At 48.9% G+C, this 72,089-nt stretch overlaps 1 protein-coding gene across 1 annotated transcript; it reads left to right on the top strand.

Moving 5' to 3' along the window:
* The first annotated feature begins 19,958 nt into the window (after nucleotides 1–19,958).
* On the top strand, nucleotides 19,959–49,179 carry pfdn4 (prefoldin subunit 4). Its single transcript, XM_038803104.1, has 4 exons — nucleotides 19,959–20,144; nucleotides 33,995–34,102; nucleotides 36,374–36,514; nucleotides 48,646–49,179. The coding sequence occupies exons 1-4, from the start codon at nucleotides 20,121–20,123 to the stop codon at nucleotides 48,775–48,777; spliced, it is 405 nt and encodes a 134-aa protein (XP_038659032.1). The 5' UTR covers nucleotides 19,959–20,120; the 3' UTR covers nucleotides 48,778–49,179.
* The last annotated feature ends 22,910 nt before the right edge of the window (nucleotides 49,180–72,089 follow it).

The raw sequence follows: 72,089 nt of genomic DNA, 5'->3' as shown, positions 1-72,089 counted from the left end.
AGATCTTAGTATGAAAAAGCTCTCCATAATACATTTCAAGGAATCTGCCCCTCTAAAGCGTTTATTCTCTGACTATCCCAATTAATGTTGGGGAAGTTGAATTCCAAATATAATTACCCCACTATTATTTTTACACATCTCAGTGAAGTGTCTACATATTTGCTCCTCTATTGCCTGCTGACTGTTTGGTGGTCTATAATACACTCTTAACAATGTGACTACCCCCTTTTTATTCCTAAACTCTACTCACAAAGCCTAATTCGAAGACCCTTCCAAGATATTGTCCCTCCTTACTTGACCCCTGGCCCTCTCCTGGGTGGCACTGCCAAGGCTCAGGGGCTGAGAAGGCACCAGGCCCATGAAAGGAGTTGGAGGGGGGTTTGAAGCATGGGAGTGTGCAGGGCAGATAAGTAGGGGCCTCTGGGAGGTTGGTGGGGATGACGGGTGGGGGTCCTGGAAGGGAAAGGACCTGTAAGTGGGAATGAGGGGCCTGAAGAGGGGTGACTCCCAAGGACCCCATAGTGAGGTGGGGTGTCCTCACTTGGGGGGTGGGGGGGGGGGGGGGGCTGCAGTAATGCACATGTGTGTGGAGGGTGACATTGCCCAAGGGTGGGGGACCCACAAGCTCACCTAGCGATCGGGACACCCTTTCACACTGGCAGCCTGATCTATGAGTTCAGCTCCCCAGTGCGGTAAAAAATTCTAAGTGTGGGCTAAGCTAGTGAGAAAATCCCCAGGGCCCAAGAAAGTGATGAAGTGTTATTGGATAGCGGTGGGGAACTTGCCGGCAGAGCCGACGGGAAACTCCTTGAAAAATGCGCCACGAATGAAATTAGAAATGTTTCCGTCGAATTGTACCCATCATCTTTCATTCCACCTATATTGTTTATGAGAGATCACTACAGGGGAGTGTGTTTAAGTGTGTGGGAGAGAAAGGAAAGTTTGTGTAAGGGAAATTTGTGTAAGATTCTCCTCCCGCCGCACCATATTTCTGGGGCTGGATTCTCCGCTGGCGGGATGCTCCTTTTTGCCACCAGCCCAGGGGTTTCACGGCGGTGTGGGGCTGCCCCCAATGGGAAATCCCATTGAACAGCCGGCGTAACGGAGCATCTTGCCGGCGGGACAGAGAATCCAGCCTCTGATGCGGCACACTGGCGGGATTCTACGTTTCGCTGGCTGGTCAATGAGGTTTTCCATTGTGGAGCAGCCCCACGACGTCGGGAAACCCCCCGGGATGCCAGCAAAAAGGAGAATCCCGACGGCGGAGAATTTAGCCCACCGTTTCTGAGGCTAAGTGCAGAGGATCTGTGGCATTTTACATCAAAAAAATCAGCGCCGGCCCCTGTGCGCGGACCCGGCCTGCCAAATAGTGCCCGCAGGCCACCCTCTGTCACCGCCCACCAGTTCCCCCAATTGTCGTGGAAGCCCCAAGCCCCCCCCCCTCCCCCCCCAAACCCCCCCTCCCCTGGCCAGCAGCACATCTCCCGCCCAACTGTGGCGGTGCTGGACACAGTCCGCAGCTGCCACGCCGGGCTTCCGGCCACTGAGACCACACATCAACCGCGCAGTCAGAAACTCGCCCAATCAGGGACGGAGCATCGGGAAAGTGCCTTCAGGTGATGTGCAAGCGCCGTTCCAACGGCATGCAGCACCCAATGTGATGACGCCATTTCGGAATGGAGCAGAGGATGCAAAACCTGCGTCACACAGGCGCCGCACCTGATTTCAGCGTCATAAAGGATTCTCCGCTCAATTGACGATTAAGAAATAGGCGCCGGGGAACGGTGAATCCCGACCAGACGTGTGTGCATAAGTGAGTGTGAGAGAGAGGAGATTGTGTGTATATAAGTACGTGCGTGAGAGGAAAACATGCGTGTGTAATAGATTAATGATTTATTGGTTAATTGATTAATTCAGTGCATTTAAGGATTGATTGAGTGCATTGCTGGAGAATGGAATTATTCAAAATACCCTGGGCGGCCTTCTCCCCTACACAGCGTAGGGGAGTAGCACCAACCACTCAGGGGTCGGGCCTCCCCAAAGGTGGGGAATTCTCCCCACCTTTGGGGGCCAGCCAGCCCCGCGCCGGAGCGGTTTGCACCAGAAGACTGCCACAAGAAATCGGCGCCCCCGGCAGCGGGGCTGGCCGAAAGGCTTTCGCCGGTCGGCGCATGCACCGACAGTGATGTCAGCGGCAGCTGGCCGCTGACGTCACTGCCGGCGCATGCGCGATGTGGGGTTCTCTTCCGCTTCCGCCATGGCGGAGGCCGTGGCGGACGCGGCGGAAAATAGTGCACCCAGGGCACTGGCCCAGAGTCTGAGCGGGGGGCCCCGATCGCGGGACAGGCCACCGTGGGGGCACCCCCTGGGGTTCGATCACTCCCCGCCCCCCCCCCCCAGGACCCCGGGGCCCGCTCGCGCCACTGATCCCGCCGTTCCAGAGGTGGTTTAAAACTCGGCGACGGGAGAGGCCTCCCAGCGGCGGGACTTCGGCCCATTCGGGCCGGAGAATTACCGCAGGGGCCTCTCTGATCGGAGTGGCGAGATTCCCGCCACCACCACTTCCTGGGTGGCGGAGAATCTCTGCCACGGCGGGGGCGGGATTTCTGGCGGCCCCTGGCGATTCTCCGACCCTGCTGGGGGTCAGAGAATTTCGCCCCCTGAATGCAAAAGGATAGTCAGTTTCATATAATGAATAAACTATTGAACTTTGGTGTTGTGTCTGCAGAAATTCAGGCATTGTTTCATAAAATGTTTCATAAAAGTTTCATATAATGAAGAGGCCATTGTATTCAAGCACATTTAGGAATAAGAATGTATCAAATAATTAGCTACAGCTTGGTCAATGGCTAGCCATGACATGATAATCTTATTCTCGTAAGGTGGCGCACATAGACACTGAATTAATTTTGACGGGCATTAGTAAATCTTAAGTAACGACCAATGTTTGAATAATAAATCATCTCATAAGTGACAGGCAAATCAGGAGGTCTCAGCTGAGAATTAGAAACCAATGAGAGTGAATGAGGGATTAGATCATCGATAAGAATTTCCTTAGCAGTAAGACGTCATGGTTAAGGGGTTATTCCGAATTTATGCCTTCATGAATTTTTGAACCATCTATCGAATTACTTTGTTTTAAAGTAATTTTCTTTATACTTTTCGCTATGTTCTGACCAGTTTATGCATTATTTTGATCTAGGTTTTTGATTCACTTCTTATGCAAGTTTATTAAGGTGAATAGTTAGCAATAAAGTTGTATTTTGGACACCTCCAATCAACCGAACTACTGACACTTATTAGAAGTTAGAATAAGAGATCCTAGAATGTGTAAGTGTGTGTGTGAGAAAGAGAGGAGTGTGTGTGTAAGTGCGTGTGAGAGAGGGCATGTGTGTGTGAGAGAGAAGGGAGAGTGTGTGTATACGTTTGGCTCACTCCTCATCTCATTCTGTCCCCATCACTCCCACACACCAACGTCCACTCTCACAGCAGGTGAGTGTATGTGAATGAGTACCCTAACACTGGGAGTGAACCAGGCACGCACACGCACCCCCTAATTCATACTTAATGCTGTGCCAATCATTATATTTCAGAAATTTGATGATCAGCCCCTCGAGTGAGAATGGAAATGTGGCCCTCCCCCACGTGAAAAACTTGGACAAGGCTGTTGCAGAACTTCACTCTTTCAACATTGGAACTGCATCTACAGAATTCTTTGCCGCTCAGCTAGCATGATTAACTCACCTTGGATATGCACTTCTCACATCAGGACAACATACATGAATAGGCCGCCTGTTCATTTGTCTGCCTGGTGTATTTGCTATCGGTGAAAATGTAATGCGCAACAAATTATTTTTGAAATTCCATTTGCTGTCTTATTTAACTCTAAATTAGGTAGAGTATCAATGTTACAGGCTCTGTCAGATGTCTCTTTTACTAAATTGTGTTAAAAATGGTTACGCAAAGTTAACGTGACTCTTATTTCTGAGCAGAATCTTCCATTTTGGATGGTGCGGCTTGCTACAAATGTCAAGCTTATTCATTTGCAGCAGGAGACACAATGGCCTCACTAAATGCTGTGCGCAGACTTTCTTTTCAGAGGTCAGAACATAGTGGGCTGCAAGTAATGGCTTGCATGGTGCATGCCCAGACCACACACTCACAAAATGTCCAGTGCTTAGCGATGCATGTGTGGGGTAATTGAGTCATCACTTGGTAATGCAAGTCACTTGGTCCCTTCACACACCCTGCCCACTGGGACACCTCCCCCATCCTCTGTCCCTTCACACACCCTGCCCACTTGGACACCTCCCCCATCCTCTGTCCCTTCACACACCCTGCCCACTTGGACACCTCCCCCATCCTCTGTCCCTTCACACACCCTGCCCACTTGGACACCTCCCCCATCCTCTGTCCCTTCACACACCCTGCCCACTGGGACACCTCCCCCATCCTCTGTCCCTTCACACACCCTGCCCACTTGGACACCTCCCCCATCCTCTGTCCCTTCACACACCCTGCCCACTTGGACACCTCCCCCATCCTCTGTCCCTTCACACACCCTGCCCACTTGGACACCTCCCCCATCCTCTGTCCCTTCACACGCTGCCCACTGGGACCGTCCAGCGGCCTGCCGAGCAAATCTAAATAACCCGTCTCATTCACTTCCCTAGGACGTGATGCCGAACGACCAGGGCCGTCTGGCTCCAGACGGAGACAGGCATCTGCCGCCACCTCAGCCGGGGCCGCACAACATTCGGTGCCCGATCAGCGGGCAGCCCCATCCTCCCCAACCCAATCTGCGGACCAGGACGCCCAGAGGGTTGCGAGTCCACTACCACCAGAGATGGCCAGGGACAACCCTACGGACGCTGAGCAGCCCCACACCCTGGAGGAGGCCCTAAACACGGACAACATCGGGCTTGCGGCACTGCTATCTCCCACAACATCCATCATCCCAGAGACACACACCCCGGCGGGCCTATTTAGTGATGAGTCTCCTGGGTCACAGTCTGGTTGGCACATCACAGCTGAGCAGGTACAGCAGGTGGAGGTCGGAGCAACCGAGGGCCTGGACGCGCGGAGGCCAGACCAGGCCCAGGATGCAGCTGGCTCCCAGACGTTTTCGGAGTTCCTGGAGTTTCTCAACCCACCCGCACAGCCGATGCCTCAAGAAACACAGGGAAACAATGACGGGAGGAGGGCTGCCTTCCTGGCTCTGCAGACGCTGTTAGAGGAATCGAACCGCGTCCACGAGCAGGGAGTGGTGCCGCTCATGGCAGAGACCCAGTCCGACACCGCACAGATGGCATCCGCGGTGGAGGCAATGGGTGAAACGGTTTCGGCCATGGGTCAGGTTATGCAAGGCGTTGGGCTTAATGTGCACGCGTCATCCTCGGCCCTGGACAGGGTTGCCCTCTCACAGGCAGCAATGTGCCAGAGCCAACACAACATTGCCGGCGCCCTGCGGGCCATGGCCGAGTCTCAGCAGGTCATTGCCCAGTCGCAGCACGCCATGGCACAGTCCCAGCAGTCGATGGCACAGTCCCAGCAGTCGATGGCACAGTCCCAGCAGTCAGTCGCGGAGAGCATCAACCGCCTGACACATGTGCTGGATGGCGTCGTGCACACACAGGTTGAGATCGCACAGTCCCTGGCGGGAATGTCTAACTCCCTGGACTCCGTCTCTGCAAACCTTCGGATCCTGGTGGATACTGTTGCAGGCCTCCAGGACTGGCAGCGCCAGGTGTCGGTGGTGCGACGGGGCACCTCCCCGCTCGCACATCTGTCCCAAAGTGAGGCCCGGGGGCCACCGGGCTCCCCGAGGGAGGAGGAGGTTTCGGGGTCCGTCCCATTAAGGCCATCACGGGACGTCCCGGAATTCTCGGCCTCCCCCCGTCCCATCCCTAGTGCATCGGGTGGGCAGCAGGCAGAGCAGGGTGGCACAATGTCACCCGAGACGCCCGCAGAGCAGCCTGGCCCATCAAGGCCGGGTCGCCCGAGGAAACGCTTAGCCAAGGAGAAACGAGTCGAGGGGGGCGATTCGCAGCAATCCTCCTCCACTCCTGCTGTATCATCTGGGGAATCACTTAGACGTAGTGGTAGGGCCCGTAAGGCAAGTAAGATAGACACTGAGTAAGTTGGCACGGGTGAAGGGCACAGTTTAGTTGTAGGGGCTAGGGCACCTGTAAATAATTTTAAACATTAAACGCACTGTTCCACCTTACTTGTAATACCGTGTGATTGTTCCACAGCCACAGGAATCGTGATGGTGACCGAGTGTCGCTGGGGTTGACGGGTGGTGAAACCTCGGTGCCGGGTGTGCAGTCCCTGCCCCTACCCCCTCCCACAGCTAGCCCACGCGGCCACGTGATGGAGTGTCCATGACGAACTCAGCGGCCACCAAGGTGGATGGTTCAGCTATTGCCATGGGTCAGACTCTCTCTAACGATTCTGAGCTCACAGCTCTTCGCAGAGCGGGCTGTCATCATTCCACATGGCACTGATCACACCCGCTGACACAGCCATCAATGTTGTGCCATATCGTCTGGACCCAGTGATAAGGGTGATGTCGAAGTGGAGCAGTGTACACTGAGAGGGGGTGGGTGGGGGGTTGTGGTGGTGGCAGTTGTGTGTTGACCCTCTGCACGACTAGCGATGCAGGTGGTGGTTTGGTGTTCAGCGGGGACGTCACATGCGATGCGTGAACCGTGCTGCCACCAAGGCGTCGCGTGCCCGCCGTCCTTGCCGGGTCCGTCGTGCCGCCTCCTGGACATCACCAGCACCTGGGTCGTGTCTGCGTTCTGCGCCCGCCACTCCGCCAGCCTCCTCCTCCTCCTCCTCCCTCGCCTCCTCCTCCTTCCTCTCCTCCTCCTCTGTGCTGGCACCACTGCCACTAGCTTCTCCCTCCGCCTCCTGCAGCAGGTCATCTCCCCTCTGCATCGCGATGTTGTGCAGCGCACAGCAGACCACTACAATGCGAGCGACCCTTTCGGCCTGGTACTGCAGGGCCCCTCCGGAGCGGTCCAGGCACCTGAATCTCATCTTCAGGAGGCCAAGGCAGCGCTCCACCACACCCCTGGTTGCTGTATGGGCCTCGTTGTATCGTGTTTCTGCATTGGTCTGAGGCCTCCGTATAGGCGTCATCAGCCAAGACCTCAGCGGATAACCCCTGTCGCCTAGCAACCAGCCCCTCAGCCGGGGGGGAAGTCCCTCAAACATCGCAGGGATGAACGACTGCGCCAGTATGTAGGAGTCATGCACACTCCCTGGGAACCTTGAAGAGACGTTTATGATCCTCATGTGGGGGTCGCATACCACCTGGACATTAATGGAGTATGTCCCCCTTCTGTTTGTGAACACCTCATTGTCCCCTGCAGGCGGGCGCATGGGGACGTGAACACAATCGATTGCCCCCTGAACCCTCGGTATCCCGGCCACACTGGCAAATCCACGAGCTCGTGAGTCTTGACTTGCTTAGTCCTCGGGAAAGGTGATGTAGCGGTCCGCGATGGCATAGAGGGCATCGGTCACATCCCGGATGCACCTGTGGACCGATGACTGGGAGATCCCAGAGACGTCCCCGCTCGGAGACTGGAAGGAGCCGGTCGCATAGAAGTTAAGAGCGACCGTCACCTTGATGGCAACCGGGATCGCGTGTCCTCCCCCCGTTCCACGTGGGGCGAGGTGCGACAGGAGTTGGCAGATATGTATCACCGTCTGCCTACTCAGCCGGAGTCTCCTCCTGCAGGTGATGTCCGTCATTGTTAGGAAAGAAACCCGGACACGGTACACCCTCGGCTTTGGTCGTCGCCTCTGGCGCCGTGGCTGCACCCTCACTCTCTCCTCTTCCTCTTCCTCCTCCTCCTCCCCATGCTGCTCGACGACTGGCAACTCCTCGGTCCTTCCCTCTGCTGCTGCAGCTGGCCCTGCATCCACTGCGGGTTGTGGCTGTGGATGCTGCTGCATCTCTAAATCCAGTAGAGTGGCCCCAACTATTGCGCAGAACATAGCCGTTCTGTTCCCATACATTGTGCTAACCTACAGAAAGGTGGTGGGGGGCAGAGAAACGGGACATGTTAGACGGAGGTTAGTCGACACCTCGGCAGCCGCCTGCCACGGGATACCTGTGTGTCCCGGTGGCCTGGTCGCGCTGCTGACACGAGGGCAGCCTAACCCCTGGTCACTTTCTGCATCCAACGGCCAGTAAACTATGTCCTCCTCACGGCTGCGTCAGTGGCCTGTGTCCGGAAGCCACAGGGCAACCAGCGGCCGTGTCCTCGTCACCTGCACACCATGGCATGGTGGCAGACATTTTGTTACGGGGTTGGACGGCTCACTCTCCACCTAACCCCCCCCCTCCGTCTCCCCCACTGCCTCCCCCGTCTCCCCCACTGCCCCCTCCGTCTCCCCCACTGCTCCCTCCATCTCACCCACTGCCTTCTCTGTCTCACCCACTGCCTCCTCCGTCTCACCCACTGCCTCCTCCGTCTCACCCACTGCCCCCTCCGTCTCACCCACTGCTCCCTCCATCTCACCCACTGCCTTCTCTGTCTCACCCACTGCCTCCTCCGTCTCACCCACTGCCTCCTCCGTCTCACCCACTGCCCCCTCCGTCTCACCCACTGCCCCCTCCGTCTCACCCACTGCCTCCTCCGTCTCCCCCACTGCCCCCTCCGTCTCCCCCACTGCCCCCTCCATCTCCCCCACTGCCCCCTCCGTCTCCCCCACTGCCCCCCGGTCTCCCCCACTGCCCCCTCCGTCTCCCCCACTGCCCCCTCCGTCTCCCCCACTGCCCCCTCCGTCTCCCCCACTGCCCCCTCCATCTCCCCCACTGCCCCCCCCGTCTCCCCCACTGCCTCCCCCGTCTCCCCCACTGCCCCCCCATCTCACCCACTGCCCCGCTCTGGACTCCCCCTCCCGTTCTCAGGGATGCCTTCCCGTTGTGCCCAGACTCGAGCGGTGCGCTGAGCGGTGCGCTGAGCGGTGCCCTGACCTCCTCCAAGCTGTCGTCAGCCAGCCCGACTGGTTGACAAACTTAAAAAGCAGGTGTGTTTCACGACGTGCAAACAGGGCGCCATGACGTCGGGACTTCGGCCCATCCGGGCCGGTGAATAGCGGGGGGGGCTATCAGTGGCGATTCTGGTCGTGTCGGGGGCGGGAAGGAGGCGTTTGTCGGGAATGGCGACTCCGAGATTTTGCGGGGTTCAGAGAATAGCGGGAGGGCGTCGGAACAGCGTCGCCGTAAAAATTTCCGACGCCCGCTATTCTCCGAACCGTCGTGAGTCCGGAGAATCGCGCCCTATGTGTTACATTGAGTGATAAATATTTTCTAATTTCAAATTGAAATTAACCACATTTATAAGTACCCAGCATGGAGCATATAATAAAAGAGAAAATTAGTGCACATGCTGGAAATCTGGGCCAGAATTCACTGGCCGTTGCAATTCACTTTCCCCACTGGCAGCGCGCCTCCGCCCATGGGGTTCCTAGTGGCATGATGTGGCTTCAATGGGAAATCCTATTGACAAGTGGCAGGAAGAGAGAATCCTGCCGTCTGCAAACGGTACCCCATTGAGAAACATGTGGTTGGAGGACCTGAGAATCCCGTCCCAATAAGACCATAAGACAGGAGAATTAGGCCATTCGGCCCATCGAGTGTGCTCCGCGATTCAATCATGGCTGATATTTTTCTCATCCCCATTCCCTTGCCTTCTCCCTGTAACCCCTGATTCCCTTATTAATCAAGAACCTAACTACCTCTGTCTTAAAGATACTCAGTGAGTTGGTCTCCACAGCCTTCTGTGGCAAAGAGTTCCACAGATACACCACCCTCTTGCTGAAGAAATTTCTCCTCATCTTAGTTTTAAAGAATTGTCCCTTCAGTCTGAGGCTGTTCCTTGGGTATAGTTTTTCCTACTATTGGAAAATCCTCTCCACTCTATCTAGGCCTCTCAGAATCTCCAAATGGGGTCTGACCAGAGCCATATAAAGGTCAATGATTTCTGATTTTCTCTGCACAGATACCAACAGACATGCTGGGCATTCCCAGGACTTCCCATTTCTATTGGAGAAAGATAACCTCTTTTGCTAGCCCTCCAGAAATCAATCAGACTCCCTGTGAATCATTCATTCCTCCTCAGCAAGAAACCCAGCAGCAGCGGCCTGAGATCTGGTTTCATGCAACATTATACATCAATTTCAAAGAAACGTTCAGGCATGAAGGATATATAAACATCTTGAAAAACCCAAAATAAATCAATGTCAAAGCAATAAATTGATCATTTTAAAAATTAGTATTTCATTAAAAAGCAGCAGAGCTAACAAATTAAAGCTTTTTTGTCTTTTCACTTAAGAAACATAGCTAGAGAGAGACAGACTAGGCCCCAAGACCTGGTCACAAGGGAAACGGGAGAGAATCAGGGCCAAGTTAAAGAGTTGGATTTAACTAACGCTGATCTCTGGTGGTGCAGACTCCATCCTAGCCTCGGTGGAATTCATATCAAATTGGGGGTCATAAAATTTCAGCCTTGGTTTTCCTCCACTCCCCAGCTGGTGGGGAAAGTTTTTTGGGGAGGGAGGAGGAGAAGTGCATGGGGTAGGGTATGTCCCCACACTGAGCAGCCTTGTGTGTGAATGTATATCCAGTTCACTCCCAGTCTCAGGCTTCTCACTCTCTGTCAATTTTGAGGGAAGACCGAGGTCAGGAGGGATTGTCCCCACCTCTTGAATTGCACTTCGTGTTGTCAAAGCCATAGCATCTACTGGTTTTCTCCTTGACTGGAGAAAAAACCTGAAATGCAGGTTCCACCTCCAAGGCCTCATAATTAGTGAATTTGAAAATGGATACAGAAACATCGCACACAACCGATACCCAGCCAGTCATTAATCCTTTTAAGAAACATGGTTAAAGGATGGTCACGACTGGGAGTTAAATATCCGAGGGTATCAAACTATTCGGAAGGACAGAGTGGATGGTAAGGGAGGTGGTGTAGCTCTGTCATTTAAGGATGACATCCGGGCAATAGTAAGGGATGACATCGGTGCTATGGAGGATAAGGTTGAATCCATTTGGGTGGAAATCAGGAATAGTAAGGCGAAAAAGTCACTGATAGGAGTAGTCTATAGGCCACCAAATAGTAACATTATGGTGGGGCAGGCAATAAACAAAGAAATAACTGATGCATGTAGAAATGGTACAGCAGTTATCATGGGGGATTTTAACCTACATGTCGATTGGTTTAACCAGGTCGGTCAAGGCAGCCTTGATGAGGAGGTTATAGAATGTATCCGCGATAGTTTCCTAGAACAGTATGTAATGGAACCTACGAGGGAACAAGCGGTCCTAGATCTTGTCCTGTGTAATGAGACAGGATTGATTCATGATCTCATAGTTAGGGATCATCTCGGAAGGAGCGATCACAATATGGTGGAATTTAAAATACAGATGGAGGGTGAGAAGGTAAAATCAAATACTACTGTTTTGTGCTTAAACAAAGGAGATTACAATGGGATGAGAGAAGAACTAGCTAATGTAGACTGGGAACAAAGACTTTATGGTGGAAGAGTTGAGGAACAGTGGAGAACCTTCCAAGCGAATTTTCACAGTGCTCAACAAAGGTTTATTCCAACAAAAAGGAAGGACGGTAGAAAGAGGGAAAAAGCATACAAAGTGGCAAAGATTGGTGGGAGACTAGAGGACTGGGAAATCTTTAAGGGGCACCAGAAAGCTACTAAAAAAGCTATAAAGAAGAGTAAGATAGATTATGAGAGTAAACTTGCTCAGAATGTAAAAACAGATAGTAAAAGTTTCTACAAATATATAAAACAAAAAAGAGTGCCTAAGGTAAATACTGGTCCTTTAGAGGATGAGAAGGGAGTTTTAATGATGGGAGATGAGGAAATGGCTGAGGAACTGAACAGGTTTTTTCACAGTGGAAGACACAAATAACATGCCAGTGACTGATAGAAATGAGGCTATGACAGGTGAGGACCTTGAGAGGATTGTTATCACTAAGGAGGTAGTGATGGGCAAGCTAATGGGGCTAAAGGTAGACAAGTCTCCTGGCCCTGATGAAATGCATCCCAGAGTGCTAAAAGAGATGGCTAGGGAAATTGCAAGTGCACTAGTGATAATTTACCAAAATTCACTAGACTTTGGGGTGGTCCCGGTGGATTGGAAATTAGCAAACGTGACACCACTGTTTAAAAAAGGAGGTAAGCAGAGAGCGGGTAATTATAGGCCAGTGAGCTTAACTTCAGTAGTAGGGAAGATGCTGGAATCTATCATCAAGGAAGAAATAGAGAGGCATCTGGATAGAAATTGTCCCATTGGACAGACGCAGCATGGGTTTATAAAGGGCAGGTCGTGCCTAACTAATTTGGTGGAGATCAGCCATGATCTCATTGAATGGTGGAGCCGGCTCGAGGGGCCAGATGGCCTACTCCTGCTCCTAGTTCTTATGGAAGCTGCCTCATTATATAGAAGGGATGGATTTTAAATATTTTTTTACGGAATATGTTAATGTGGTGGAATTCCATATTAACACTAAGAGTAGTTGTTGGAAGGAGTTGGGAAGGGCCTGTCACAGAGGCCAAGGTCCACACACCATTGAGGGAGGAGAGTTGGGAAGGGCAAGAGAGGAGGGGTACTAGGCACTTTCTTACAGAATCACAGGCTCCTTATTCAGCTCCTTGACGTGTACTTTCTCATTTCAATCTCAATGGGCAACCATCCAAGAAATTTGAAGTGTTTTCACAGCTTCTTTGATTGCAATCTTCTCATGGATTTCAACAACTGCCCTTGTTTTCAGACCTGCACAGTTGCATATGGACTCTTTTATCCCAAGTCCTGCTGGATTGATCTGTACAGTATTGAAATTCTACTCTACGTCTGAGTAGCTCTGTCTATAGTCTTGGGCTCCCAGTCTATTCTCTTGCAGAATGCTTGCAGTAGATGCTGTGCCAAATTTAATTGTCATTAGACACCTGGTAGAAGAGGGGGTGGGGTGTGGTGACAGTGGTACTGGGGTGAGCGAGTTGCTGTCAGTGGTACCTGCTTTGAAAATCTATCACCAACTTGCTTGCGCTCCTGCCAGGTCTGAAGATTAATGAAGCAACAATCCACGGTGACCAGGCCCAAACAGGAATCCAGTGGTTAGCACTGTTGCCTCACAGCACTAAGAACCCGGGCTTAATGCCTCCCCTGGGTGACTATGTGGAGTTTACAAGTTCTCCCCATGTCTTCGTGGGTTTCCTCCGGGTGCTTTGGTTTCCTCCACAGTCTAAAGATGTGCAGGTTAGGTGGGGTTGCGGGGAATGAGCTTTTCATGACCACTGGACATAATTCTGCAATAAAACGATCCTTGGCACACTCAAGAAATTCACTACTTTGACATGTGCCAGTTTATTTATCCCAATCTACATAAAAATTAAAATACCCCATTAAAACTACTCTACCTTACCACATGCTTATCCAATTTCTGCATTTACATAATCTACTACTTCAAAGCTGTTTCCGGGAGCCTATACACAACTTCCACTTAAACCCTAATTATTAATTAACCCATAACATCTCTACTGCTTACTTACTTCTCATTATATCATCTCCGATTAAAGTGATTTCATTCTTAATTAATACGGCTTTTCTTCCCCCTTTCCCCTTGCTGTTACATTAAACAAACACTCGCTGGCTCCTCCAAATTCAATTTCTGCAGTGTACCTTTGGGTTGAGATTGTATCATGTGAGTGCACATCATGCCCATTGTGCAGCGCAGGGATTAAACATTTTGAAGTCAAAATTGATTCAAAATGCAGCTTCAAAATCAGAGAATCTAACACGTTGACGAAACTGAAAAGGTTTCACGTAACCCCCAAAATGCAACTCAATAATATGTGGGCCAACATCTCTTCAAAAGTAGGAGTCAAAAATTGAGAACTTAACTGATGGGTAATCGTCTATTACTGCTTAACAGAGTTATCTGAAATTCTTTTTATGTGTTGGTTCAGAAAAATCTCAAATAAATGTATTAACTCCTCTTACAGTGATTCACTGTGTAATGTTTTTCTTGGTCTTCAATTGTGTACACATATAAATGCACAAGAGCAACAGCAAAGGGGCAAATATAACATACAGGGAAACATCAAATAATGTATTATTTTACCCACATAATTCATGTCAATATATATGGACTGTTTATTGTTTCTGTATATTTTCACCCAGAAACAATGGGCGGGATTCTCTGCGATCGGCGCGATGGCCTGACGCCGGCATCAAAACGACGTGAACCACTCCGCCGTTGGGCCAACCAGAACGTCGGAAAACCTGTGACCCGGAAGGGGCTAGCAGCGGCATGACGCTATTTGCGAAGGCATCACCCACCACTGACGCCGTGTGGCTTCGCAGCACAAGAGACGCCCTCGCCGGAGACCCGGCAAAATGGCTGCCTGCCACTAAGCGCCGAGATTCCTGGAGCGCGACATCGAGGTGGACGCAGTGGAGCAGAGGAGGGAGGCCCTGTACCCCGGACACGGCTGCAGGGTCGCACTACAGCTCAGCTGGCGCCTGTGGAGGGAGGTGGCAGAGGCCATCAGCGCCGTGGCCGTAACAGCCAGGACAGGCATCCAGTGCCACAAGAAGGTCAATGACCTAGTCAGGGCAGCCAGGGTGAGTACCTCCCACCCTGCGATGAGCGGGACAGCCCTAGCTGAAACCGATATGGCTGGACCCACCCATGCAGGCTGCATTGGCAGGATGGGTGTTAACCTACGCCATCATACACACAACCTCTGGTGCGCATGTATATGTCTGCCTAACACTGTTGCCCATTATCCCTGCCACCGCCCCCCCCCCCACTGCAGGAAAAGCGTGCTCATAACAACCACGAGCGTGAGAGGACCGGAGGGGGTCCACCTGAAGTGCACCCCCTAACCGTTCATGAAGAGAGGGCCCTGGACCTTGCAGCCGGACCCGAGGACTGGGAGGTTGGGATGCAGAAGTTGAGGGTGCACCACCAAGTGAGACCCCCTACTGCCTGCCCCCCCTTTCCCCCTTCCCCAGCCCCACTTTCCCCATGCCCCCTTCCTCACTCCCCCATTCCCCCCTTCTCCCATCCCCCCTTTCTCCATCTCCCCTTTCCCCATCTCCCCTTTCCCCATCTCCCCTTTCCCCATCTCCTCTTTCCCCCATCCTCGCCTGCGTGTCTAACCATGCATGCTGTATTGTGTGTTGCAGGACCAAACGTCGACCCACCCGTCCCTGCAGATGCCGACCGCCCCCAGGACGTGCCAGGGTGCCCACGAGACAGGGATAGACTCGGAGCGTCACGCATACAATGCCCCCACCCAGTGCCAGGGCGCCCGCGGGCCAGGGAGTGACCCGGAGCGTCAGGCATACGCCGGCCCCATCGAGTGCCAATGCGGCAACGCCGGTGGGCCATAACCAGCGACGAGGAGGGCAGCCACAGCAACAGGCTCCTGTCCCAGTCGACCCGGGACACTGACACACACGATACAAGCATCCAGGAGATCTACATACAGGACACACCCACCCAGGACATACCCACCCGGGACACACCCACCCAGGACACTGATGCAGGACACTGACGCACAGGACACTGACGCACAGGACACTGACGCACAGGACAGCGACACACAGGACACTGACACACAGGACAGCGAAACACAGGACACTGACACACAGGACACCCACACTTAGGGGACGGATGGACAGGAAACACCACCAGGAGACCCCGGACTTCGGGTCCGATGAGGACCTCGACATTACGCCACTGCTATCTCCTACACCCTCCACCATCGCAGAGACACTCAGCTCAGTTGGGCACTTTAGTGATGAGGCCTCTGGTACACTAACTGGTGCGCACAACACAGTCGTCCCGCTACAGCAGGTGGAGGTAGGAGCAGCCGAGGGGCCGGACAGTCAGAGGACAGCCCGGCGCAAGCAACCATCTGCTGCCCAGATGGGTCCCGGGTTCCTGGAGTCACCACACCCACCCATAGACCCGATGCAGTCATGGACCCAGGGATGGTCGACGGAGGTTACAGCCAGCTTGCGGCAGCTGCAGATGCAGGTGGAGGAGTCCACCCGTGTCCAGGAGCAGGGAGTGGTGCCGGTCATGCGTGCCACCCAGGCCGACACCGCACGGGTGGCGTCCACGCTGGAAGCAATGGAGGCGACGGTGTCAGACATGGGCAGCAGTATGCATGGCCTGAGGCTTTCCATGCAGGCGGCGTCTGTGGCCCAGGTGTTGGCTGCCCTCTCACAGGAAGCCATGAGCTAGAGGCAGCAGCAGATCACAGAGGCGCTCAACGCCGTGGGCCAGTCTCAGCAGGCCATGGGCCAGTCCCAGCAGGCCGTGGCCCAGTCTCAGCAGGCCATCGCTGAGGGCATCGCCGCCATTGCCCGGCATCGCCCAGACAGACAGGGATGGCCAACTCCCTGAGCTCCATGGCTACAAACTTGCAGACCCTTGTTGATACCAGGGTGAGCCTCCAGAACTGGCAGCGCCAGGTGCCGGGGGTGCATAGGATGGTGGATCCGTTCACACACCCGACCCATGGAGAGGCCCGCGGGCCATCAGGCACCCAAGGGAGGAGGAGGTGCTCGGGCCCATTCCGGGTCCTCCTGTAGGGGAGGTCCCGGAACACTGCGACACCTCGGACATCCCCTTCCGTCCCGGGTGCATCTGGTGGGCAACGGGCTGGCAGGCTTGCAGCTCGCCATCCCAGTCACCCGAGCCGTGGCCTGGCCCATCCAGGCTGGGCCGTCCCAGGAAACCAAAGGGGATCCTAGTCACAAGGCAGGAATCACAGGAGTCCACCTCCAGCTCTGCTGTACTGTCTGGGGGACCACCATAGGCGTAGACGTAGTCATAGGGCCTGTAAGGCCAAAATATTAGACACTGAGCAAGTTGGCACGGGTGCAGGGCACAGATTAGTTACAGGGGCTAGGGCACGCGTATGAACTGTTTGTTATTAAAATCACTTTCACACCTTCGGAAGCTGCCTCTGAGCTCTGTCCGATGCATGTGGGGTTGTGGTGTGAGATGAGTGCCAGTGTGTGTCTGTGAGGTGTGATAGGACGTCGGCCTCAGGTGAGTGTGCCACTCTCCCCACCCCCCCCCCCCCCCCCCCCCCGGCCCCAAACTGGGTCGCTCTCGCCAACCCCCCGGGCAGACAACGGGACTGTGCGTTGCAGTGTCACAGCCGCATGCAGGGATGGGTCCGGGTGGAGGGTGGTAGTGTGGCCATGAGTCAGGCATTGTCTAACGATGTAGAGCCCGGAGCTCATCGCAGAGCGGGTTGTCATCCTCCATGGCATTAAATAGACACGCTTCCACTGGCAACTGTGTGAGCTCAGCCCAGTGTGCTGCAGATGGATGTGCAATGGAGGGGTGGTCTGCATGCGGGTGATGTGAGGGTGGTTGGTGGTGGGTGGGTGGGGTGGGGGTGGTTGGTGGTGGGTGGGGGGGTGAGAGTGGTAGGCTGGTGCCATACTGTGCTGACTGTGCCCTTACCCAGCGATTCCCACACCCCCCTAGTCTGTGAACCGGGTGGCTATCAATCCGTCTCGTGCCCGCTGGCCCAGCCGGTAACGGTGGGCAACCTCCTGTCCATGTCAAGCCCATCTGCCGTGTACATTGCCACCATCCTCCTCATCTGGGGAGGCCTGCCCTTCATTGTGTTGCTCCTCTACCTTCCCCTCCTCTGCCTCCAGCACATCGTCCCTCTGCTGGGCTATGTTGTGCAGGACGCAGCAGACCACAACGATGCGGCCGACCCTATCCGAAGGGTACTGGAGGGCCCCTCCAGAGCGGTCCAGGCACCTGAAGCACATCTTCAGCAGCAAAAAGCACCTCTTGACCACACCCCTGGTCGCTGCATGGGCATTGTTGTAGCAATTCTCCGCACCAGTCTGTGGCCTCCGTAGAGGCGTCATCAGCCACGACCACAAAGGTTAACCCTTGTCGCCCAGCAACCAGCCCCTCAGCCGGAGGTGGCGTCCCTCGAACATTGCGAGGATGAACGATTGCGCCAATACGAATGACTCATGTACACTGCCAGGGTACCTGGTGCAGATGTGCAGGATCCTCATGCGGTGGTCGCAGACCACCTGAATGTTCATGGAGTAGGTCTCCTTCCGATTCGTGAACACAGCCCTGTTATCAGCTGGTGGCCGCACGGCGACATGCATCCCATCGATCGCCCCCTGGACCATGGGAATCCTGACCACGGCAGCGAAGCCCGCTGCCCGGGCATCCTGGCTGGCCCGGTCCACAGGGAACTGTATGTAGCGGTCCGCGATGGCATACAGGGCGTCCGTTACTGCACAGATGTACCGGTGCCCGGATGCCTGCGAGATGCCGAACAGGTCCCCACTCGGCGACTGGAATGACCCCATTGCATAGAAGTTCAGGGCCACCGTAACCTAGACGGCCACCAGAGAGGGTGTCCTCCCCATGTGCCGCGCAGTGCCAAGTGTGCCATCAGGTGGCAGATATGGGCGATGGTTTCCCGGCTCATTCCGAGTCGCTTCCTGCATGCCCGGTCCGTGATGTCCTGGTATGACAAGTGGGGCCGGTACACACGGGACTCATCGGGTGTCTCCATCGCCGTGGCACCACCACCTCCTCCTCCTCCTCGTCCTGTTGGGTGGGCGGCCCTCCAGCCTGGGCAGCTGTCATCTGCCTCCCTGCAGCACGCTCCTCTGCGGCAGCCTCCGCTGCCTCCCTGGCACGCTCCTGCTCCAGGTCCACCAAGGCAACATGTAGAAGGGCGGCTCCCGCCACAGCGGCCAACATCGCTGGGTGATGCCCAAACATTACGATCTGCAGTGGGTGGGGGATAGACGACATATCACCATTGTACATACCCCCCTCCACACCAGGTGCCAAGGGCTACATGGTCGCAACTGTTAACACCCGGCACCTGGTCAGGCAACCCCCCCCCCCCCGGCACTCACCCTCCCCAGCCCCATCTCCTCAGCACCCCCTTCCCTGGCACTCACACTCCCCGGCACTCACCCTCCTCAGCACTCACCCTACCCAGCACGCACCCTACCTGGCACTCACCCTACCTGGCACTCACCCTACCTGGCACTCACCCTACCTGGCACTCACCCTCCCAAGCCCCCCCTTCCTGGCCCCCCCACCTCCCCGGCACTCACGCTCCCCGGCACTCACGCTCCACAGCCCCCACCCCCCGGCACTCACCCGCCCCGGGACTCACCCTCCCCAGCCCCCCCACCCCGGCACCCACCGTCCCTGGCACTCACCCTCCCTGGCACTCACCCTCCCCCCCCCCGCACTCACCTCCCCCCCCCCCAAACCTGGCACCCCCCCCTCCGCCGGCACACACCCTCCCCCCCCCCACCCACTCACCTTCCACCCCCACCCCCGGCACTCACCCTCCCCGTCACTCACCCCCCCCCCCCCACCGGCACTCATCCCCCATCCCCGGCACCGACCACGATCACCGGCATGCACCTCGACCGGCAGCCGCGACCCCCACCGACGGCCGTGCCGTCACTTCTCCGGCGGCTGCCCCATGCCGACCCCACCTCTGCGCTGGCCAGCACAACTGTTTGACGCCGTTAAAAAGGTTGTTTGATTTACGCCGGCGTGACCCATGGTCACGTTGGCGAGACTTCTGCCCATTCGACCCGGAGAATTGGAGCAGCCCGGGGCCCGGGGCCCGGAATCCACCCCCCCACCCCCGGAATCATTGAATGTGATGAAAATATCACAACTTTCTTCAAGATTTATGCACTTCAATCAGTCACGGAGACCAACTCTTACTGCAGCTGTAAGATGATTATTCCAGGGAAGGTGCCACTGACACAGCTCTGGACAGACACCCTTTCTGTCGGCAGAAAGCAGCTGCGTGCCCTTTAATAGCGCACACCCCTTTAAATGGAAGGTACCATTCTGTCGGTTCGGGTAACTGTTAAAATTAGCCCAGGATTCGGAAATTTTGAGCCGCCTACGATTATTACATATGGAAATCAGATGCGGGCAGCGAATCTGTGCCGCTGGGTCCGGACAGCGACCGGGAACCGGAATTAGAATAAGGATCAGGGAAACCGGAGTGGGAGAGTCCGCAAAATGGCCGCCACCATGAAGAAAGCGGTGAGTGTGAGAGAGTGAAAAAAGAGAGAAATAGAGGAGGGAAGAAGAGATTTCGGTGTGTGTGTGTGTGGAGAAGAGATATAGGGATTGGAGGGGGGGGTGGGGATAGAGGGATTGGGGGGGGGGTGGGGATAGAGGGATTGGAGGGGGGGGTGGGGATAGAGGGATTGGAGGGGGGGGTGGGGATAGAGGGATTGGAGGGGGGGGTGGGGTTAGAGGGATTGGAGGGGGGGGGTGGGGATAGAGGGATTGGAGGGGGGGATAGAGGGATTGGAGGGGGGGGGATAGAGGGATTGGAGGGGGGGGGATAGAGGGATTGGAGGGGGGGGGGATAGAGGGATTGGAGGGGGGGGATAGAGGGATTGGAGGGGGGGGGGGATAGAGGGATTGGAGGGGGGGGGGATAGAGGGATTGGAGGGGGGGGGGGGGATAGAGGGATTGGAGGGGGGGGGGATAGAGGGATTGGAGGGGGGGGGATAGAGGGATTGGAGGGGGGGGGGATAGAGGGATTGGAGGGGGGGGGAATGAGGGGGATAGAGGGATTGGAGGGGGGGGATAGAGGATGGGAGGGGGGGGGGGATAGAGGATGGGAGGGGGGGGATAGAGGATGGGAGGGGGGGGGATAGAGGGATTGGAGGGGGGGGGATAGAGGGATTGGAGGGGGGGGATAGAGGGATTGGAGGGGGGGATAGAGGGATTGGAGGGGGGGATAGAGGGATTGGAGGGGGGGGGATAGAGGGATTGGAGGGGGGGGGATAGAGGGATTGGAGGGGGGGGGGATAGAGGGATTGGAGGGGGGGGGGATAGAGGGATTGGAGGGGGGGGATAGAGGGATTGGAGGGGGGGGATAGAGGGATTGGAGGGGGGGGATAGGGATGAGGGGATAGAAGGGATTGGAGGGGGGGATAGAGGGATTGGAGGGTAGAGGAATTGGCAGGGGGGGATAGCGGGATTGGAGGGGGGGGGATAGAGGATTGGAGGGGGGGGATAGAGGTATTGGAGGGGGGGGGATAGAGGGATTGGAGGGGGGGGTAGAGGGATTGGAGGGGGGGGGGATAGAGGGATTGGAGGGGGGGGATAGAGGGATTGGAGGGGGGGGGATAGAGGGATGGGGGGGGGGATAGAGGGATTGGAGGGGGGGGATAGAGGGATGGAGGGGGGGGACAGAGGATTGGAGGGGGGGGGGGACAGAGGGATTGGAGGGGGGGGGATAGAGGGATTGGAGGGGGGGGGGGATAGAGGGATTGGAGGGGGGGGATAGAGGGATTGGAGGGGGGGGATAGAGGGATTGGAGGGGGGGGGCTAGAGGGATTGGAGGGGGGGGACAGAGGGATTGGAGGGGGGGGACAGAGGGATTGGAGGGGGGGGACAGAGGGATTGGAGGGGGGGGGATAGAGGGATTGGAGGGGGGGGGGATAGAGGGATTGGGGGGGGGGGGATAGAGGGATTGGAGGGGGGGGGCTAGAGGGATGGAGGGGGGGGGGATAGAGGGATTGGAGGGGGGGAGATAGAGGGATGGAGGAGGGGTGGATAGGGATTGGAGGAGGGGTGGATAGAGGGATTGGAGGGGGGTGGATAGAGGGATTGGAGGGGGTGGATAGAGGGATTGGGGGGAGAGATAGAGGGATTGGGGCGGAGAGATAGAGGGTTTGGGGGAGAGGGATTGGGGGGAGAGAGATAGAGGGATTGGGGGGGAGATAGAGGGATTGGGGGGAGATAGAGGGATTGGGGGGGGAAGAGATAGAGGGATTGTGGGGGAAGAGATAGAGGGATTGGGGGGGAAGAGATAGAGGGATTGGGGGGGAAGAGATAGAGGGATTGGAGGGGGGGGGATAGAGGGATTGGAGGGGGGGGGATAGAGGGATTGGGGGGGGGGGATAGAGGGATTGGAGGGGGGGGGGATAGAGGGATTGGAGGGGGGGAGATAGAGGGATTGGAGGAGGGGTGGATAGGGATTGGAGGAGGGGTGGATAGAGGGATTGGAGGGGGGTGGATAGAGGGATTGGAGGGGGTGGATAGAGGGATTGGGGGGAGAGATGGAGGGATTGGGGGCGGAGAGATAGAGGGTTTGGGGGAGAGGGATTGGGGGGGAGAGAGATAGAGGGATTGGGGGGGAGATAGAGGGATTGGGGGGGAAGAGATAGAGGGATTGGGGGGGAAGAGATAGAGGGATTGGGGGGGAAGAGATAGAGGGATTGGGGGGGAAGAGATAGAGGGATTGGGGGGGAAGAGATAGAGGGATTGGGGGGGAAGAGATAGAGGGATTGGGGGGGGGAAGAGATAGAGGGATGGGGGGGAAGAGATAGAGGGATGGGGCGGCCGAAGAGATAGAGGGATGGGGCGGGGGAAGAGATAGAGGGATGGGGGCAGGGGAAGAGACAGAGGGATGGGGTCGGGGGAGAGATAGAGGGATGGGGTCGGGGGAGAGATAGAGGGATGGGGTCGGGGGAGAGATAGAGGGATGGGTGGAGAGAGATAGAGGGATGGGTGGGGAGAGAGATAGAGGGATGGGGTCGGGGGAGAGATAGAGGGATGGGTGGAGAGAGATAGCGGGATGGGTGGAGAGAGATAGAGGGATGGGTGGGGAGAGATAGAGGGATGGGGAGCGGGATTGGGGGTGGAGAGATAGAGGGATTGGGGGGGAGATAGAGGGATTGGGGGGGAGATAGAGGGATTGGGGGGGAGATAGAGGGATTGGGGGGGGAGATAGAGGGATTGGGGGGGGGAGATAGAGGGATTGGGGGGGGATAGAGGGATGGGGGGGAGAGATAGAGGGATTGGGGGGAAGAGATAGAGGGATTGGGGGCGGGGGGAGAGCTAGAGGGATGGGGCGGGGGAAGAGATAGAGGGATGGGGGCGGGGGAAGAGATAGAGGGATGGGGGCGGGGGAAGAGATAGAGGGATGGGGGCGGGGGAAGAGATAGAGGGATGGGGGCGGGGGAAAGATAGAGGGATGGGTGGGGAGAGAGATAGAGGGATTGGGGGGGATGAGATAGAGGGATTGGGGGGGAGAAGTGATGGAGGATGGGGGTGGGAGAAGAGATAGAGGATGGGGGGACAAGAGGTAGAGGGATTGGGGGGGGAAGAAGAGGTAGAGGGATTGGGGGGGAAGAAGAGATAGAGGGATGGGGGGAGAAGAGGTAGAGGGATGGGGGGAGAAGAGGTAGAGGGATGGGGGGAGAAGAGGTAGAGGGATGGGAGAGAAGAGATAGAGGGATGGGGGGAGAAGAGGTAGAGGGATGGGGGGAGGGAGAAGAGTTAGAGGGATGGGGGAGGGAGAAGAGAGAGAGGGATGGGGAGGGAGAAGAGATAGAGGGATGGGGGTAGAAGAGATAGAGGGATGGGGGGGAGAAGAGATAGAGGGATGGGGGGAGAAGAGATAGAGGGATGGGGAGAAGAGATAGCGGGATGGGGGGGAGAAGAGATAGATAGAGGGATGGGGGGGAGAAGAGATAGCGGGATGGGGGGGAGAAGAGATAGATAGAGGGATGGGGGAGAAGAGGTAGAGGGATGGGGGGAGAAGAGGTAGAGGGATGGTGGGAGAAGAGGTAGAGGGATGGGGGAGAAGAGGTAGAGGGATGGGGGAGAAGAGGTAGAGGGATGGGGGAGGGAGAAGAGATAGAGGGATGGGGGGGAGAAGAGATAGAGGGATGGGGGAGAAGAGATAGAGGGATGGGGGAAGAAGAGATAGCGGGATGGGGGGGGGAGAAGAGATAGATAGAGGGATGGGGGGAGAAGAGATAGAGGGATGGGGGGGGGAAGAGATAGAGGGATTGGGGGGGAGAAGAGATAGAGGGATGGGGGGGAGAAGAGATAGAGGGATGGTGGAGAAGAGATAGCGGGATGGGGGGGAGAAGAGATAGATAGAGGGATGGGGGGAGAAGAGGTTGAGGGATGGGGGAGAAGAGGTAGAGGGATGGGGGAGAAGAGGTAGAGGGATGGGGGGAGAAGAGGTAGAGGGATTGGGGAGGGAGAAGAGTTAGAGGGATGGGGAGGGAGAAGAGATAGAGGGATGGGGGGGAGAAGAGATAGAGGGATGGTGGAGAAGTGATAGCGGGATGGGGGGAGAAGAGATAGAGGGATGGGGGGGAGAAGAGATAGAGGGATTGGGGGGGAGAAGAGACAGAAGGATTGGTGGGGGGAGAAGAGATGGGGAGAGAAGTGATGGGGAGAGAAGTGATGGGGAGGACGTGATGGGGGTGATAGAGGGATGGGTGGGAAGAGATAGAGGGGTGGGAGGGAAGAGATAAAGGGGTAGGAGGGAAGAGATGGGAGGAGGCGGTAAGGAGAGAGTGGGGGGAAGGAGAGAGAGGAGGGGGGAAGGATAGAGATAGAGAGAGAGAGAGTGAGGAGGGGATCGGGGAGAGAGAGGGTGATGGGGAGAGGGGGGGCAGGGGATAGAAAGAGAGTCGGTGGGGAGAGAGAGAGGGTGGGAGCAGGGGAGTGAGAGAGGGTGGGAAGGGGAAAGTGGGTGGGCAGAGGAGAGAGAGGCGGTTGGCGGGGGGGGGGGAAGAGAGAGAGGGGGTTGGCTGGGGGGGGGACGAGAGAGAGAGAGAGAGAGAGGGAGATAGCGTGGGCAGGGAAGAGAAGAGAGAGATAGCATGGGCAGGGAAGAGAGTGATAGTGTGGGCAGGGAAGAGGGAGATAGCGTGGGCAGGGAAGAGGGAGATAGCGTGGGCAGGGAAGAGGGAGATAGCGTGGGCAGGGAAGAGGGAGATAGCGTGGGCAGGGAAGAGGGAGATAGCGTGGGCAGGGAAGAGGGAGATAGCGTGGGCAGGGAAGAGGGAGATAGCGAGGGCAGGGAAGAGGGAGATAGCGTGGGCAGGGAAGAGAGAGTGGAGATGGGCAGGGAAGAGGGAGAGTGGAGATGGACAGGGAAGAGGGAGAGTAGAGATGGGCTGGGAAGAGGGAGAGTGGAGATGGACAGGGAAGAGGGAGAGTGGAGATGGGCAGGGTAGAGGGAGAGTGGAGATGGGCAGGGAAGAGGGAGAGTGGAGATGGGCAGGGAAGAGGGAGAGTGGAGATGGGCAGGGAAGAGGGAGAGTGGAGATGGGCAGGGAAGAGGGAGAGTGGAGATGGGCAGGGAAGAGGGAGAGTGGAGATGGACAGGGAAGAGGGAGAGCCAGACTGTGAGAAATCCTGTTCGGGGAGTGGGATGTGGAGCCAGGGCCTGGAGGCCTATATAACGGGCTCCACACTGTACGGTTTGCAGGATTTCCAGGCGGATAGTTCATTTGGGGCATGAGAACATTATCCCGCTGGGATAGCGTCGGACAGATCAAGACCCAGTGAATCGAATCGCCTATTTGTGTAGGTTACAGTGTTTGTGTTGTGGGGGCGGGGTGGGGTAGTGCTGATAAATTAGCATATTTGAATATTTAGCAACTGAGCATCCCTCTATTTAGCAACTGTGTATATGATTTGGTCTCAAGATGTGTACATTCCTGTATGCACCATCGATACCAAATGTTAATTCATTTGCAATTCATAGAATCCCTACAGTGCAGAAGGTGGTAATTCAGCCCATCGAGTCTGCATGCACCCTTTGAAAGACCCACCCTAACCCCGCCTAACCTTTGCACACTAAGGGACAATTTAACATGACCAAACCACCTAACCTGCATATCTTTAGACTTAAGAGTATATCTTATGGCTCAGGTGGTTGTATTCCTGTCTCTGAGCCCAAATGCTCTGAGGTACAGTCCCACTCCAGGATTTTGTTCATGGAGAAACTAGTGCAGCTGAGTCAGTGTGTGTCAATTGTCTTTTTGGGATAAATGTGGAGGGGTCGCGGCAGGAAGGGCTTCCTGCTGTAAACTCATTTGCCAAACCCAAAAGTGATGGTTGATCCGAATGGAGTTGGAAAAGGGTGATCAACCGGCATTGTGGCGATTTCATGCACATTGGGAAAAGTGAGAGGTGGAGCGAGTTAACAAATTTGCAATTAAAATCCAAGTCCAAGGAAGCAGTGCTCAATTTGAGCATTGCTTCCTTGGACTTGGATTTTAATTGCAAATTTGTGAACTCGCTCCACCTCTCACTTTTATCGTCAGCTCACACCTTGAGTTTCCGTATCTGATCAGGTAACTGAGAAGCAGGGAAACATTCAAACATTTGGATGCTATGCAGTAAAACATTCCGGAACCTCATCCACCCGGGTCTTCGTGCCATGATTTTTGGGAAAAGACTGGAGATTTTGGAATCTCTGGTCTGAACTGTGATGTCTGAGCAATGATCTTACAGATTGAAAACAACGGAAAAGTCTACAAAATGTGGTTTCGATCAAATGTCTTGTTCCCATTTGACACCTAGTTTTCAAAATAATTGCTAACCTTTTCTCCCAATCATTACAAATCAGTAGAGATTTTTTTTCCTGTGTGGGGATCATAAAATATTAGTGGCACCCTTGTGTACATGATGGAAAGGGGTTTTGCGAAATGACTATAAAACCACATGATTAGATGATAAAATGAAGCACCAGCTGTGAAAAATCATTCATCCTTACTAAAATATATATATAATGTATTAAATGTCAGAGGGCAATTTTGCACTATTAAAGTTTTTGTATTTTATGGCTGTGAATGCATTTGTGAGTATGAATTTCAAGCAGGAAACTTTGCTGAAGAGCTTCAGAATGCACAGTCGGCTCAGTATCTTGTGTATGTAGGGACAGGTAGAAAAAGAGGAGGTGAGGAGATATATCTAGGTAGGTGAGTTGATATATCGGGGCAATATTTAAATGCTATTGGCCAAGATTTGCTGAAAAAATAATAGTTTATGAACAGAACGATACATGTTATTATTAATGCTCAAATTGGTCAACAAATTGAGACATTGCAAATCAGCACAAATTGATGGATGATTTTGCGCAACTTTGACATTAGCCTCAGAAAATGGTATTGTACATTTATTTTCCCTTTGTCTTCTGTGAAACTGCTGCATTTGTACCTTACCGCCCAATAAACTTGTTACAGAAAGTAAAATTTATTAATTTAACAGTGGAAGTACCCTTTTAAACAAGATGATTGTTATTGACTGCATCTCTGATGCACAAAGTGAAAGGTTAAAAGTGTTGTGTTAATTCCTTTGGGGGGTGAGTTGTTGGATTTTTATAAATGTCAAATTTTTAGTTTTTTACATTTCTTCTTTCTTTTCCTTTCCATTTTTTCCCCTCTCATTTCAGACTTTTTCCCCCCCAGTCTTTCTATACCTGTTTTGACATTAAATTCACCCTCTCCAATTGTCAACTCTACTCAGTTGAACGTCTATTTATTTCTCGGGCTTTAAATCTCATGAGCTAAGGAGATACAGGGGGTGATCCTCCGGCCTCGTTACGCTCTTGCTCAAGCGTAACGAGGCCGGTGAATAGCAGGAGAGGTCAAAAACGAGATCCGTGCCGGATGCCAAACAGTTTGCGATGCAATCGGCCTGCTCCCAGAGGCGAAACCAATTATCCCCACTTAAGCCTCACTTGCATACAACCAACAAGAGCAACCCTATATCGAACGGCCTCCCGTCATTCAGCGGCCTCCCCAGCAAGTGGTCACACTGGCACCGATGAGTACTTTTGAAAAACATGAACATGCGAAAGGGCTTCTCTTGGGAGCCGAGTAGTCATCTTTGTTGACAGGCAAAGAGCCCGGGCATGCTGGGCCTGCCACCGCAGTGCCGGTTGTGTGGAGGACCCTCTGCAGGGGTGGGCTGCCATTGGGGGGGGGGGGGGGGGGGGGAAACTGGGAGGGCAATTGCTTGTGGCACCACCATGCCAACCCCTGGATTCCCAACTCCATTCCAGGGGAAGCCCTTGTCCCTGCCAGTCTGTCCCATTGACCACACATAACCCCCACCGACTGCTGAGGACTCTGGCTACGCAGCTAAAGGCTATTGCCAATAGAGAATTGGAAATCGTGGTTAAGTGAGCACTTGACATGCCAAGTGAATTCCCGTGGGTGGGCGGGACATGTAGCATGTGGGAGTCATTGCCTAGCATTCCAATTGCACCTTGATGCCTGGACACAGTACCTGAACACTGTACCTGAACACTCTGGGAGGCAACACCACAGACTTAGCAGCCAACATCCGAGACACGAGGTGACGGGACACAGCTCCGGGGACATGTCCACGGCCAGAAATTGGATGAGCGCCGGGGGTGTGGGATGGGGGATTGCCTGGGGAGATGGGCAAAGGGTTCGGGGGTCAGTCTGTATTGCGGAAGAAAGTGACAGAAGCATCGTAATGGCTGTGCAAAAAGTTGTTTAGTGTGCAGCACAATACCCCATTCCCAATCGTGCCACCCCGCAACCCCTCCTACCCCAGTGCCCTCGGTGATCTTCAACGTGCTTGGCCCTCCTAGCTCTACCACTACGTCTTGGTGTTTCCCCAGGATGCACATCTGAGGTAGACGCAGCCAGCTGCTTACTTCATCCCGTGGCCCTCGATGTCCCTGGCAGGCGTCCTCTGGGGCCGGAGAGCCTCGGCTCACTTGGCGGCACGTGCACAGCTGTGCCGCCCTGAACCGTGTGCTGTTTGCGAGATGCGACCTCATTGTGAATGTGTCTCTAATTCACTTGTCTCTCAGTCCGGAAGAAACGGTCTCTAACACGTTCGTACTTTAGAATATTCTTTATTGCGATCGGGGCAGCCCTCTAGGTATTCCAAAGAAACACCTCTGAGTGTACCAAAGTTTTGCTCAAAACACCCTGTCTTTATATGTTTTTTTAAGGGGCTGTCCCTTACATTCACTTGAGCTTGCCCCCATTACAAAATATAGCTTCTTTTTACCAAAGATCTAATACATGATTAACTTGTTTTTGCCCTATTTTAAATACATGATTTTACAGACATTGAGGTTATCTATTGGCACATGAGTATATAGCAATTTTAGCAAAACAACAGGTGTTAGCCACAGTATCAATGGCTCCCACATTTCTTATTCCGTCATCCAGCCATCTTCCTTGTTTCTCAAGGCTATTTGGCTTACTGTCATGAGTCGGCTCACAAATTCAATAATAACTCCCTTATTAGTGACTTTCCACTAATGTGTCCCATTAATTCTGGCTTGTTCTAGCTATTAACCCTTGCTTCACATTCTCATCATCAGAGGGGTGGAACTCAGGGGAGCGGGTGACCACCGTCGCCACTCCGTGAGATGGTCCGGCTTGGCTCTCAGCGCCCCCTCCATCCGATCGATACCCATAGGGCCCTGGAGTTCACCTTGGGATGGGGGCGGGGGGGGGGAGGGGGCAGCTGGTTCAAGCCCCGGCAGCCTCTGCATCGTCTGGTTCTGCCAGCCCTGCTGTTTTCCCCATCGTCCGCACTATGGTGTCGATGCCATCAGCGATGCTCTTCAGTGACTGGGACATGCTCTGCAGTTCCTCAGCCATACCCACCTGTGACTGGGACAAGCTCCGCAGTGCCTCGGCCGTGCCCATCTGAGAGCGGGACATGTCCCGCAGAACCTCATCAAGGCTAGCCTGGTAGGGTGACATCCCCCAGCGAGGCGGTCATTCTGCTGAGTCCCTCAGCCATGGCTGTCACCGACTGCGTGATGCCTTGGACACCTTCACTCATGGTGCCGACGTCGTGCACCAGACTCTCTACTACGGTTGCCACCCCAGAAGTGTTTGCCTCGGTGCCACTCATTGCCAGCGCCATCTCCTGCGCCCATAGCCTCTGGGAATACTGCATGAAGCTATGGATCTGCTGGAGTGACGCTGACATATCCCTCAATGTCCCTGCTGCTCCCCATCGTCTCCATCAGATGGTAACCAACTTCCAGAGGCTCAGCATCAGGCTGGGACCCAGCTGGGTCATGGGATCAAACAACCTCCTGACTGCTGCCTTGCCTCGGGGTCCCACTTGATATACATGAACAACAGTGTGGTGCTCACCAGATTGTGCCCCAGGAGCTTGACCACTAACATGTCCCACTGAGATGTGTGTATCTGTGCTGGTGGAAGGTGGGGATGATAGCTGTGCCGTGACCACGGTGGCATCCTCTGAACTCACTAGGAGAAGGGTTGTGAAGATGGGGGGGGGGGGGGGGGGGGAGAGAGGAGGGAGAGCTGGGTGGTCACTAGGAAAGTTGGGGGGTGGATGCATGCCTCCTGGCTGGGACCGGGGGGGGGGGGGGGTGGCATTGGTGTCTACTCAATTGTGCTGCCCGGTGTAGGCCGTTGACTTCATTCCTGCACTGCTGGCCAGTCCACTTGGCCATACTGCTGGAACTAACGGCTACCGTCACCTCATCCCAGGCAGCACTGGCTACCTTATGGCTCACCCTCCGGGACTCCCGGGGGAACAGGACTAATCCCTCCTGGTGTCCACCACATCTCGGAGCCTCCCCAGGTCAATGTTCCTGAATCTTGGGGCTGGTCTCGGCTTCATTATTGCGAGTTGGCTGGGGTTGGCTGAACAAGTGCAGTTTAAGTGCTGCTCAACCTTGTTAGCTGGCTGGCGAGGTGTTACTTGCGTCGAGAAACCTGTGAGGCCTCGTTAAGTGGATCAATTAACATTGAATTACGTTGCTGGTTTCGCTGTGTTGGCAATTCCCGCTTGCTACAACTGTTGGAAATATTTCCGGAGAATCGCGCCCACAGTCTTTGTCCAGTGATTCACAAAGTTCCAGTTGCCCCTGGATTGCTGTTGTCAACTTGCACTTCCAGAAACTGGGCAAAAAAACATTTTGAGGTGAAGAGTGCTATAAAATGTAAGCAGGCATGCCGTGAAATGCCTTTCTCCAACAAGTTCTCTTATCTGTTATCTGAGTGAGGTTAGTGTGGGCCTCTATTGTCTTGGAGTACAGTGTTTGGTATGGCATTTTTATTGATAGTTTCTGGTGTTCTGTAGTTGCCAGCTTGATGGATATGTTTCCCCATCTCCTGCAACTGCATTTCACAGACATAACTATGGACTTTTCATAGAATTTACAGTGCAGAAGGAGGCCATTCGGCCCATCGAGTCTGCACCGGCTCTTGGAAAGAGCAACCTACCCAAGCCCATACCTGCACCCTATCCCCATAACCCAGTAACCCCACCTAACACTAAGAGCAATTTGGACCCTGAGCGCAATTTAGCCTGGCCAATTCACCTAACCTGCACATCTTTGGACTGTGGGAGGAAACCGGAGCACCCGGAGGAAACCCACGCACACACGGGGAGAACGTGCAGACTCCACACAGACAGTGACCCAAGCCGGGATTCGAACCTGGGACCCTCGAGCTGTGAAGCATTTGTACTAACCACTATGCTACCGTGCTGCCCTTGTAGCTAAAGAGTCAGGAATATGTGAAGCTCTTTATTGTCTGCAATGCAGTTTCTTGATTTGTAACTTCTCTCAATTGGAATGGACATTTGTTTTTTTATTTAGTCAAGGGATGTGGGTGTTGCTGACTAGGCCAATATTCATTGCCCATTCCTAATTGCCCTTGCGAAGGTGGTGGTGAGCTGCCTTCTAGCGTTGTTGCCACCCATGTGGTGTAGTTACACCCACAGTGCTGTTGGGGAAAGAGTTCCAGGATTTTGACCTAGCAACAGTGAAGGAAATGAGCTATATTGAGAATACTTCCAGGTGGTCGTATTCTCATGCGTCTGCTACCTTTGTCCTTGTGGATGGCAGCAGTCCTGGGTTTGGAAGTTACTGTCTAAGGAGCCTTGGCAAGTTCCTGCAGTGTGCCTTGTAGATGGTACACACGGCTGCCATTGTGCATTGGTGTTGGAGGGAGTGAATGTTTGTGGATGGAGTGCCAATCAAGCGGGCTGCTTTGTCCTGGATGGCGTTAAGCTTCTTAAGTGGTGTTAGAGCTGTCCTCATCCAGGCAAGTGGAGAATATTCTATCGCAGTCCTGGCATATGACTTGTAGATGGTAGACAGGCTTTGAGGAGTCAGGGTGAGGTACTGGCCGCAGGGTTCCTGGCGTCATACCTGCTCTTGTAGCCACTATATGGCTAGTCCAGTTGAGCTTCTTGTCAATGATAACCCCAAGGGCTGCATGGTGGTACAGTGGTTAGCACAGTTACATCACAGCGCCATTGACCCAGGTTCAATTCAGGCCTTGGGTGCCTGCGTGAGTTTGAACGTTTTCCCCGTGTCTGTGTGGGTTTCCTCCGGGTGTTCCAGTTTCCTCCCACTGTCCAAAGATGTGCAAGTTAGATGGATTGGCCATGCAAAATTACACCTTCGTGTCCAAGGTTTAGGTGGGGTTATAGGGATAGGGCAGGAGTGTGGGTCTAGGAAAGGGTGCCGTTTCAGAGGGTCGGTCCATCGCTAATGGCCAAATAGCCTCCTTCTGGACTGTAGTGATTCTATGATTCCAGAATGTTCGCATTTGGAGCACTATATAAGGTAGACTTATAAATCACTAGTAGTTCATTTGTTTAGTTTTAAAACTTTTAAGCAAAGGTAGACCTTATCAAAGGGGACACTTGAGGCACATGCCAGAATTATAATGCAATTTTCTCAATGTGCAAACAGGATTGTACATTGTAGCCATGTGTGAATGATCTAAGTTTTTGACCTGGGGGCGAAGGGGAGAATCAGAACAATGGCAGTGATGCAATTAGTGAAGTATGTTACCAAGTGACAAATAGATGCTTTCCTGAACTTTAAAGTCAGGATGCCATTTCCCAATTCCAAGACCCAGATCAATATTGTGTAAGCCCTTGTTGGTGATTTGTAATGCAGAATCTTATCACTCATTCCCTGGCTGAGAAGTATTGACAAGTCTGCACTTATAAGAATGTTAGTTTGTAAACCAATACAGCAGTGATTTATTTTTCCGATTTTCTGTCTTTACAAAATGCTCCCCAGCTGCAGTAGCTTCATGTACAAAGTTCTTGTAGATCCAGAAATCTACTTGAATGAAGGTGGGGTCATAGGGATAGGTCAGGGGAGTGGGCCTAGGTAGGGCCCACAGTGGTTAGCACTGCAGCCTTGCTGCACCAGGGACTCTGGTTAAATTCCGGCCTGGTGACCGTCTGTGGAGGTTGCACGTTCTCCCTGTAGCTGTGTGGGCTCCCTCCAGGTGCTCAGGTTTTCTCCCATTTAAAGATGTGCAGGTTAGGGTATGGGTTTGGTTGGGGTAGATGGGTGAGTGGACCTGGGTAGAGTGCTCTTTTGGAGCGTTGGTGCAAACGTGATGGGCTGAATGGCCTCCTCCTGCACTGTAGAGATTCTATGATCAAGTGGAATTTCCATTCTCCATGCTGCCAATTATCTACTTGAATATCTATTCTGCATTTACGCAGGATAAAATCTTGCATCAGGCATCCCATCATTGTATGGATTGCAAACATCATTCTCTTTGAAATAGTCAAAGACCATGAAAAATTGAGTAGAATTTGTATAATGTTTGTAATGTAGCTGTAGTTTTCTTCGTTCCTATGCTTGGACTGTTCAAAACCTAGGGACTCTCGGATACCTGTCAAATTTCAGTTTCCGCTGGAATGGTTCCCTTCATTTGTAGTGAGTAGTTGGAAGTTTCACTGAACACAACAGAAGCCATCTCCCCGCAAAACTCAAGCATATTATATATGAAAGTTATTTAGTCTTGGCAGCTTTTGAAAATGCAGTTTTCCAATAATTAAAGAAGAATTTAGTTTCAAAAACTCTTTCCTTGAGAGTAGTAAGGGTGTTAATTTCCTGTACACAGCCTTATGGAACACACAAACGAGAAATGCAGTAAAAGGTGACTGGCACTGAGCTATTAATGTACACTACGTTTACCCATTCATTTGTTAGCTTTGGGATCCTACTCGACAGATGTTAGTTTAGATCTCTGGATATTTTGAAATTGGAATCAATACAAAATGATGTTTCTATTTTAACCATAACTATTACATTTGTTTTATAGGCAGTAGAAGATGTCAATGTCACTTTTGAAGACCAGCAGAAAATTAACAAATTTGCAAGAAATAATAACAGGCTCATAGAACTTAAAGAAGAAATAGAACTGAAAAAGGTAAATGCGAGAAGGTATTGTGCCATGAATATGGTTTGTGAAGAATATATTGTTCTGGTATATTATAAGCTGGTACTATGTATTGCTATACTGAATTGCTGGTATCCAGGGTTTATCCTCCTACAGAATAGCTGTGAATAGTTTACTACAACAGCAATTTGTGTTCATACAGCATCTTTAACATGGTAAAATGTCCTAAAAGCCCATCAGATGAGCAGTGACAAAGTTATACATGGGGCCAGGAAAGGAAATATTGGAACAGATGGCCAAAGGCTTGGGCGAACAGGTAGATTTTAAGGTAATAAAAGAGGAAAGAAAGTTTGAGAGGCGGAGAGATTTACGGAAAGAATTCCAGAGCTTCGGGCCTTGCCAAGGGGAGTTCTGGTGAGTTATTAAAAGCAGGAATATACAAGAGGTCAGAATTAGGAGTGCAGATATCGCAAAGGCCGTAGGGTTGTAGGAGGTTGCAGAGAATGGGAGGAATCGGGCAGTAAAAGAATGTGTATTTAAACAAGAGGCATTGCTTAACTGGGAGCCATTATAAGTCAGTGAGTACAGACGTGATGGATAATCTGGACTTCGAATCATAGAATTTACAGTGCAGAAGGAGGTTATTCGACCCATCGAGTCTGCACCGGTCCCTACAAAGAGCACCTTATTCAAGCCCATGTATCTACCCTATCCCCTTCACCCAGTAACCCCCACTTAACCTTTTTAGACACAAAGGCAATTTAGCATGGACAATAGACGTAACCCACACATCTTTGGACTGTGGGAGGAAATCGGAGCACCTGGAAGAAACCCACGCAGACACTGGGAGAACGTGCAGACTCCGCATAGACAGTGACCCAGCCGGGAATCGAAACTGAGACCCTGGAGCTGTGAAGCAACTATGCTAACCGTGCTACCCCGACTTGGTGCAAGTTGGGATATTGCAGCAAAGTATTACATGACCTGAAGTGAAAATTGCTTATTGTCACAAGTAGGCTTCAAATGAAGTTACTGTGAAAAGCCCCTAGTCGCCACATTCCGGCACCTGTTTGGGGAGGCTGGTACGGGAATTGAACTGTGCTGCTGGCCTGCCCTGGTCTGCTTTAAAAGCCTGCTATTTAGCCCAGTGTGCTAAACCAGCCTCTAGTGGCAAAGTGGTAGTGTTTATAGACAGTAGATTATTAGGCAGGCATGCATTGGAATACCCGAGGCTAGAAATATTGAAGGAACATATGAGGGTTTCATGAGAATATGAGCTGGGTGGGTGCAAAGTTGGACAATGTATCAAGATGGAAATAGATGGTCTTAGTTTTGTCATGAATACGTGGTTGCATTGAATGAATTTGATATGCCCAGCAAGCCACTCCATTCAAGGTCAATTAGGGATGGGCAACAAATGTGCTCTTGCCAGCTATATCACACCCCATGGAAAACAATAAAACCCTGCCTTATTTGCAGCAAAATCTTCTGGTTTCTGATCTTCCTTAGCAGTCGCCCAGGGAATCACTGGAACCCTGTCAAACACTCCAAATAATGGACATAGTAATCTTTGCATCAAAGGATGAACCCTGGTCATGGATATCCTGGGTCCAAAAGGTGCATTATCCTGAATAATCCAAATATCTTCTGATAGCACAGTTTTAAAAATGTGTTTACCTTTGGATAAACATTCCATTGATGGACACTAACTTGCATAACCTAAGCTGCTGATTGCTTTAGTTCTGTGCTACTCAGCAGTGGACTTCCGATAGAACCCCGACAGTGCAGAAAGAGGGCACTCGACCCATCAAGTCTCCACCGACCCTCTGAAGAGCACCTCTGTAGCCCCGCCCAGCCTGAACATCTCTGATCACGAAGGGTCAACTTTAGCATAGCCAATCCAGCTAACCTGTATATCTTTGGACTGTGGGAGGAACATGGAGCACCTGGAAGAACCCCACGCAGACATCGGGGGGAATGTGCAAACTCCACACAGAACGTCATCCAAGACTGGAATTGAACCCAGGTCCCTGAAGCTATGAGGCAGCAGTCCTAACCACTGTGCCATCCTGAGTAAGTGTGTAAAGAATCATAGAAAGTGATCCTTGCCTGGTTGTGAAGAATGAGAAGATTCCTCACATTTCACCAAGCCAAAGATTTATGCAACAAGACTGTTGCGCAATCTTCTTTTTAACTATGGCGCTCATGCAAATATGTAAACACTTAACAATTCAGTGTGTACAGTTGGGAATTATTTATTTTTTAACTGTTACTGATCCTGCTTCATGTGATTTAACTCAGAAACAGTTACAGAACCTAGAAGATGCCTCTGATGATATCATGATGCTTGATGAAGATGCTGTGCTGGTGCCTTATCAAATTGGCGAGGTTTTTATTAGTCACTCCCAGGATGAGACGCAGGAGATGCTAGAAGCGGCAAAGGTAATAAATATCTTGGCTGACTGGTGCTTGCTTATACTATTTCAGTTCACAAATAAGTAGTTGCACTTAGACTGAAGTTGGACTGCCACCATGTGTGAATCTATCCTAAGTAAGATTGGAGTAGGCAATATTAAGTTAACATAGTGAAGTGGAGGCATATTACAGGTTTCAAGCTTGTCAAAAGATTTCCTCCTTTTGAGTGGCTTTGAAAAGATGTTAAAATGTCTCAAATAACCCACTGAAATATTTTTGTTCAATTTGATCTGTGGGTTTAGGTAAAAATAGAGACAGAAGATTTGGATTATCATTTCCCCAAACTTCTCGAGTAGTTCTCGTGCAATTAGTTAATTTAATTGTAACAGTTACTGTTATGTGGTCAAAGTGAATGACAAGGTAAGTGTTTTTCTGCTGGTGTTAATTGAGAGAGAGGGGTTGCCAGGAACCTTCAGTAGTGCAATGGAATATTTAACTTGCAACTAAACAAGAGAAAAAGAAAGCCTTTGGCTTACCATCTCTTTCACAGAAAAGATGTACTGCCAATGCAGCTCTTTTAGTTTTGCATTGTGCAGTCAACCTGCGTATTGTACAATTAAGCCTCAAATAAGACAAGATTAGAAGGAACTCCGGTTAGGCAAAAAGAACAGATGCTATATTGACTATTTTCTTAAGCTCCATTTGTGACTGTTAAGATAACTCCTTGCGAAATGGAAAATAACTAGCTCACATGCTATACTAAAGTGTAATATGATAACTTTTCATTGCAGTTATTTTCATTTTCTTGTCACATTAGAAAGTCAGATAGATGGGCTACGGGCAGACTTGTGTGACTTTAGAGAAAACGGCTTTGTACCTCTGCCGTTGTTGATTTTTCTCTTTTAATGTTTTCTGGGACCAGACAATCTTCCTGAGGGCCTAATTTCCAGCTGCCTCCCGCTAATTTCCAGCCGCCTCCCGCTAATTTCCAGCCGCCTCCCGCTAATTTCCAGCCGCCTCCCGCTAATTTCCAGCCGCCTCCCGCTAATTTCCAGCCGCCTCCCGCTAATTTCCAGCCGCCTCCCGCTAATTTCCAGCCGCCTCCCGCTAATTTCCAGCCGCCTCCCGCTAATTTCCAGCCGCCTCCCGCTAATTTCCAGCCGCCTCCCGCTAATTTCCAGCCGCCTCCCGCTAATTTCCAGCCGCCTCCCGCTAATTTCCAGCCGCCTCCCGCTAATTTCCAGCCGCCTCCCGCTAATTTCCAGCCGCCTCCCGCTAATTTCCAGCCGCCTCCCGCTAATTTCCAGCCGCCTCCCGCTAATTTCCAGCCGCCTCCCGCTAATTTCCAGCTGCCTTCTTAAATCTATTTGTTATCTCTACGCTCACCTCGAAGAACTAATGTAAGGATCATGGATTTGTTCCTCAGCAAGATGAACCATCCACTAATTTGGTTCTAATAGCTCGCTTCCTCACCCTCAGCCCATCAAACCAAACCTACTATGGCTCCTCTCCTACTCCTTGTGACCATTGTGAAGTTCCCTTCTCCCCTGCCCCACAGCATTTGACACAGTTGACCACATATCCTTCTCCATTGTCCAGCTTGACTGGATTGACCTTGCCTCATTTAATTCTTGTCTGTTCAATTGTGGTTAAAGCACCTCCAGCAGTAGCATTTCTTTGCCCATGTCCCTCTGGAGTCATCCAAGGATTGATTCTTGACCTCTTACTCCTTTACCTGCTGCTCCACAAAATCAAGAGATATGCATTCACAGATATGCTGACACCCAGCTCTACCTCTATATCACCAGTCTCCATCATTCTGCAGCCTTTGCAGTATATAGAAAGAGGAGGATTTGGATTTGAATTTGTTTATTGTCATGTGTACCAAGGTACAGTGAAAAGTATCTTTCTGTGAGCAGCTCAACGGATCATTAAGTACATGAAAAAAAAAGGAAATGAAAGAAACTACATAATAGGGCAACACAAGGTACACAATGTAACTAGATAACACCGGCATCAGGTGAAGCATACAGGGGTGTAGTGTTAATGAGGTCAGTCCATAAGAGAGTCGTTTAAGTGTCTGGTAACAGTGGGGAAGAAGCTGTTTTTGACTTTTGTATATCCTGCCCGATGGAAGAGTGAGTAAGACAGGTGGGAGGGGTTCTTGATTATGCTGCCCGCTTTCCCCAGGCAACGGGAGGTGTAGATGGAGTCAATGAATGGGAGGCAGATTTGTGTGATGGACTGGACTGTGTTCACGACTCTCTGAAGTTTCTTGTGGTCTTGGGCCGAGCAGTTGCTATGCCAGGCTGTGATGCAGCCAGACAGGATACTTTCTATGGTGCATTGGTAAGAGTTAATTTGGACATGCCGAAGTTCCTTAGGATCTAATGTTTTGAGTCTGGATGACTCTTTGACAAAGCTTTGTTAAGGAGTCACCCAGACTCAAAACATTAGCTCCCTTCTCTCTCCACAGATGCTGTCAGACCTGCTAAGATTGTGCAGTATTTACGTGGATGCTGAAATCTGAAACAAAAACAGAAATTTGCTTATACCTTTGCAGTTTAACTGTTTGTCTGTCATTGAATCTTGGAAGAGCTGCAATGTCCTCCAGTTAAACAGTTTTCCACTCCTGCCACAGACCTTGTTCCCTCCCACTAATTCTATTTCCATCCCAGGCCACTGTCTCCAATTGACACAGACTGCTTGTAACCGTGGGATCCTATTTGACACAGCGTTGAGCTTCTAATCCCATAAACTGTCCCTCACAACCCTAGAACCATCTTCGCTGGCCCATCACTGCTTTCCTTGTTGACCTACATTGGCTTTTGGTCCCAGAACGCCTCACTTCAAATTCTCATCCTTGAATTAAATTCATCATGGGGTTCCTCACCTCAAATTAGATATAACTCTTGAGGCTAAAGGGATCAAGGGATATGTGGGGAAGACAGGATCAGGGTATTGAACTTGATGATCAGCCATGATCACAATGAATGGAGGAGCAGGCTCGAAGGGCCGAATGGCCACTTTCTGCTTCTATTTTCTATGTTTGACCTCTATCTGTAACCACCTTGGCCAAGCAAGTCTTGTTGAACTTTTATCCATCTGACTAGCTTGTAATGTGTATGCATTTCTTTCTCCCTCCCTTCACTCGCCCTTGGTAACTATGCCTGCACGTGCCTAAGCTCTTCATTCTGGAATTCACTCCCTCTACCTCTCCATTTCCACCTTGTCCTTTTAACACTCTTCTAAAATCAACCTCTTTTGTTCATTTCTAATATGTCCAGCTCTACCTCTATATCACTCAGACTCTTGTGTTTGTCTGATTTATGTGAAATACCATGAGATGAGATGCTAATGCTACTTTAAAAATTGCAAGTTGTTATGATATTTGATTCAGCAAATTCTGGCAGGAGCTGCTTTCAGGGCTCAGGAGAGGGGGCTGCAGAAAGTGCTGACCACTTGGGGCCTGTGTCTCTAGTGGGGTCCCCGGCTCATTGGCCAAGTAGCCTGACAGCCAGAGTGCTCTATGTCCAAAGCAGCCAGTCTGGCATGTTGACAGGCTACTGAGCCAGTAGTTGCAGTTGCTCTTACCAGCGATCATTGGCTGAGTAGGATGCATCAGATTTCCCAATCCCCTCCTTCGCTCATGCAGGGACTGTTCTGTTGGAACTTTCTTCACTTTAGATATGAGTGGAGCACAAGATAAAGTAAAACAAAGTATCTGGTTGTGTTAGGATTCTGGACCAGATTACAACTTTGTTAGGATACAGGACAAAAGGGCGGCATGGTGGCGCAATGGTTAGCACTGCTGCCTATTGCGCGTAGCACCCGGGTTCGGTCCCAGCCCCGGGTCACTGTCTGTGTGGAGTTTGCACATTCTCCCCATGTCTGCGTGGGTTTCACTCCCACAATCCAAAGATGTGCAGATTAAAAGGGCGGCATGCGGCGCAGTGGTTAGCACTTGGACTGCGGCGCTGAGGAATCCCGACCCTGGGTCACTGTCCATATGGAGTTTGCGCATTCTCCCCACGTCTGCGTGAGTTTCACTCCCACAACCCAATGATTTGCAGGTTAGGTGGATTGGCCACGCTAAATTGCTCCTTAATTGAAAACAAAATAATTGAGTACTCTTAAATTTATATAAAAAAAAGATGTGCAGGTTAGGTGGATTGACCATATCTTTTTATTAAAACAGTAAAAAAATATATACAAGACCAAACGGTGCAAACACTCATTTTGTGTTGGAGAAACAGGGTATCCTCGCCTTAGTACCAATGTACGGGGAGGGGGGGGTGGATACTCTGATTATTAAAACAGTTCACAACACATTTCTACAAAAAACAAATGGTACAAGCACTAAACTTTGCACTGGAGAGACCAGATACCCTTGCCTCTACCAACAGAAGGGAAAGGAAGGGCGTAGGTGGGGAGAGAGGGGAAAGGAGGGTGGTGGGGAGGGAGCGAGTCGGAGTGTTGGTGAAGGGGGGCCCATTAGGGCACTGCCTGAACTAGCTACAGAGGCAGAAAAAGAAAAGAACCTTCAATTATGATGTGCCAGATTCTGGGAGTTCCCCAGAGGGGTGAGGGGCGACATAGTGTCAGGCACGAGTGAGACGCGCACCCTGCTACAGACCATCTCGTGCACCCTGCGCTCCCGACACTGGGCGGCTGACAGCCTTCGGACAGTCGCCCTCCGGGCCCGAATCCTCTACCACACTGAGTGCGGTGGGCGACGTGGGCCTACCAACCAACTCGGGGGCTGCCTTGAGCCCGCCACCGGGATCGACAGGCGGGATCTCCTCAGGCTCCTCCCGGGGTCCGGAGCCAACGGGAGGCAGTGGTGCAGATGCCTGCTCCGCCCCTGCCACCTTGTCACTAGAAGGCCCCGAAAATAAGGTGCCCAAAGACAGCGGTTGGGACAGAGGGTCTTCCAAACCATAACCTGCTACGAACATAAGAAGCAGGGTGTTATCGCTGACCCCCTCCCCCGAGAAATTGAACAAGTCTGGGGTTCTAAATTGTACTGGTTGGAATGGGCCCCCTTGGGTCCCGCCCACCCCCGAAGCCCCCTGCTCGACGGACAGCGGCAGATGCTGGGATTTTCTCATTATCCCCCCGCCTCTTTTCTTTCGGGGACTGGGCGTGACATCGATGGAAAAGAACCTGGAGTAACGCCGTTTGTGGTGGAGAGGGTCACACGCCAGGGAGACCTCTATCTCTGGAGGTGCCTCCAGGCTGACTCCTTATCCCTCAATGCTTCTCTCCAGAATTTGTGGCTGGGACAGAGCACCTCTGGTTTGAGGTCGTGCACCTCACTACTGCCACCCAGAGGGTCCCGGCTTGCGGTGGCGAAATGTCACTGGGCTGAGGGTGTTGGTGGGTGAAGCGTAACAGCTGCACCCGGGTTGGTAGCCAGGGGTACTGGGTCAGTCAGGGATAGAGGGTCAGAAGCACCCAAACCTGACCGCTAGCGAATCGCCCTGCTGGGCTTCCCCTCAGCCTTCCGGCCACACGGCCGACCCCTCACCTCCACGCCAGTGGAAGTAGAGGGGCGGCGGCACCACCAGCGGCAGTGTTAGAGGTGGGGCAATTTTTTCTAATATGTCCCACCTTTTTGCAGGCCTGGCACCACACGCCACCCGCGGGCCAGAAGATACGGTAGGTTTTGTCCCCAAAAGGGATCTCAAAAGTCCCTTCCAGGACCTCCTCCCGGGCCAGGCAAACAAAGACCTCGCACCAGAATGAGAAAATATGCGTGAGGGTGGGATCTTTGAGGCCCAGCGGGAGCGGTATCAACCTTGACTGTACCTCCCCCAGTTGATGGATGTGGGTGAGGAGGAGCTCCGTGGGAATAAAAGGCGGGACATTAGAGAGGATAACTCTCGGCACTGGCCTCCAGCGGGTCCACCGCCAGCTAGATCCTGCCCAGGGTGAGGTGGACCACCTGCTCAGCTCTCAAAAAGAAGACAGCTTTGCCATACACCTTTGAGGCTGCAACTATGGCCGAAGGGCCAACAACCTTGGCCATAGCACAGGCGCAGGCCTCTATTGACATGGTGGGGTGGGCGCAGCACTTCACAAGATTTTGGGGCAAGAGGCAAAACGGTGACCTAACACCAGCTGCATAGGTGGCTGTAGAGGGCCCCACCACTGGTGTCGGCAGCGTTGTTGCCATCCCGGTCATTGGTGGATGTTAGGGGAGAAAGGGGAGGGAGAGAGTAACTGAAGGGGAGGAGAGGGGGGGGGGGGAAGAGAAAGGCACAGGGGGACAGACCGCGGTGTGCCCCGAGTACAAGGGAGGGAAGGGGAGGAAGGAGCAGGAAGTTAAGTCACAAAAGGACAGTCCGGTACCGAGGAAAGTCTTGGGGGCTGGTCCCTCAAAAGGTCTTCGATCCAGCAGCGCGTGGGTGGGTGGGGGACAGGGTCTTCAGCCCAACAAGGGTCCAGCAAAACAGGCCACGGATATTATCCCGTCTCGGTGTTATCGGCAGATGAAAACAAGATAAAGTCCTGTTGCACCAACCTCCTTCTCTTCGTCCCCTTCCAAGTGTTGCAGCAACCTCCTGTTTGCTGGGAGGCCTCAGGCCCAAGGGCTCTGTAGGTGAAACACGCAGCAAACTACAAACAGTCCCAGCTCCAAGGGTCCTGTAGATCGAGAAAACAGCAAACAGTCCCGACCTCTCCTCCTCTCCTGCTGCAGGCTCTGCAAATGCAGGGAGGCAGGCAGTGTTTCAATCCAGTCCCAGGCTGGAACTTTATCCACTCCAGGTCAGCCCAAACCTTCATCTGTGAAGACTGTTTTGCCTCTCTTGCAGGACCCTGTAACATCCGGTGAGCTTCAGATAAACCATGTAGCAGCAAATGTCATCCTCCCTCTCTCCTTTGTCCTTCATCCAGGCAATTCAGCAACCACCAGCTCTGGACACAGCAGCAAACAGAGCAACAGAGAGAGCAGCTGCAGCTACTAAAGGTGGATTGGCCACACTAAATTGTCCCTTAATTGGAAAAATATAATTAGGCACACTAAACAGGACGAGAAACCCCAAATAATTTTCAATTTGTAAAACTGTAAGGATAGGATACTTCACCGCAGGAGTGATGACTCTGACCAATAGGTATTTTTTATGTCAAAGCAAACTTTAATTTAAACACAGAATTAACCATATTAACATCAAAGAAATAGTTTTACAATAAACAATTCAACAGTTCTTAAACAAAAGGAAAATCTTTAACTTTAAAAAGTTAACAAAACAGGTCCACTTCCGGTCCTCGGTGTAGAGACGTTTTGGCGAGTGACCCTTTCAAGAGCAGATCCGGTACACTGCTGTCTTGGCAGGCCCTTCTCAACCTAACAGCATTTGGCAAAACTGTAACCTGCAGACAGACCTGGCTCCTCCCATTAATTATATAATCTGTATCTAGCTAATATGTCCCATAAACTGCTGAGCTAGGACCAAACACAAACTAAAATTATCAATACCACAGGGAATCTCAAGCAAGCAAATCTGTACTGCCTCTGACCAGCCGATGGCAGTGTAAACCTACCATGTAACTCTGTTCCTTGGGAGTTGGGAGTACGTCGTGTTAGTGGATAGATGTATTTTGAAGTAGATCTAGAATAATTAGTTAGTGTTAGTTTGTTATATATTTATTCCAGTTATCTTTGCCACGCATTTGTTTTATAATAAATTATCTTAACTAGTCAAGAACTGTAGTGCATCATTCCTGCCGGCCAGTTGACAGAACATGACAACTGGGCACGTCCACACATACCCCTGTGATAAGAACTTGTAGCCTAGTCTGTCTATCTCTAGTTTTGCTTCTTTAACGAAAAGGCAACAAAGGTTTTATTACTTAGCTCTGCTACTTGAATTCTCAGTGTATTGGACATTGAATTTTGTTTGTTCAGCCTGTTGTTTATGTATTCTTTGTACCTGGTTTTAAGAATTTATGTTTAACGTTGTGCCAAACCAGATCTCAGGCAGCTGTTGCTGGGTTTCTTGCTGAAGGGGAACGAGAAACTATCGGAGTCTTGATTATTTTTTTGGAGGGCTGGCAAAAGGGATTATATTTGCTTCAATAGAAATGGGAGGCGTTGGAAATGCTCAGTACATCAGGCGGCATCTGTGCAGAGAAAAAGAGGTCAGTGACCCTTCATCAGAACTAGTGTAGATTGTGGACCATTACAATATATAACTGCAACTTTTTGAAGTAGCTGCTCTTCAAGCAATGACGCCTGAATGATGGGTGTGGACAGAGGAACTATGGGGTGGGAGAAGATGAGTGAGTGATGAGGGAGGGAGTGGGAGAGGAAGGAGTTGATCAGGGAGGGAATATAGATGTTAGCTGGTCTTGGGAGGATTTGTTGTAAGAATGAACTTAGGAATTCTCTTCAATTTGCTTGCATTATTTAAACAGTATTCCTGTTTATTCAAAATACTTATATGGAATAGATTATGATGGCCATTGATTTGATTCTTCCTCCCCATACCCCCCACACCCCAAAAAAAAGTTGCAGTTTTGGGGAAATGTTGATGGATATGCGAGCTATGATGAAAAGAGTTTCAGGAGGTACAGCGTACAGAGAAGCATCAGCCTATCAGCTGTAGATAGAATAAGTAGCTGGTTTACTACCAGATTTCTAGAGGGACCTAAATATGTAGCTAAAAAATAACTTTTGTATTTGAACTAAATGTACAACTGAGCTGGAAAGAAAGTGGGATAATAAATCACAGAATACAACAGTGCAGAAGAAGCCCTTTGGCCCGTCAAGTCAAAACTGACACAATGAAAGCCCTGACCTGCCCACCTAATCCCACTTGCCAGCACGTGGCCCATAACCTTGAATGTTATGGCATGCCAAGTACTCATCAAGATACTTTTTAAAGGATGTGAGGCACCCCGCCTCTTACCACCCTCCCAGGCAGTGTATTCCAGACTGTCGCCACTTTTTAGAATTAGAACAGTACAGTACAGAACAGGCCCTTCAGCCCTCAATGTTGTGCCGAGCAATGATCACCCTACTCAAGCCCACGTATCCACCCTATACCAGTAACCCAACAACCCCCATTAACATTATTTTTTAGGACACTAAGGGCAATTTAGCCTGGCCAATCCACCTAACCCGCACATTTTTGGACTGTGGGAGGAAACCGGAGCACCCGGAGGAAATCCACGCACACACGGGGAGGACGTGCAGACTCCGCACAGACAGTGACCCAGCCGGGAATCGAACCGGGGACCCTGGAGCTGTGAAGCATTGATGCTAGCTACCGTGCTGCTTAACTTTCTGGGTAAAAAACCTCCCACAAATCAACTGGGATCATAGTAATAAAAAATAGGAGTAGGAGTAGGCCATTCTGTCCTTTGAGCGTACTCTACTTATTCATTATGATCATGGTTGATCATCCAACTCAGTAACCTGTTCCTGCTTTCCCCCTGTATCCTTTGATCCCTTTAGCCCCAAGAACTGCACCTAACTCCTTGAAAATATACAATGTTTTGGCCTCAACTGCTTTCTTTGGTAGCGAATTCCACTGGCTCACCACTCTCTGGGTGAAGAAAGTTCTCCTCAACTCAGTCCTGTATTCTTAGACTGTGATCCTTGTTCTGGACTCCCTCATCATCGGGAACATCCTTTCTGCATCTACCCTGTCTAGTCCTGTTTTATTTTTATTAGGTTTTTACGAAATGCACCCATATTTATCTAAACTCCAGTGAATATAATCATAACTTCTTCAATCTCTCCTCATACGTCAGTCCCGCCAACCTAGGAATCAGTCTGGAATACCTTCCCTGCACTCCCTCTGGAGCAAGAACATCCTTCCTCATAAGGAAACCAAAGCTGTCGTCTTATCAAGCCACTGTATAATTTCAGCAAGACATCCCTCCTCCTTTACTCAAATCCTCTCGCTCTGAAATCCAGCGTACCGTTTGTCTTCTTTACCACCTGTAACAGCTTGCTTACTTTCAGTGACTGATGTACAAGGACACGGGCCTTCTTGTACAGCAGCCCCCTTGAATGGCACCTTATAAATCACCTAAAGCATTAATTCTCTCCACCACTGATACACAGTGGCAGCACTGTATATCATCTGCAAGATGCATTGGAGCAACTCACCAATACTGGAATCTATTATTAAGGAAGTCTTAACGATGGACTTGGAAATCACAGTATGATCAGACAGAGTCAACATAGTTTTGTCTTTGCAAAATTTGCAAGTTTCTATTAGGATGCAATTGGTAAGGCAGAGGAAGTGAAACCAGTATATGTAAAATATCGAGACTTCCAAAAGGCATCCGGCAAATGCCACAGAAAAGGTTAATATGCTAGATAAGGGTACAGAGTTGGTGGCAACATACCAGCAAGGATGGAGGATTGTTCAACTGACAGGAAGCGGTAGAGGAGGAATAAATGAGGCATTATCAAGTTGGCAGGGTGCAACCAGTAGAGTGTCTCAAAGATCAATACTCGGACCCCAGCCGTCCACAAGCTATATTAATAACTTGGAAGAAGACTGAGAGTAAGGTATCCACGCTTGCTGACAAGTCAAAGCAAGGTAGGAATGTAAGATGCGAGAACACAAAAAGGCCGCAAATCGATATAGGCAGGTAAGGTGAGGGGGCAACAGGGTTGTCGATGGAGTACAATCTGGGGAAGTATGAGGCTACTCACCTTGTTCTGAAAAATAGAGCAGCACGATATTTTTTAAAAGGCATGGAATTTCTAAATGTTGATGTTGTAAGAGATTTGCAAGTACTCATATGAGGGACCCACAGTTAACATGCAGGTACAATAAGCAATTAGGAAGGCACATAGCATGTTTGTTTTTATTAGGAAGGCAAATGGCATGTTTCCCTTAATTTCAAAGAAATTTGAGTTCAAGAATAAGGAAGTCTTGCTACAAATTTTCAGATGACACAAAAATAGGTGGGACAATAAGTTGCAGTGAGGAAATAACCTTACTAATGGATACAGATAGGTCAGGAAAGTGGGCCAAAATGTGGCAGATGGGAGTTTAATGTGGATAAGTGTGAGGTCATGCATCCTGGTCAGAAAAATGTGACGGCAACTTATTATCTAAATGGGGAGAGACTTTGGGGTCTTCCGTTGCAGAGGGATCTGGGATCCTCGCTCACGAGTCACAGAAATTACAGGTACAGCAGATAATAAAGAAAGCAAATGGAATGTTGGCATTTATAGCCAAACGAATAGAATACAAAGGTAAGGAACTGTTGCAACTGGCATTGGAGCACTGCACAGTCCTGGTACCCCACCCGAGGAAAAACATAGCCGCATTGGAGGCAGTCCAGAGAAGGTTCGCTAGGTTAATTCCAGAGATGAGGGGTTTGTCCTATGAAGAGATATTGAACAGTTTAGGCCGATAAGCTCTATAGAGTTTAGAAGAATGAGGGGGACATCAAATTGAGGTATACAATATGATAAAAGGTATGGATAAAGTAGATGTGGAGCAGATGTTTCCTCTTCTGGGGCATTCTAGAACGAGGGGTTTGATTCCGCCAGCTTTTATTTCCCTCATGAAGGCAACTTGCTAGCATAGGTAAAGTTGCCATCGTCCCAGATGGCCACTTTGTGGGGGAGAGCTGACTGGTGATGATTTAATAATCTTTATTATTGTCACAAGTAGGCTTACATTAATACTGCAATGAAGTTACTGTGAAAATCCCCTAGTCGCCACACTCGTGACACCTGTTCGGGAACCTGATGTCCAACAGGTGAGGACAAGGTTGAGCAGGCGGGACCTTCACGAATAACCTCAGCCAGTACAGCTAGCATAATGAGGCAGTGATGGTGGCCTGAGGCACTGGCTTCTTCTTCACTTGTGTTCTGGTGCTTCCTGATTTAGCAGGAGATCCACATTGCCTCTTCTCCCCTGCCCCCCCTTACTTTCAAACTGTGAAATGAAAAACATTACAGATAATGAGATTTTTTTTGTGCCTTGGCTGCAAAGTGACTCCCAAGTGCGTATTGCCATTAGCTTCTCTGATTTTGTTTAACACATCAAAATTATCCCTAAAGCTGTTTTCACTGCCTTTTGGCCCCAATTCAATGAATGTAGAATGTTTTGAATTAATAAAGAACATTTGAATTTCCCTGACTGTACCCTGACAAAACTTTCAACTTTATTTTTCAGCAAAGTCTCCAAGACGAGATCCAGGTTTTGCAGACTCGTGTGGAGGCCATTCAGCAGGTGTTATCTGATCTTAAAGTTCAACTCTATGCAAAATTCGGAAACAATATTAACCTTGAAGCAGATGACAACTGAGCTGTTTATTCTCACCAGTCACATTTCATTCAATTGAATGATTAACTTCCCAAGTTGGGCAGCTATTGCAGTTTGCTTTAGGAAATCGTAATCTTTTTTAAAATCAGAGTTATCATTTGTTCATTATTATGGGACTGACTTTTAAAATTTTTGTCCTGTAGCTCCATTTATTTGAGAAAAAAACTTTTTATATGTGCCTGCACTTGTTATTTATTTGTTACAGTGGATCCATATTCTGATTTTTGAATTGTCTGTAAAGTATTCAGATCTTAAACCCCAGATTAGGAAGTATACCTTTGGCATTCGAGTATCAATTTATTATTTTGACAAACAAATGTCCATTCCGGTCAACTTGCATAATCCACCTTCCCAATAAAATAATTAACTTTTCACGGTGCTAAAGCCAGTGCATGTGTCTCTTTATTGAACGCTTTTGAGTTATTGCAATGTAATCAGGTTTTGATTGTGATCTTTTGAGTTTTATACCTCATGATACCACACTGATAGTAGATATTTACACTCTAAGAAACTTTGAATATTATGCTGTACCTGAATAATCAGCTGGCACTGCAGAGGATGAGTGTGTGGCAAAAAGTGTTGGATTGCATACACAACTGCAATTAAAAACATCATTTGTTTGTCTTTCATTTTTACAAGGTTGTGACTCCAGAATCATTCGGGACCAAAGCTGTACACAATACTTCAGACATGGTCCCACCAATGCCCTGTTCAGTTGTAGCAATACTTTCCTTTTCCTATCCTTTGTTCCTTTAGCTATAAAGGGCAAAATTCCATTTGCCTTCCTTCTCACCTGCACACCAATTTTCTGTGAATATTTAATTGAATATTCTGGAATTCAAAATTCCGCAGGACCATCAGTCTCATACAATATCATAAGGACTAACTTCAAATACATCAGGGAATAGCTAAAACAAGTTGTTTGGGCCAAGACGTACAGCTCACCCTCAACACTTAGCAGAGAACAACAGGCAGTTCTTCACAGAAATCATAATGGTGAGCAGACGAGATTTTTTTTTTAATTAACTGGAAACAGCAAGTGCAGGTAAAACTGATGTGATGGTGAATGCCTTAAGAAACAGAAATTGAGTGGGGAAGAATGAACTGTATTGGCATTTTCTAGAAATAATAGAAGACTGTAGAAATATGTTAAAAGAAGGATCTTAAGGCATTGTTGTAGATGCAGCACCTGTCTTTTGGTATTTGCAGTCATGGAAGAGTAGAAGTAAGTAGTCAATTTAATAAATGATGTTTCCTGCTAGTATTTTGTAAGCAAGATTAATAAACATCTTTTACAGATGACAACAATGCAGGTAAAATTAATGACTGATATGAATGAGATAGGCTTAAAACAAATACAAAATTGATTGTATGAAATCAGAAATGTGAGGAAATTAAACACTTGGGAGAGTCTGTTGATTGAATGAATTAGAGGATTACCTGTACAATAATGCAATAAAGAATGGTCTATATAGATTTAGCAAGGGACAGTTATGCTCAATGAACCTGCTTGACTTTCTTTTATAAAGTGATATATGAATGTGGACAAAAGCCCTAGAACAAGCAGACATTGCCTCGATATCTAAAACACCTTCAACATTGTTCCTTAGTTAATCTCAAACAGTCGCGATTTAGACTAAAATGTGCAATTAATTGGCTGGCTGGGAGAAGACCACAATCCAGTGGGAGGAGCATAGTGACTCAAAGATTGGTTTTGAGGTGCCTATTGCTCATTTACATTAATGACTTGGATTCAGAAATTCAATGCAAATTGGCCAAAAGTATAGATAACATTAATCTAGGAGGGACACCTCAGAAACTCCAAATAAATCAATACAAATTTACATATTTATGTGAGACAGCAGTTGATAAAATGTAATGCGGTCAAATGTAAAGCACTACACACAAAAGCTGCGTTACATATGCACTCCATGAATGTTATTGAACTGGGTAAAGGTTAAGTTGAATGAAATCTCAAGATTTTCATAGGTTTGATATTCAACATGTTTGAATAATGTCAACATGTTTGACTAACTCAATCAATAAAGTAAATATAGTATTAAACTATGTCAGCATCTCAACTAATACAACCCGTAAAGTATCCAAAGATTGGGGTATTCTGGTCTTTTCAGTCTCTGAAAGGACCATTAAGATTTTATAGTGTTCAGGGAAGAAAATGGAAACCTTGTGGCATGGTGGATAATGTCCTTTCCTCTCAGGCAGAGCTCTGGATTTGAGTCCCATCCAGGACTCAATATCTAGTCACCTTATTATAGAAAGGATATTATTAAACTAGAAAGAGTGCAGAAAAGATTTACCAGGATGCTACCGGGACTTGATGGCTTGAGTTATAAGGAGAGGCTGGGTAGACTGGGACTTTTTTTTTTCCCTGGAGTGTAGGAATAGACGTCTATAAAATAATGATGGGCATCGATAAGGCAGATAGTCAACATCTTTTCTCAAATGTAGGAGGGTCGAAAACTTAAGGGCATAGGTTTAAGGTTAGTGGGGAGAAATACAGAAGGGTCCAAAGGGACAATTTTTTCACACAGGGTGCTGAGAGGCTGGAACGAGCAGTAGTAGAGGCAATTTTGACTTTTTAAAAGCATTTAGGCAGTTATATGGGAAAGATGAGTATAGAGCAGGGGTGGGTAAACTACGGCCCGCGGGCTGCATGCGGCCCGCCAAAGCTCTTTATGCGGCCCACCAAGTCATTAAAAAAAAGTTTTGTTTTTAAAAAAAATTTTTTTTTTTAATTTTTAATTTTTTTTTAAGGTTAATGGGGGGGGCTGTTGGGTTACTTACTGGTGTAGGGTGGATACGTTGACTTGAGTAGGGTGATCATTGCTCGGCACAACGTCGAGGGCCGAAGGGCCTGTTCTGTGCTGTACTGTTCTATGTTCTATATGAGGCGCCCAGAATCATAACCGGGTGAAGTAATTATTTTACTTAATATACTATGCGGCCCTTTAAAATTGTGAATTTCTGAATGTGGCCCTTGCACGGAAAAGTTTGCCCACCCCTGGTATAGAGGGATATGAGCCAAATGGGAAAGATGAGTATAGAGGGATATGAGCCAAATTGGAAAGATGAGTATAGAGGGATATGAGCCAAATGCGGGCAATTGGGACTAGCTTAGTGGTTAAAAACTGGGCAGCATGGACAATTTGGGACGAAGGGCCTGTTTTCATGCTGTATACCACTATGACTTGATGGTCAAGGAATGTGCATTCATAATGTGGCCAAACAGGTTGAGTATCAACTTACAAACCCCACCATCACATGCCAATAGTAGACTGTAAGAGCAGGAGATATTCCTTGGCAGCCATGAGATGGAAAGAAAGTTGGTGCCTCTACCATCACTATCCATAGTTCCAGACTGCAACATGATTGTAAAAAAAAGTGCATGTCACAGCACAGCAACTGGGTCTTTCAGTGAACTGTAAGGTAACACCAAGAAAGAAAACACTTTTGTGAAAGGTAGCTTGAGGAAGTGACTTCACACTAAAACAAGTCAAGGTAGGTCATTTTCAAACAAACAAAAGATAGATTTACTCCGAATGTCAGGAACTTCTTTACACAAAGTGATCAATGGAAGGAATAGACTTGTGAATAAGAACATTGAATGGCGGCGCAAACTCGATGGCTGAAAGGCCTACTTTTGCTCCTCTGTCTTATGTTCTTGTAGGGGGAGGAGGTAAAGGAGCAAACGTAATATGGGAGGGCAGATGCACTTTTTTGTTGAAAGAATGAGCAAAGCTCAGACATATGGTCACAGATATTCACATTTCTTCTTGCAATCCTTAACTTCTGCATGAAACTTTGAAAACTCAGGCTGTTGAGTATTCACATGAATCGCTGATTTTTTTTTCAAACAGAACAGTACTACAAAGTTTTTCATCAAATGTCTCATTGTTGCATTTTTATGAATAACTGTCATGGCTAATAAAATTAATCCTACTGCCTTGATCTCTCCCATAGCTCTGCATCCTCCTTTGCTTCAAATGTAAAATCTACTTTTTTTTCTTAAAAAATGCAAGGGTGTCTGCCTCAATTACTCCCTCTGGCAGAATATTCCATGCTCCAACAGCTCCGCCTATAGAAATTTCTCATAACCTCTCCTCACTCTCTTAGTGACAATTTTAAATTGATGGCACTCATAACTGACTTCCCAACTGGAAGAAATAATCTTTCTGTGTTCACCCTATCAAAGCCCTTCATAATTTTAAAACTTGTACTAAATCACCTTTTAGTGTTTTGCGCTTCAGTGGAAACAGAGCTAAAAGGAGTGAAATTGGTCTTCATCAGTAACATAAAAGCATTGTGAAAAAGAAAATTGGCCATGGTGCGATACAGGCTATTCACTATTCGTGTAGCTGTCATAGATTTATTTTGTCCTAAAAGGGTTGAAAAATTTGCTTTCTATATTAACTGCATAATCATTGAAATCAGTGATCTATCAGGCTATTGGGAATCCCCTTATTTATTTGAGCTATACACAGTACGTAAAATATTAATCACATCAATATTTCATTTTATCTTTCAAGATTTATGTAGAGCTGGTTAGTCTGTTCCAAACCGACCAACTTTTAAAATGGCCACCCTGTAGTGTCAAGGCAGCTGCCAGCAGCATAAAAAAGCTGAGGGTCAGACTTGAGGCCCACTGAGATCAACGATGGGGAGCAGACCCAGGTAAGTCCGAGGGAGGTGGCCGGGGGATGAGGGTTGGACTGGATAGTGCAGGTGGGGAGGAACAAAGAGGGGCTGATGTTTTAGGTGAAGGAGTGCCACCGATGTGCACCGAGCACTGCTCAAATAATATGCACACCTTTCCTTATCACTAAAATTGTTAAAACAAAAAGGCTTCCCATTATTGCCTGCTTGGCATTGCTCAGTGTATTGTAGCAGTGGTGATGGATTGAGGGTGTTAACTGTGCAATAGTTGGCCACATAAGATCCACAATGGGACTAAAAGCAAGCAAGCTAGTCTGCCTTATCCCACTACCCCCCAGCAGCATCCACCCCCCCCCCCCCCCCCCCCCCCCCCCACACCCTCTGCCCCCTCATGCTGGGGACAGGGTTGGGTGGGGAGGCAGTGGCCCAGCTGCCTAACTTGTTTTACATTCCCCCCAGCAACTACATCCAGTGCGGGGGGGGGGGGGTAAAATCCAGCCTATATGTTTTTCTACACGCGGTGCAACATCTGCTGTCTTACATTCACACTGTTAGATTTTGTTTGTAACTCATTGCAAACATCTTAGACAAATTATTTAGTTATGTAAACGTTTCGGCCAGTTGTGACTTTGCAGTCACTGGGGGAGCGGGGGGGGGGGGGGGGGCAAAGAAATAGAGATCTGTTGTAGGTTGCATCATGTGATATGAATCACTGATTATTTCCTTCGTGGAATGAAGTGTTGGCTAGTGTAGACTTGAGAGATGAACAGACACTTCCAACACTGATGAAGGTTCAACTGAATTTTATTAACTAACTTCTAACTAACTAACACACGATGACTGTGGGTCTAAATGATGTTAACTTAAACTAGATACCCAAGCCTTGTCTGAACCAGTTGATTCTCTCAGCACGTGGTGTGAGTCTGTGCTAGACTTGATGAGTTCTTGTTACACTGAGAGGCAGCACCCAGAATGAGCGGGAACCGTGGTGCCCTCTGCCTTTATAGTGTGTGTATTCTAACTGGTGATTGACTGCGGTGTATGTACATGTTGATTGGTCCCTGTGTGTGTCCATCAGTGTGTGTCTGCATTATGATATACTGGTGTATATTGTGACATGGAAGAAATATACAAGAATATACTCAAAGGAACATTGATTGTTCACTATAAGGGGTGGGGAAAGGTATGGAGTTAAATGCGCAGCAAAAAAAAAGGCAGCACAAACGTTTTCTATACTAATATTACATTAATAATATGCAGCCATTTGGTGCTTTAAATCAAATAATATTTCTGATTGAAGAACTGTAACTGGGAGGAGATGTTAAATCATGGAATACTTTATCCTATGTAGATATTGAGACAGATTCTGATAGCATTGTAGAGAGAATTATCTAAGTATTTGAAAAGGAATAATGGGCGTAGAGGGAATAGGCTTAAGGTAGATAACTCCAGCTGAAGAGCCAGCACCTGTACAAATGTGATTGGTTAAATTATCTTTTTCTGCACTGTGATATCTATGAATTGGAGACAAGCTTAACCTAAATCAGTAAGATATTTTAAAATACCTAAATTCTTCCTCCCTTAGCTTATCTAAGATAAACATGTACGTGACCCTGGTGAGACCACATTTGGAGTATTGTATGCAGTTCTGGTCACCTCACTATAGGAAGGACGTGGAAGCATTGGAAAGGGTGCAAAGGTGATTTACCAGCTTGCTGCCTGGTTTTCAGGATATGTCTTATGAGGAAAGGTTAAGGGAGCTAGGGCTTTTCACTTTGGAGCGGAGGAGGATGAGAGGTGACTTAATAGAGGTTTATAAGATGATGAGGGGGATAGATAGAGTGGACGTTCAGAGACTATTTCCTCGGGTGGATGTAGCTGTTACAAGGGGGCATAACTATAAGGTTCAGGGTGGGAGATATAGGAGGGATGTCCGAGGTAGGTTCTTTACTCAGAGGGTGGTTAGGGTGTGTAATGGGCTGCCTGCTGTGATAGTGGAGTCGGACACTTTAGGAACGTTCAAGCGGTTATTGGATAGGCACATGGAGCACACCAGAATGACGGGGAGTGGGATAGTTTGATCTTGGTTTCGGACAATGCTCGGCACAACATCGCGGGCCGAAGGGCCTGTTCTGTGCTGTACTGTTCTATGTCTATGTCTACATTTCTAACTACTGTTGTTACTTTAACACATTGCTGCACAGCCAGGAAGTACGCATTTCAGTGGCACTGTTGGAATTGAACTACTGGTGAATCCAGCACACAGTAACCTCATGTGCAGCTGTTTTGGCAGACCACTAGAAACTTTCTTAGGTTGTGAAGGGTAAAACACTGGCACATGAAAACATTCTGCTGATTAAAATTTTATGCGATAACATATCATCAGAGTGACTATCTGTGCAGTTTGCATGTTCTCGCTGTGTCTGCGTGGGTCCCTTCTGGGTGCTCCAGTTTCCTCCCAAAAATGCAGGTAGCGTGGATTGGCCATGATCAATGCACAGGGTGCAAGTTTAGGGTGGGGAGTGGGCCTGGATAGAGTGCTCTTTCGGAGGGTCGCCGCAGACTTGATGGGCTAAATAGCTTCCTTCTGCACTGTAGCGATTCTATAGATTCTGTAGAGTTCATATTTTCTGTTGATTCTATTATAGCTGTCAGTTTTTATTAACCTCAGTGCTCGCAATCAGGATTGACTATATGTCCTGTCACTTCACCATAAAAAATGTATTTCCAGAAAATTGTGGACAGGTATAATGGAATTTGGGAATCATTCTGGTGAATTTTGGAAGTTTTCTTTTCAGTGGAGTCAGGGTGATTGAATATCTTTAAAACTGAATAAGATAGAATCTTGATTGACAAGGGTATCAGAAGGTAGGAAGAAAAGTGGAGATGAGGCCATAATCAGATCAGCCATGATCTTATTGAATAGTGGAGCAGGCTTGAGGGGCCTAATGCATACTGCTCGTAATTCGTAAGTTTGTATGTATGTTTATATGTTTACAGTTTTAACTTGTAGAATATATTTGCCACATCTAAATGTATTTCTAAGTGTGCATCTCCAAATTTGCAGATGACACAAAGCTGGGTGGGAGGGTGAGTTGTGAGAAGGATGCAGAGATCTTTCAGTGTGATTTGGAGAGCTGAGTGAGTGCACAAATGGATGACAGATGCAGTATAATGTGGATAAATGTGAGGTTATCCACTTTAGTGGCAAAAACAGGAAGGCAGATTATTATTTGAATGGCTATAGATTGAGAGAGGGGAATGTGGAACGAGACCTGGGGGTCTCCATACATCAGTCACTGAAGCTAAGCATGCAGGTGCAGAAGGCAGTGAAGAAGGCAAATGGTATGTTGGCCTTCATAGCGAGAGGATTTGAGTACTGGAGCAGGAATATCTTGCTGCAGTTATACAGGAGCCTTGGTGAGACCACACCTGGAATATTGTGTGCAGTTTTGGACTCCTTATCTAAAGAAGGATGTTCTTCGTCGAGAGGGACTTCAGCAAGGGTTTACCAGACTCATTTCTGGGATGGCGGAACTTACATATGAGGAGAGATTTAGTTGGTTAGGATTATATTCGCTGGAGTTCAAAAGAATGAGGTGGGATATCATAAAAACCTATAAAATTCTATCAGGACTAGATGGGACAGATGCAGGAAGGATGTTTCAGAACCAAGGGTCACACTCAAAGTATCGGAGTAAATCATTTAGGACTGAGATGACGGGAAACCTCTTTTCCCACAGAGTGGTGAGAATGTGGAATTCTCTACCACAGAAAGCAATTGTGGCCAAAACATTGAATGTTTTCAAGGAGTTAGTTATAGCTCTTGAAGCTAACAGAATCAAAGATATTGGGGCATAGCAAGAACAGTTACTGAGTTCATAATGAATGGCAGAGCAGGCTCAAAGAGTCAAATGACCTACTCTGCTCCTACTTTCTATGTTTCTATATTTCGCCAAAGAAGTACAAAGTTTCTTAGTTTTCTAAAAGGCATACAGAAATTATATTTTTAAACCAACAACAACAACTTTATAACTGTGACTTTAAGCGGCCATTTATTCAGTTGTTCAACTTTCTATCTCAGAACTATCTCCTTTGGTCTGTCATATGTTTACAACAGTTCCTTTTCGTTAAAACGGATCACTGGTTTTCAAACCATGCCCTCAGCTGTTTTGGCAGTGAGCTTTCAAATTTCCCTCACTAAACCGCTCCATCTCTCTACTTTCCTCTCCTCCTCAAAGACCCAACATCAAACCTACCTCTTGGGTCACCTATGCTGGTATCTCTTTGTGTGGATAAGTCAAATCTTGTCAAATAATGCTCCTGGGAAATACTTTGAAACTATTACTATGTTAAAAGTATTATTTAAATACAATCAGTTGTGAAATGGGAGTGATGCGCGATCAATAACTACTGAAACAAAGATGTAGTCCGAATTGAAGGCTTTAATCAACAAGATGTTTCTCCAGCAGCTCGAGTACAGAAAGAGGCCGGCTGCTGGGAAACACGGGTTCTTATACCCCGCCTCACTGGGCGGAGCTACCTTACGTTCCGACCAATGAAATGCAAACATTTGGGCCAATGAGCAGCGAGCCTTCTCCACCAATGGTAGCTCACACTCCCAGGTACCGTAGTACCTCTAGTCATACTACCACAGGGAGGCAACTCCAGGTGGCACATAGGGAAAGGTTATCAGAACAAAATAAACAGTAGAGAAACAGAGTAAAAATGAATGACGTTGATATCATGTGGTTTCTTCAAATGACTACAGCATAATGTCAATTTTGTCAAAGTCCTCTAGGTAACTGTGCAGTCATCTGATTTTCTTACTATGAGTTATATAGCACTACCAATTTTCACGCTTTTCAACTTCAAATTGTGCCAGATTGACACTGCCAGATGAGGGTAGCATGGTGGTTAGCATAAATGCTTCACAGCTCCAGGGTCCCAGGTTCGATTCCCGTCTGGGTCACTGTCTGTGTGGAGTCTGCACGTCCTCCCCCTGTGTGCGTGGGTTTCCTCCGGGTGCTCCGGTTTCCTCCCACAGTCCAAAGACGTGCGGGTTAGGTGGATTGGCCATGCTAAATTGCCCGTAGTGTCCTAATAAAAGTAAGGTTAAGGGGGGGGGGGTTGTTGGGTTACGGGTATAGGGTGGATACGTGGGTTTGAGTAGGGTGATCATGGCTCGGCACAACATTGAGGGCCGAAGGGCCTGTTCTGTGCTGTACTGTTCTATGTTCTATGATACTGCCAGGGTGGTCGGTTGGTATTGCTGTGGTGCCTTGGTGACTGCCCTGTCCACAACTGGTTCTGGAGGGGCTGGTTTAGCTTACCAGGCTAAATCGCTGGCTTTGAAAGCAGACAAAGCAGGCCAGCAGCACGGTTCGATTCCCGTACCAGCCTCCCCGGACAGGCGCCGGAATGTGGTGACTAGGGGCTTTTCACAGTAACTTCATTGAAGCCTACTCGTGACAATAAGCGATTTTCATTTCATTTCACAACCATCCAGGGGGCTCCAATGGCCTCTGAAACCCTTGGAGGGGCCATCATGCCTGGTCCCCGCTTGTTCAGACCAGTACTAATTGGCGCCCGAGTGAGGCCTCAGCGGTGCAGCTGTTGACTCCCGGGAGGCGGGAGAATGCGGCCTCAACCTTGCAACATGCACATGTAGATGAGCCTAATACATCATTGAAATATCATTACCGGGATCCAGATCACGCCGGTCGCTGCGGGTCGGGTGACTCATGAGTGGGTTTGCGTCCGACACAAAGATATTTTTGGCCTTTTCCACGATGCACCTGATGCAATAGGATCGGCGCCGGGCACAATGCACTGGGGAAGTCATGCACAAGGTGTTCACAGGAACAGACTCATCCACATCTTTATTTTGTGTTCACAGGAACAGACTGAACTCACCTCCTCAATGGGTGTTCGCAGGAAGGGACGGAATCATCCCCCTGGATCCAGATTCACTGGAACAGACAACCCACTCCCTCGATCCAGGTTCACAGGAACAGACTGAACCCACTCCCTCAATCCAGGTTCACAGGAACAGACTGAACCCACTCCCTCGATCCAGGTTCACAGGAACAGACTCAACCCACTCCCTCGACCTTTATTTACATTCTTGACTGAGGCTCTCACTCCAGTTAATTGGTAGACACATCTTTTTTATCATTGAACCAAATCACTTCTTTGCTGAACACGATATAAAAATCCTAATTCTTATCACTGTAACTATCAATACTTTTCCAATAACTTTTGGACCTGTAGAGATTTCACCATCCAATTGCAGTGCCCAAGCACGAGCGGGAATCAGACTCCGCCTTCAGCCTGGAGGTTTGAGGTCTTCTTCTGCGATTGCTCTTCCTTAAACTTCACATACCTTTGTCACTTCTTTGTTGATATTTGTATCTTTCTTGGGACTGTGTGTCTGATAACCTACATGCATTTCTACACGTAACTGACTTTGGACAGATCTTTCGACAGACCACAGCAAATGCTAATGTTTGCAGCCTCCTTTATTTCACACCTGATTATCTCTTATCCTTGTTCTTCCCAGGCGGTCATTCCCAGACCATATTTCCATCTCTCGCCACTGGCACCTTTTGTGGATAACTATTGAATGCACAATCAAGGGCCACCATCTGCTTTTTTGTTTCAGAATCTGCACTCTCAGCTTTTAATGTGCCCTTTGCTTCTTCAGTGTCTCTGTTACTTGGCCACAATTCCCAGCAAGCTTTGGACAAGGGCCACTGTTATGTTCTAGTCATGGACAATGATTGAGTCAGCGCACCAAAGAACGCCTCGTTCCAGACTAGTCAAATTTATTATTGTATAACAAGCTGTGGTTGGAAACTAATCCTAACAAACTGGAACAATCACAAACACAACTAACCATAATGATTTCTCCTATAAACCACCTCTCTAGGTTGCAGTGTCACATGGTATAACTTGCCTGTCGCCTAGTGGTCAGAGGTCAAACATATTTACATATACAATTACTGATGCATATCAGTACATCCCCTTTCCTTGAGATTTTGAACAAAAACATATCTACATAATTTCCATAAATATTATATATTTCATGCATAGCCTGATAATTTATATCATGTCCAGCTATATTGTTTAATTACAGATTCAGTCTTTCAGGTTTCTTTCTATGGCTTGTTGATCTTCTTAGATTCGGTAAATCTGATGAATCTGCTTGACAGTCTTGCATGTTTGTGGGTGCAACTGGTATGACCACATCACTGTTCGTAATTTCAGATCGTACAATGATATTTGATTCCTGCTCTGGTTGTGTTGGTTTTGAAGAATGTAAGTTTTCATAGACATCGTCTGTTTGCATTTGAGCCACAGGCTGTTTAACTTTCAGGAGCGCCCGTCTGTTTCTCCTTAGTACTTGTCCTTACTCCGTGATAATAGTGTAAGATCTCAGACCTATTTTCTGTAATATGTTGCACATTTTGACCAGCCATCAGGATCCTCCACCCTCACTACATCTTTCAGATATAAAGGTTTCAGAGCCCTGGTTGACTTGTCACAGTAACTCTTCTTCTTCTTCTTTTGACATTGCAACTGATCTCTTATCTTGTCATTTACTTGCTGTTTGGTATGGCATTGCAGAGTTGTTCATAGCTTTCAACTCATTAACAGTTCTGATGGCGACACGCCACTACTTTAAGGCGATGCTCGATAGCTGAACAAGTCTAGATATGGATCAGCTTGACTGACCATAGCCTTTTTCAATAATTGTTTGACTACCTGCACACCTCTTTCTGCTTTACATTAGACTGAGGATGCAATTGACTCGATGTCACATGTCTGAAGTTATACTGCTGTGCAAATGCCTTCTGTTCCTTACAATTGAAACACAGACCATTGTCACTCATGCCAACCTGAGGAATGCCATGATGTGCAAATATTGCTTCTGTGTGTATAATAACACAATTGGCTGACAAGCTTGACAACTGTGCCACTTCAGGATAGTTTGAATAGGAGTTGGCTATTAACAAATATTCTTTACCTTCAAGGTAGAATAAGTCTATCCCCAACTTTAGCGAAGGAACTGACACAATTTCGCCCATCTCCATCGGTTCATCATTGCTTATATATCTTTATTTATTCCTGGCCAATATACTGCATCTTGCATTGTTCTCCTGAATTTCTTAATTCCAAGGTGACCCTCATGAATTTTTTGCAGTATTTCTTTGCGCACAGACTGTGGAATAACGATTCTCTGTTGTCTTAGTAACAAACCATTTGCTACACCTAGCTCTGATCGTATATTAGGATACTTGGAGCATGAACCTTTCGGCTAGCCATTGTTGAGATTATGTGTCACTATTTGCAGAACTTCATCTTTTTCTCTTTCTGCAACAATCAGTTTTGACTTTGCATCTGACATTGGTAGTGCCTCTGTGATCATATCCACATGCACTTGCACAATTCTCCCTTGGAATTGTCATCCAGTGCTGCTGTAGCTCTGGATAGCGTTACTACAATGTGCTTGCCCGATGTATAAATCAATTCAAAGTCATACCTCTGAAACTTCATCACCATCCTTTGAATGCAAGGTGACATTTCATTCAGGTGTTTCTTGACTATGGCTACCAATGGTCTGTGATCTGTGTCGACAATTAAAGTAGGGAGATACTTCCTTAACTGTGGGATTTTTCTCATCCATTGACTAATCCTAGACACCATTGGGGGGCTGTGGATGGATAGAGGTGGGATGGAGGGATAGGTTAGGGGTGAGGGAGGGGTTGGGTTCACCCATAAGACCAGTGTCACTCTGCATAACCATAGGCCATGGTGGGCAGACAGCAAGATGGCTGTCCTGCAAGCTCCAATGGCTGTCCGTGTCTGGACGTCGCCTTGCTCCCAGGGGTCACCCCGATGCCACAGCCCATCCCCTGGTACCCCCTGCCACGCCCGGTACACCCCACTCACCCTGGCAGAAGCCCACTCCCCCAGCCAGCCTGCCCTGCCTATGGCAGGACTGGCAGCCCACGGTCACACCACTGGGAACATGTCCTACCTGTTTCACAATTTTTAAAACCAAAAGTGAAACCCGCTGTCGGTCATTCCTCCTGGCAGAGGCGGAGCATCCCGAGCCCGGGTCGGGCTCGTTAATGATATGCCAATGGCTTTTACTGCATGTGCGCAGTAGAATGCATTGACATCGCTGTTGAGGAACCAGAGCATGGCATTCCACCAGCCACCCAGTGCCGGCCACAATTTTTGGCACAGGCGTGATTCTCCACCCAATTCCGCTGTTGCTGGATGGAGAATCCCGTCCTGCATCTCTAGTTCAGTCAGGTGAATACCTTTCCTGGGGTGTTCAGACATTAATATATATGAGGTATACCCTGTCGAACTAGCGGCAGCTAGTACTTTAAAAGTACTACCTTGCAGGTGGAGTCCTGCTGCATATTTTTCAAAGTGCGCTTCATCCTTTCTGCAATTCCAATAGATGTGGGTGATAGGCAATGTGAAATTTCTGATCTATCCCTCGCAATGCCATAATGTTTTTCATAATTTGGGGATAAAGTCTGTTCCTTGGTCCAATTCAATACCAAGGGTCTGACCCCATCGAGTGAAAGCCTGTTGGACCTGAATGTCAGCGGTGATCATTGCTGAGGTCGAGATGGCAGGAAAAGCTTCAACTCAATTTCTGAAAGTATCAATTAGGCCCAGGATGTGTTTGTATTCCTCCTTTACGCTGTGGCAGAGGACCCACATTATCAATATGGAGATCAGTCCATCGAGTCTTCCGGTCAAGTCTGCCTGAGGACTGCTTTCTGAGCATACCGGTCCCGATTGTTTTGAGCACAAATTAGACAATTTTCTATGTAGTGCTTTACATGATTTTCAATTTGCGGCCATCAACATACATTCTTTATTATTTCAAATGCGTTTTCAGTTCCCTGTCGTCCCTGTAAATCGTTATATTATTTGGTTCCAATCTTGTGTGGGGAATACGATTAAACATCTTTCAGCACGAACCCAACTTTTTCTGAATCTTTTCTTTCCATATATTGTAAGACGGGGGTGTAATTCCTGAAGCCAATGGTTTTAAATCGCTGTCCCCTTTCTGAGCTTCAATTATGTCACTGACTTGGGTCTCATTAACCGTTATTGCACAGGCAAACTCGGTATTTCTTTTGGCTCGTTTGCAATTTGTGGTGTCCAGGGAATTCCTTCCCTAACTCTTTCCTTTTCCAATTCATCAGCGATTCTGTTTCCCTTTGGGGAACCTTTGCAATGGGCAGTAACTCTGGCAATTTCATACTGGTGGTCCCTGCACACATGCAGACTATCTGAATAGGTGGAGAATCCTCTGGATAGCTCACGACATAGTCTGTAGCTGCGAGTTCAGCTGCTTGTGCGCTCATTGTCAAGGGCAGTTACAACATTAATTCCATCACAGGTTTTCCTGTGTGGTATTCAACATAAATACCAGAGCCTGTTTTTCTAGTATCATCCTGCACCACAGAGGATCCATCTCAGAAAATGTTAATTTTAAGTAATTTTGGTCCAAATAGAAGTCCAATTGGTCTCCCTGTACCTCTCCCCTTTAATTTAGTCACAAATGGGCTTTTGGCCACATTTATTGCTCAGGAATACGTTCATGTGTGGTCCTGTGGTAAATGTCCGCTGAGAATGGCTCTGAGTGAATTAGTTTGACTGAAAATTTCCACCCCTGGAGCAATGCGGTTGTGGCTGACTGTGCCGTCTTTTGCACGTCCATTCAATAAAAGTTGGATAGGAGCGTGTTCTGTCAGGATAGTGAGGAAATTTAAACCTATAATGTAATTAAAATACTGGACAGCCTAAAATACTGCCAAAAGGTGGCGCTCAAAAACAGAGGAAACCTGTCCTCTGAAGTTAATTGCCGCAAAGCATAGGCGACAAGCATAAGTCTGCCGGGTCGTTCCTGCAACAGAACGGCAGCGATTACCTAGGTAGTTGCTGCTAATTCCAGCGCAAAGGGAGATTCTGGGTCAGGAACATGTAGGGCTGGTGTCTGTGCGGGAGCTTGTTTGAGCTCTTGAATTGCTTGTGTGTTCCCAGGGGTCTATTACCACTCAGCATGTTTCTTTAAGCGATCGGACGACAGTCTTAAAGGATCTTAAAGACCTCACATCTGACGGGAGTAGTAGTTTTAAAATAGCATCGATTCTGAGTTGACCCATTTCTTTCTTTCCATGTTTTATCACAATGCTCAAATATGTGACCTGAGCTTTATTATTCGTGCCTTTTTTGGATTTGCTTTTGACCCAAGAGAGGTCAAAAGTTTCAATAATTCGGGCTGCACGGTGGTGCAGTGCATTAGCCCTGATGCCTCATGGCGCCGAGGTCCCATGTTCGATCCCGGCTCTGGGTCACTGTCCGTGTGGAGTGTGGTGAATCATAATCCTAGTAATTCACACTGTTATATTATATATATCGTGTCCTTGTGAGCTCTGTTTATGAGCAGTTGCGCGGCTCTGCCCATAGGGGGAGATGAGGAGTTTGTATTGGGCTCCATCCTTGGCTCCGCCCATGGCACCTCCCACTAACCGGAAGTATAAAGATCTGCAGTTGTGAGCCTGCTGCCAGTTCATCTCGCCGCTGGCAGGCTCAGTTGTAAGACTATTAAAACCACTGTTCACTTCCAATCTCGTGTCTTGTAAATTGATGGTCGCATCATGGAGTTTGCACATTCTCCCCGTGTTTGTGTGGGTTTCGCCTCCACAACCCAAAGATGTGCAGGCTCGGTGGATTGGACTCGCTAAATGCCCTTTAATTGGAAAAAAAATGAATTGGGTACTCTAAATTTATTTTTTAAAGTTTCAATAATTCATCAAACAATTTAAGATGTTCCTCAGCAGTTTCAGTTTGTAACAACAGATCATCCACATAGATATTCTGGCTTTGAGAACATTTTAAGGCAATTAGCTAAATGCTGATGATAAATTGAAGACAAATGATAGGATCCTTGTGGGAGGCAGATCCATGTGTACTGCTGCCCCTGGAAAGAGAATTTGTACTGACAAGCGTGGGTAAAAGGAATAGACTAAACACTGTTGCGAATCACCAGGACAGTAAAGAATGTTATTTCCGGGGTCTGCTTCATCAAACGTTTGGGTCTAGTAGCTACCGTTGGTGTAACAAAAGAAGTAGACTTATTTAATTCTTTGTAATCAGTTCTGAGTTGCCATGACCCCTCTGCCTTTACAACTGGCCAAATTGGAGAGTTATTGGTCCAGGCGACTGGTCGAAAGACTGCCTGATCAAGCAAACTATCGATCACTCTGTCAACATCTTGTTCTGTTCCTTTGGGAAAACCGTCCTGGTTTTGGGGTTTAGGGTCAGGTCCCTTGACATTATTTTCATGCAGCATACCATTGCAGTCATGTTTGTGACTGGCAAGGGCCAATTGGTTTTGTGAAATAACAGACAGAATGTCTTTGATATCTGACATCTCGGATGGTCGAATCCACAGATTCCCAACAGATTAAATTCTTTCCTTATAAATTTTCAAAGAGATGAGGTCCCCGTTTTCTCTACCCATTTTCCATATGCAGCAATTTGCTGGATCAAAGGACAACTTTAACTCTAACATCAAATCGGATCTGAAGGTATGTTTGGCTTCTGCTTGGAAATCGACTACAAAAGCAATACGAGGGGAGAAGATGAAATGTGAGTGCAAGCTAGCTAGTAATAGAAAGGTTTGTTTCAAACACTAGCTTTCGGAGCACTACTCTTTCCTCAAGTGAATAAAGGGGTATGTTCCAGAAACATATATATATAGACAAATTCAAAGATGCCAGACAATGCTTAGAATGCCAGCATTTGCAGGTAATTCAGTCTTTCCAGATCCAGAGATAGGGGAACCCCAGGGTAAAGACATGTGAATTGTCTCAAGCCAGAACAGTTGGCAGGATTTCGCAAGCCCAGGCCAGATGGTGGGGGATGAATATAATGCGACATGAATCCCAGGTCCCAGTTGAGGCTGCACTCATGTGTGCGGAACTTGGCTATAAGTTTCTGCTCGGCGATTCTGCGTTGTCGCGTGTCCTGAAGGCTGCCTTGGAGAACGCTTACCCGGAGATCAGAGGCTGAATGCCCTTGACTGCTGAAGTGTTACCCGACTGGAAGGAACATTCCTGCCTGGTGACTGTCGCATGATGTCCGTTCATTTGTTGTCGCAGCGTCTGCATGGTCTCACCAATGTACCATGCTTCGGGACATCCTTTCCTGCAGCATATGAGGTAGACAACGTTGGCTGAGTCGCACGAGTATGTACCGCGTACTTGGTGGGTGGTGTTCTCACGTGTAATGGTGGTATCCATGTCGATGATCTGGCACGTCTTGCAGAGATTGCCATGGCAGGGTTGTGTGGTGTCATGTCACTGTTCTGAAGGCTGGGTAGCTTTCTGCAAACAATGGTTGTTTGAGATTGCGCAGTTGTTTGAAGGCAAGTAGTGGGGGTGTGGGGATGACCTTGGCTAGATATTCTTCTTCATCGATAATGTGTTGAAGGCTGAGAAAAAGATGTTGTACTTTCTCCGCTCCGGGAAAGTACTGGACGACGAAGGGTACTCTGTTGGTTGTGTCCCCTGTTTCTTTTCTGAGGAGGTCGGTGCGGTTTTTTGCTGAGGCGCGTTGGAACTGTTGATCGATGAGTTGAGCGCCATATCCCGTTCGTACAAGGGCATCTTTCAGTGTATGTCGATGTCTGTTATGCTCCTCCTCATCTGAACAGATCCTGCGCATACGGAGGGCTTGTCCATAGAGGATGGCCTCTTTAATGTGTTTTGGGTGGAAGCTGGAGAAGTGCAGCACTGGCTAGCTCATGGACTTTGACTATCTCAGTGGCTGGGTCCAGAGAGAGCGGGAAACCTAGTGCCCTCTGGCTTTATAGTGGTAGTGTCCTGTCTGGTGATTGGCTGCACTATGCTGTGTACTTACTGGTCATCCTGTTTGTCAATCACTGCCTGTCTGCACTTCATTATGTACGTGAATGGCTATTATGACATCTCCCCCCTTTTTGTTTTAGATAATTAATACTAAGGTGTGCGTGCGTATGTATATATATATATATATGTCTGACTATATACAAAAGGTGTCGAAATGAACATATATATACATAGGAAGGTGTCGATAGTGCAGATACATGGCAAATGAAATGATATCTACAGAGGTCAAATCGATGAAGTCACAAAATGTACAAAAGTTCAGTCCATAGATTTAGTCTATGTGGTGGGCGATTAATTCTTGTCGATCGCCGCAGAGGTGGATCAGGAGCCGCCTGCACGTGGATAGGCGGGATCGCTGCCATCGCAGTGGTCGCGTGGGCCGGCAGGATTGCTGGTAGATCGGTGGCCTCGTGGCAGGGTACGTCCGGAGGAAGCATCATAGGCGGCGGGGTACCTCGGTCAGGTAGCGGGCGTGGAACTCTTCGCTGTGTCTGTCTGTTGCGCCATATCAGGGAGCCATCAGCCATGCGGACAAGGAACGATCTTGGGGCCACTTGTTTGATCACAACAGTTGTGGCTGACCAGCCGCCCTCAGGCAACTGGACATGAACATGATCATTTGGGGTCAGCTCGGGTAGATCCGTGGCATAAACATCGTATGTGGCTTTCTGTTGGGCCCGTGACTGCTGCATTTTCTGTAAGACCGTGAGTTGGTCAAAGTCTGGAACATTGATGGCTGGAACTGTGGTCCTCGGAGTGCGATTCATGAGCATCTGCGCTGGAGACAACCCAGTGGACAGTGGGGTTGCCCTGTATGCCAGCATTGCCAGGTTGAAGTCGGAGCCTGAGTCTGCAGCTTTGCACAGCAACCGCTTTACAATATGGACCCCTTTCTCGGCCTTCCCGTTTGACTGCGGGTAGTGGGGACTGGAGGTTACGTGACGGAAGTTGTAGGACTGTGCAAAATCAGACCATTCCTGGCTGTAAAAGCAAGGACCATTGTCGCTCATTACCATGAGTGGTATCCCATGCCTGGCGAACGTTTCTTTGCAGGCTTTGATTACCGCCTTCGACGTGAGGATGGACAGTTTCACCACTTCTGGGTAACTGGAGAAGTAGTCGACCAGGAGTACGTAGTCACGCCCCTTGGCATGGAAAAGGTCTACTCCGACTTTGGACCACGGAGAGGTCACAATCTCGTGCTGCTGCAACGTTACTTTGGGTTGAGCTGACTGAACCTTCTGACAGGTAGGGCAGTTGAGGACTGTGTTGGCAATGTCCTGGCTGATGCCCGGCCAATAGACCGCCTCCCGGGCTCTGCGTCGGCATTTCTTGACCCCAAGGTGACCCTCATGCTCTGAGAAATTACGATCCTGTCGAGTTTCAGATGGTGGGGGGGTGAATATAATGCAACATGAATCCAAGATCCCGGTTGAGGCCGTACTCATGTGTGCGGAACTAGGCGATAGGTTCCTGTCCGGCGATTCTGCATTGGCGCGCATCCTGAAGGCCGCCTTGGAGAACACATACCCGAAGATCAGAGGCTGAATGTTCTTGACTGCTGAACTCTTCCCCGACTGGAAGGGAACATTCCTGCTTGGCAATTGTTGTGCGATGTCTGTTCATCCGTTGTCACAGCGTCTGCATGGTCTCGCCAATGTACCACGCTTCGGGAAATCCTTTCCTGCAGCATATGAGGTATACAGCATTGGCCGAGTCGCACGAGTATGTACCACGTGAGTGGTGAGTGGTGTTATCATGTGTAATGGTGGTACCCATATCGATGATCTGGCACGTCTTGCAGAGATTGCCATGGCAGGGTTGTGTGATGTTGTGGTCGCTGTTCTGAAGGCTGGGTAGTTTGCTGCAAACAATGGTTTGTTTGACGTTGCGCAGTTGATTGAAGGCAAGTAGTGGGGGTGTGGGGATGACCTTGACAAGATGTTCATCTTCATCAAAGACGTGTTGAAGGCTGCGAAGATGATGTTGTAGTTTCTCCGCTCCAGCGAAGTACTGGACAACGAAGGGTACTCTGTCGGTTCTGTCCTGTGTTTGTCTTCTGAAGATTGTCTTGCTGTGCTTTCCCCAGTCCAACGCTGGCATCGCCACATCATGCCTACTATTTAACTTAGAACCTTATATACAGCCCCAGTTATGCGATTCTCCAGGACTCTGGTCCCAGCATGATTCAGGTAAAAACCATCCCATTGGAACAGCTCCCTCCTTCCCCAGTACTGGTTCCAATGTCCCATGAATTTGAACCCATTTCTCACACACAAACCTGTGGGCCACACAGTTACCTCTTTAATCTTATTGACCCTGTGCCAATTAGCTCATGGCTCAGATGATAATGCGGAGATTATTACCTTTTTGGTTCTGCTTTTTAATTTAACCCCAGCTACTTATATTCCTTCACCAGAACCCCGATCCTTGCTCTACCTATGTCGTTGGTACCGATGTGGACCGCCACGACTGGAGCTTTACCCTCCTACTCCAAGTTCCTCTGCAGCCCAGATGAGATATTCGAAACCCGCGCATCAGTTACGCAGCACATCCTTCGGGATTCTCGATGCTTGTCACAGAGAAAAGTGTTTATGCTCCTAACTATGCTACCCTGAATATCACTACATTTCTTTTCTCTCCCCTCTTGAATGGCTCTCTGTACTATGGTGCTGTGGTCAGTTTGCTCATCCTCCTCACAAACCCTGCTCCCATCCACACAGGGAGCAAGAACCTCAAACCCATTGTACAAGGAAAAGGGCCGAGGCTCCTGCAGTCCTAGCTCCTGGATCCCTGAACCTGCCTCATTCATAGTCACACCCTCCTGCACCTGACCACTGACCGAATTCAAGGTAGTTAATCCAAAGGGTGTGACTGCCTCCTGAAACACAGTGTCCAGGTAACTCTTCACCTCCCCGATGTTTTGAAGTGTCCGAAGCTCATCAACTCTGAGCCGAGGTTCCTCAAGCAACCAACATTTGCGACAGTTGTGTTCACTAGGATCCACAATGGAGTCCACCAGCTCCCACATCATGCAGGTACCTGACCCTGCATCTCTACTTTATTTAATTCATTTTTCATTTGTTTTTTTTTTAAATTCCATCTGCTTTTTAGTCTTCCTAATCTGTAAATTTTTGCTTTTTACCTTTAATCTGAAAGCAAATAGAATAGGTAAGGCAAATTCACAATTGCTTCCCAGCGAATGAATTTACTGTTTTCCTACGGTGTCACTCTTTGATTTCTCTGTCCCTCTCTCCGCACTCTTTCATTCAGTCTTGTCTCGCTCCACACTCTTCAATGAAGTAGTTTTGCCACACCATCCACATTCTTTAATTAAGTTTTGTCTCTTTCTACCTGGTCTTTAATTATGTTTTGCCTCTCCGCACTCTGCAATGAAGTTCCGCTTCTCTCCGCGCACATTAATGAAGTTTTGCCTCACTCTCCGTGCTCTTTACTAAAGTTTCGCCTCTCCCTCCTGCTCTTTAATGAGAGCCTGTAGAGAGCAAAAAAGTTTGAAAGAGGGGAAAATATCCATGGCTGAGTATTATGGGCCAGGGTTTAGAGAACCCCAAAGTATATCATGGAGTTTACCTGCCCCACAATTTTTAATAGATTTTGGTTATGGGGAGCACAAGGGCTCACTTTACAGGTGTGGTGCAACAAAGAGAAAAAGTATGTTTAAAACAAAACAATGTTTATTCTATAAATTCAGTTAACACTTTATAAACACACAGCAAACATCTTAGCAACTATTAACTAACCCTCCCCCCCCCCCCAAAGAATACAGTACTCTATAAGTAACCCTTAATCTTTCCCAGCAACAATACATAAGACACATACACTCTTTAACAAAGTTTTGTGAGGCCATGAAGAATCCAGCACGAGTTTTCAGGATACAAAGAAATAACATTTATTTACAATAACATATATATACAACAGCAGCAGCAACTTCCCTTGCTGCTCACTCCTCACTCTCCCTGGTTTCAAACTGGCCAGCTCTATTTATGCAGGGAGTGTGCTAATGATTTCTCTGCCCTCCCTCATTGGGGAAGCTCATACTCCCATAGGATTGTGGGATTGCCATTAGTCCCCAGCCAGTGGTAAGCAAGCAGGTTATAACACAAAGACAGTAGGTTTAGATTATCTACTGAGAGCAGTTATCACTTCTAAATTATCAAGTGATCTGAAGACATTCTTTTTTATGAAGAAAGAGATCAAAATTGTACCTTGTTTTGCTGGATGCAGCTCCAACTCTGAAAACGAAACTAAAACACAGACACACACCAGCTTTTTGCTCAAAGAAAAAGTCAAAAGCTACAGACCAAAACCCAGCTCCACCCACACTCTGACATCACTGCAGCTATTTGATAAACACCCATTTATTAAAGGTACACCCACTACAGCTATTTGATAAATACCCATTTCTTAAAGGTACTCTCACATGACATTAAGCAAGTAAGTTAAACATAAGGAGAAACACTAAGGCATACCATATTGCAAACACCAGTGGCAGGCTGGAAAATTGGGTACATTTTGAAGATCAACAAATGGTACTAAACAAGTAAGAAAAAGAGCAAAGTTTAATTATGAAAGTAAATTAGTGCAAAACATGAAAAAGGATCACAGAGGCTTCTATAAGTATATAAACTG

This window comes from Scyliorhinus canicula, chromosome 7, assembly GCF_902713615.1.
Source record: "Scyliorhinus canicula chromosome 7, sScyCan1.1, whole genome shotgun sequence".
NCBI lineage: Eukaryota > Metazoa > Chordata > Chondrichthyes > Carcharhiniformes > Scyliorhinidae > Scyliorhinus > Scyliorhinus canicula.
This window is presented reverse-complemented; position numbering and strand designations above follow the sequence as displayed.

Excerpts from the sequence above, each read along its gene's own strand:
- pfdn4 (XM_038803104.1), top strand. The coding sequence starts at position 20,121 with ATGGCCGCCACCATGAAGAAAGCG. Across the intron at positions 20,145-33,994 it reads CCGCCACCATGAAGAAAGCG|GCAGTAGAAGATGTCAATGT; the intron begins GTGAGTGTGAGA and ends TTTGTTTTATAG. Across the intron at positions 36,515-48,645 it reads AGATGCTAGAAGCGGCAAAG|CAAAGTCTCCAAGACGAGAT; the intron begins GTAATAAATATC and ends TTTATTTTTCAG.